Source organism: Delphinapterus leucas, chromosome 8, assembly GCF_059928025.1.
Source record: "Delphinapterus leucas isolate spDelLeu-1000000601 "Yukka" chromosome 8, BTC_Dleu_Yukka2, whole genome shotgun sequence".
In the NCBI taxonomy this organism is placed as follows: Eukaryota; Metazoa; Chordata; class Mammalia; order Artiodactyla; family Monodontidae; genus Delphinapterus; species Delphinapterus leucas.
Genome location: NC_143136.1, coordinates 1,349,061 through 1,418,068, shown reverse-complemented (window position 1 = coordinate 1,418,068; position 69,008 = coordinate 1,349,061). Strand labels below are relative to the sequence as shown.

The 69,008-nt window shown below is 62.5% G+C and overlaps 1 protein-coding gene across 1 annotated transcript; it reads left to right on the top strand.

The window, feature by feature from the left end:
- The first annotated feature begins 36,617 nt into the window (after window positions 1-36,617).
- GPC1 (glypican 1) lies at window positions 36,618-66,929 on the top strand. The gene is made up of 9 exons (XM_022568138.3): window positions 36,618-37,521; window positions 58,827-58,985; window positions 61,054-61,445; window positions 62,043-62,208; window positions 62,923-63,053; window positions 63,143-63,262; window positions 63,362-63,495; window positions 63,856-64,031; window positions 64,395-66,929. The coding sequence occupies exons 1-9, from the start codon at window positions 36,624-36,626 to the stop codon at window positions 64,628-64,630; spliced, it is 2,412 nt and encodes an 803-aa protein (XP_022423846.2). The 5' UTR covers window positions 36,618-36,623; the 3' UTR covers window positions 64,631-66,929.
- Window positions 66,930-69,008: the final 2,079 nt, after the last annotated feature.

Below are 69,008 nucleotides of genomic sequence, written 5' to 3'. Positions count from 1 at the left end.
AACAGCAGCGTGGAAACGGCCAGGAGAGCCCAGCTGGACACGCGGCACCTGGGTCTGGCAGCCGCTCCCCACCCCCGCCGTGCCCCCTGCAGGCTGCCCTGCCCGGTGGTCACGGGCGGGTCTCAGAGTCTCCCGGGCCCGTGGCAGCCCCTGCTCTGTGTGCTGCGGCCCCGGCATGGGGCCCAGCCCTCCACAGGTGTGGACTGGGTCTGACAGGGGAGGCCCCATCCTCAGGGCCCAGGGCCCAGGTCCCGGCTTGCAGCGCCACTCAAGGGCGCTCCCAGTGCCCACCTCCTGTAGGGTGCGTCCTTCCCCTCCCCCTCCAGCACACCCTGCTCCCTGTGAGGACTCGGGGCAGGCGCTGCTCTGGGGGGAGCCCTGACTGCACCCTGATTTTCAGTAACTCAGTTAACTTGGCAGCGTGCGGCTTAATGCTGAGCAGTGGGCTCTCACGGGGGACAGGCTGCTTTGCCCCGATTGCCAGTCTCCGTGCTGCAAACACGCCCATCGTGGCTGGCGCAGAAGTGGAAGGAGACGTGCAGTGGGCACCGCAGAGGGCAGGTGCTGACCTGAGGGCTGTACCAACAGAAGCCTATGATGTGCTGCACATCCCAACACCGGCCTCGACCCAGCACCGGGCCCTGCCTCCCGTACCAGTTCTGAGGCTCCTCTGGGTCAGGCCCTCAGCTGCACAGCCTGGTGAGGCCTCTTAGCTCTGCCCCCGGCCCCACGTGCGCTTCCCTGACGGCCCAGCTCCAGCCCACAAAGCACGTCCTCCCGTAGGAGAAGAACAGGACTTGGGCTGGGCTGAGCTGGGCTGGGCTGAGCTGAGCTGGGCTGGGCTGGGCTGGGCTGGGCTGGGCTGGGCTGAGCTGGGCTGGGGCTGCCAGTTTACACCGCCTGAGCTTATGGGCTGGAAAAGTTCAAAGGACCAGGCTGGCATGCTCCAAAGGCCACTGTGGGCCTGAAGAAGCTGGTGGCCATGGGGGATGAAGAGGACTCGGGTCTATAGGGCCTCAGTGGCACTCGCAAGTGTCACCCACAAGCAGGACGCTGCCTGCTGGGGTCTGCTGGCCCTGGAGCCCAGCAGAGGCCACAGGAATGCGATGACACTGAGTGGCTTCCACCAAGTGCTGTGGGGGACAAGGCCGGCCCAGAGGCAAAGGGAGCAGGAAGGAGACCCCAGCCCTGAAGGGAGAAGCAACAAAGGAGCTCTTGGAAGAGCTGGGCGGTGGAGGGCGCTCTTTGAAGACAACCCCCTGCATATTCCATGTGCTCAGGGAAAGCAGGCAGACTTGAAGCCCACATCGACACGACATGTCCGGAGCGGGCAAGTGTGCAGAGAGGGACAGCAGACGTGTGGTGGCCCGGGGCTGGGGGAGGGGCGGAGAGTAGCAGCCACCAGCCGTGGGGGTTTCCTTCTGGGGTGATGAGGTGCTCTGGAATTGGACAGTGGTGACGGTTGTGCAACTGGGTGGACATACTTAAAAACCAGTGAACTGCACACTGTACTCGAGTGAGTTACATGGCACGTGAGTCATTTCTCAACAAAGCTGTTATTAAAACAACATAGCAAACGCTTTCCCTGCCCCAGACCTGGACTTGGCCATTTCAGCAAAGATCCCTGAGGGTTCCCACCGGTGGGGCTCTGTCCAGACGCACATGTGCGCGCGTGTGCTCCCGCCGTCAGCTGTCACAGCTTCCCGCCTTTTCTGGGCAGTGAGCTGGGAAACACGTCTGTTTGAAAAGAGAAAAGGATGAGTTCATCCTGATACAACTCAAGCCTGATAGTACGGATTTTTAATCAACTTCTTTTCTACTTGCGTCTCTCGTCTTTTACACTAAAAATCTTTGCTCCCAATCACTGAACTACTCTCGCATTCTTCTACAGCAGAAGGTGCAGCTCTGTTATCCTTAGAACAGTCAAATAACCTGACGTCACAGATAAATGTAATCTTGGCGTTTCAATCAATATTCAAATTTCAGTCGTATCTGGGTATTATGAATAAAGGAGGTTTAATATCCATTCAAGCATTTCGAGATTGATGAATCATAGGACTTTAAAATAGTTGAGTCACGCAATCGAAAATGGCTAAATTATAAATCTCACAGCTGCGGACTCGTCTTCAATTGCTGAGTCACGATGTTCCCAATTCCAGAACCCCAGAGCTGGAAGGGACCCCGGGGGCCTTCTCCACTGGAGAAAGCTTGTCCAGAGGCTTCTGACCGAGACAGCTCCCACGCTCCTGTTGGCTGTGGTCCGACTGGGGAGGCGGGGGCTGGGGGGGCGCCCAGAGTGGGAGCCCTAAGGAGCACCTCCTGACGCACTGCCATCCAGGCTCCTCTGCATCCGCTGGGGCCCTGGACACTATGCCCATTTTGAACACACAATAGGAGCCTTCCTCGGGCTCAGGGAAAGATGGGGCAGGGCACGAGTCCCAGAAGGTCAGGAGCACCTGTTTCTCCTATGGGACGTGGGCCCCTCCCAGCAGGGGCTGCTGGCCGACCTCCCCTTCACACCCTTTCACCCAGCCCACAGGCAGGTCCTCCTGGGATCGAAGACGTGACCAAAGGCAGCCAGAGCTGCACACCTTCCACAGACCACACCCCAGCACGGCCAGCTCCATCCACCCCGGAAAACAGCTAGCAAAACAGGGTTCTGGTCCCCTCAGCGGACACACAGGAAACCGGAGGCAGGCAGAGGGACAGACTCGTCCAGACCTCCCGCGGGGATGTCAGAGCCATGACCTGGAAGCTCAGCGCCGAGCAAGGCGTCCATGGCCCAGCCACCAAACCGCCAACAAGGAGTGTAGTGTTCACCTGGCCAGGGCGGCCCCAAGTGGTCCACAGAGCCTCAGACGAGGGTGGGGGGTCAGGAGGTCAGGCTGCGCTGGCCCGGGTTATGAAGGGTCAACACTGGGCTCCATCTTGAGGGTGACCCAGGCCCAGGACTCAGCATATTTGGGGAGGACCTGTGTGGCCACAGCGTAGAGAGGGCCGGGGGCAGGGCCAGCCCGGGGGCTAAGCAGTGAACAGACAGAGATGACCCGGCTTACATGAGGCAGGAGCTGAGGCCAGACGGGAGGAGGGCTCCTCTGGGGTCCCGGGGGTGCTGGCTCCCCTGAGGGCATCTGGGGAGAAATCCTGGCAGCCACCAGGGAGATGTGTGGACAGCCAGGGAGTCCCCAGCATCAGGCTGTCCTGGAGGCCGTTGGGGAGGGAGGGCTTGCCCAGGAGAGGGGCCCCCGAGGGACCAAGTGTAGCCCAGAGACCAGGCCTGGCTGCCTGCTGACCACAGGCAGCAGGGCCACAGAGGCCTCGATGTGGCCAGACAGAACGCACAGGGATAAGCATCCTCCATCCTCATAGATCGCAGGGCCCTCCGCTTCCTTGGGGTGCCGGTCAGAGCTCCCCAGTCCCCCAGTTGCAACCAGGGAAGGGAGTTTGGAGAGACAGCAGACTTGTTTTGTAAGATCGAGGCCCACAGGTTTGGGGGAGGAGACCTGTTAAACGCTGCCCGACTCCATGGCTCTGAGCCCCTGTCCGGGCCTGGGAGACCCCCACACTATGTGGTCTGACGTCGGTGAGCTGCTGTGAGGGCTCTGGGTGGGGGCTTGTCTCTGGGGAAGGACCTCGGCTGCGGGAATGCTGAGCAGGGCGGGCCGGGGGGAGCCAGCCCCCTGCCATCTCCGGGTGGATCCTGCAGAGTCCATCCCCGCCAGCCCACCAGGCGTCCAGACACCGGAGGAAGGAACCCTCGAGCACAGGAACAGCATCCTCAGGGAGACGAGCCTCTCAGTGTCCAGGACAAGCCTGCGCAGCTGTGGGGGGGGGGGGCTTTCCGGAAGGTTCTGTCTGCTGTGGTCACCCCAGGGAGGGTCAAGGGGGAAGGGGGCGTCCAGTTCCTTGCCGGTGGCTCTCACCCGACCAGAGGCCACAGCGCTGCGGCATCATAAGTACCCCCAGGGCAGCGTCGCCACCGTTAGAAATTGCCTCGTAAAAAGTCTAAAGTGTACAGCATCTGGTCCCACAGCCATGTGTTCCTGAATCCCAGAAGCTGACGTCCTGTAGACGGAATGTATTTTATCCAGATCTTTTGTCTTGAACAGCTTAACGGATCTGAAAGTTATGTTGCGGAGCCGGAGACTGCAAAGCGGGAAAGTACCGTTTCCCCTTCAGTTTAGGGAACAGACCGAGGCCACAGGCGACTCCAGGCCTGAGGTGTGTTAGGAAGGGGGCTTCCTGGGGTGAGGCTGGTGCTGCGAGGGGCGAGGCCCTCCCACCCCCTCCGAGGGCCGGTGGGGTCTACACTGGACATGTGATTGGCGCTGGGACTCTAGAGTTTGCTTTAATTCTAGAAGCCACGCTGAGCAACCAGGGGGCTGCTAAGGCCGGGGGTCTCGCCCCTCCCCACCGACACCAACTTCTGCAGCCTCAGTGACTGGGGATGACATGCTGAAGGGGCCCTAACACGGGTCCTGGGTCTTCTGACCCTCAGCGCCACCACAGGGACACGCCGGAGTGACCTGGGCAGCTCATCGATGGGATCGCATCCTCCACCCACAAAAGGGACACACAGAGACCCGACGCCCCAGCCCCCGGGGACATGCAGCCAGCCGTGTCCAGGAGCACCTGGCCCTGCAGCAGGCTACGATGTGGCCCCGCTGGAGTGGACTCTGCGCATGCTGCCCGGACGCCACTTCAGGGCCCGAGGGTGGGGAGGGACCCCAACCCTGGCCCCGGGGCTCCTGGCTGAGGGCACTGGGCTCTCTGCGGGAGGTGCCTCCCAGCAGGTGGTCTCCTTGGGAGAGGCCCTTCCCTGGCCTGGGGCCCGACCCACACACTCATCCATCCCCACCCGAGGGGGCCATGGAACCACAGAGGAAGCAGCTGTACCCTGCACACCGCTGCCCCTTTCCCTCCCCTCTGCTCCCCGCCCTTCACTCCTGAGCCATACCAGCTGAGTCAGGTCTTCTACAAGGCTACCCTGGCCCCAGGAGCTGCGACACATCTTTGGGTGGGGCAGGAAGGTGCCAGAGAGTACCTGCCTCTCACCCTCAAGTATGTAGGCAGGGGCGGGGATGGTGAGCTGTCTGCCGGAAAGGACACAGAAAACGCAGTAACACAGGGCCTGGAGCAGGGGGTGGGGCGGGGTGCAGTGGCTGCTTGGGGACTCTAGAGCTGGGACCCCAGGGACCAGCAGGAGTGGCTCTGCAGAATCCCAAAGGGGGCAGGGACGTACACAAGGGTGGGTGACCATGAGCTGGGGACGAGGCTGGCCCAGCGCAGCCCCAGCGAGGGGGCAGCGGCACCTCCTTGGGTCCAGGGCGCTGAGTGGCCTCCTGTTGGGTGGCCCTTTCATCCACCTCCGCCCATCGCGCATCTCCGCAGTGAACCCTCCCAGCTGCACAGCCAGCCCTGCCTGTTCCCTGCAGGGCCTCGAGCGGCTCCCCTGCATGCCCGGACCCCCGGTGGCCGCCTCCCCTGGCTCCAGACCTCACACCTCGTGGCCCACAACCCAGATACTGACCTCTGACCTCGGCTGCAGCAGGAGGCCCTTGAGCCCTCTTGCTTGGGTGGGAATCCTTGAACTCGGCTTCCAGGATTCCAGGTGAAGGCAAGGTCTCTGGGCTTTCCTCTGGCTCCAGGTGAGTTAGGGATCTTCTCGCTGCCTTGATTCTGCCCCAAACCGCCCCGAGGTCACATAGCCACCAGGGCTTGGAGAGGTGACTTACCTCTCACGCGGCAGGCAGCTTGGTCTCACATGTGACACTCATTTCTCCATTGCTGAGCTCCTCTGAGCTGGATTTCTGTCTTCAGGCAAAGATCCTTGGTCCTGCCCATGGTGGAGGCCACAGCCCCCACAGACAGGGGGACCTGCAGACACAGGGGTGCAGGACAGAGGCCCAGCCCAGGCCCGGCCCTGCGGCAGACTGGGGGCTCCACAGAACCATCCTAGGGAGACATGAGGCCAGGGACGCTGCCCCTCCGCAGAGGGGGCTTGGAGCCAGTTTACGAAGGTGGAGTCAGGGGAGCTTTCATCCGAAGCAATGCAGGGCGTGCAGGTTCCGGAATGTGGTTCGACAATCAAGTTTGGGGGCAGAAACGTGGTCAGAGACGGTTCACAGTCTCTCCCTCCCCTGGACATCAGCTCTGAGGAGGCCAGCCAGGGCCCGGGCCCTCAGACCTGCCGTCTCTGTCTCCGGGATCGAGGACCCTCACCCCAGAGGGACGGGCTGAGCAAACCCCGGGCAGCTGATGGGGTACCCCCGCGCCATACGAGCGAGAGCAGGGCTGGGCCTACTGGACCTTGGGCACCCCCTGCTCAGCCTCGCAGCCCAAGGTCTCACAGGGCCTCAGGGGAAGGAGGGGTGTGGGTCCCAGCACCCCAGGCCACGGGGGCTCAGTCCAGGCAGGCAGCACCCGGGCTCTGCGGCTCCGCCCTCACTCCTTCTAGAAGCAGGGCTGCCCGGGAGTGAGCGCGTTCAGGGCCCAGCAGCAGGAGGGCCGTGGGCCAGGGCCGCAGTGACAAGGTCCAGGCTGGACCTTCCCTGCCCTGGGGCCACACCCTCTTCCAGAACAGGCCCCCTCACCCCCCGGACACCCGCACCTTGAGGCACCCCTCCAGCGGCAGCCCCCCTAGAATTCCCCCAGGCAGGAGCTGGGGCACAAGCATGGAGTGGTGGACGGATTTCATTAGGAAACTGGTTTTTCTTCTTATTTCTGCCCACCTGTTCTCTCTCTTGCCTCCAGTGAGCGACAAAGGAGAGAAGGAGCTGGGGGCACTCACCCTGAAGCCCTCACCCTCCGAAGGATCTGCAATGCTGCCCTTACCATCTTCAAGGGGGGGGGGTGGTATTGAGAGCCGGCGGCAGGGCGGGGGCTGGCAGGGCCATTAGGGCACAGGGCTGTCCTCACGGGCAGTGAGAATGGGCAATCCCCCGGGGGGCTCTGTGCCTGCGCCCACCCGCCTGCCCACAGCGCTATCTCTACTTCCCGTGGCGCCGTCCTGCCCAGTCCGCTCGTAGGCCCGGGTCCCACCTGGGAGGGGACCCCACCTTTGTGACCGCATCAGCTCAGTGAAAGGAGGGACCACGTGTGTGTAGCTGTTGACAGCACCCAACACAAGGCGGGTTTGCTGAACTGCGGCAGAGTGGGGGCAGCTGCTGGAAGGACCTCTGGGGGCAGCTCTCCTGGCAGCCCCTTCCCCACCTGGGCAGCTGGGAAGGTGACCGATCAGGAGCAAGTGCCCCAGGGCTAGCACCCTCCCGGACTGGGTCAGGGGTGACCGTGGGAGAGGGGGCAGCTGAGGTAACTGACAGACTCTTGGGGAGACCCAGGTGCAGGTAGGGGTCTGGGAAATCATCACCAGCAGGCCCCAGGAGGGCGCCCAGAGGGTGGCCGTCGCCGCAGCGGGGGCTCCCAGCTGGCCAGGAGGGAGCGCTCTCCTGTCCGGGGCTCCCCGCCCGAAGGCCCCGCAGGGCAACGTCCCCCCTGCTGGTCCCTACCAGGCCCTTCCTGGGTGCGCAGCTCCTCCCCTGCCCTGCCCATTCCGGCTCAGAGGCCAGACAGGCTCAGGGCCCTCCGCCCACGCCCACAGTCCATCCTTTGTTTGCACATCTTCAAAGCAAGCACAGGAAATGCCAGCCCCGCATCCCTCCCTAACCCCCTGACATCTTGAACCACTTGGGGGATTCCAGCCCATCGCTCACATTCACTCCCTGAAGCCCCAGCTCCCCGCGAGCTGCTAAAAATAGGGTGTGACCAGCCAGACCTGGATGGGTCCTGGGCTCTGTCCACCGACGCTGAGGAAGGAGCCCTCGGAGCTGTGCTGGGCCCGTCACCCACAGGAGCAGAATAAAGGAGCCTTGTCAGGGCGAAGGACCAGCGGCAAATACCCCCAAATGCCAGCCCTGCTGGTGCCAGGCTGCTTGATTTTCTCTTCTGTCTTTTCCAGATGTTCTGTAGCCGTGTTTGTGTCACTTTTACAACAGACAGGGGTACAGAAACACACACAGCGCTGAAGGGACACCACGGGTGGAGGCCTGGCATCGCCTGGGGCGCAGGAGGAAGCTGGTTGGGGAGGCTCAGAGCGCGCGGGGCCAGCTCTGCTGAGGGACATCGGGGAGCCAGGGCCAAAAGACAGGTTCCCTGAGGGTCAGGGCCGGGCCAGCCAGGCCAGGGCATGGCCCACATCACATAGCCCCGGGCCCGCTCCGTGCGCGCCCTGTGAGACCTCGGGCAGGCAGGCCAGGCGGGCACCCCCACTCCACTTGTGTCCAGATGTCCTCCTGACAGGTCCTCCAGCCCCGGCCGCTCAGTCCTCCACAGACCCCTAGGAGACCCAGGCACTGTCCTCCAGCCACCTCTGCTCAGCCCCTGGGAGCCGGGACCTCCAGCCGGGGCCTGCTCCCCAGACGCCCACCCCGCAGGGGCAGGACAGCTGGTGGCCTCAGGCCCCACCCTTGCCTGGAGCCCAGAAGGGGAGGCAGACTCGCCCAATGTCCCCTCCGAGTCTGCCGAGGGGCGGGGGCAGCCAGGCTGGGACTCTGCTGAGAGCCCCTCTTCAGAGCCGTGGTCATGGTCAACTGTGGGCAGAGGGGGCAGGGAGGCTGTGGCGAGAGCTGCATGTGGTGTCAGGCCAGCTGGGGAGATGCCAGCTCATCACTTTCCAGGTGGATCGCTCAGGCCAGAAGCTGGACCTCTCCAAATCCCGGCTGTGTCACGCAGTGGACAGCACTGCTGGCTCTCAGGATCTAGTGAGGACTAAAGGAGTCGCTGTGTGCAAAGCCCCGCTCCCTCCCCAGCACCCGTGGCCCTGGGAAGCCACCACCATCCTGGTAGACTGCACCCACCGCGTCCCTCAGAGTCCTGACAGCCCGCCATGCCCAGCGCTGCGTGGGGCGCTTCGCAGGTGATAATAGCAGCTGTACAGACGCTGCTCGCTGCCCCCCACACCCACCCTCCCTCCACCCTCAGTATAGCACTCTGATTTTATGGGGCAGCAATGTAAAGGCAGCTCCCAGCCTCCTTGCAGCTTGAGGGACCCAACAAGATGGAAGCAAAAGTCATGCCGAAGGGCTTCCAGGAGAGCTCCAGAGAGAAGGCCAGCTCAACCCAGAAGGCCCCCATCGCCCTGGGCCCGTCCCTTCCTCTTACCTGGAATGCAGGTGTGAAGGACGGAGCCCCAGCAGCCATTTTCAACCATGGGGCAGCCACGAGCCTGGAAGCTCTGTGCTCAGGATGGCAGAGCAGCCCCACAGAGGAGCCCCGGCCGCTGATGAGACCTTGGAACTGCCACACGATCCCCAACTTCTGCTTGAGAAAATCATCTCCGAATGTTTTTGTCACCGTAGTCAGAGGTCCGTTACTAGCAGCCACGTGCAATTCCTAATGGATTCACTGTCTGAGAAGCCCTGACCCCAGGCCAGGCACGGCACCCCCTTTTCTCACTTGTACACATCATCCAATTGCCACTACCTCCCGAGACAGAGGAGGAAAGGGAAGTTCAGGTCCTGCAACTTGCCAGCGAGCTACCGCCGGGAGAGGGGCCAGCCCAGCCTGAGACTGTGGACCCCAGCTCTTGGCCGAGTGCACGCCAGGGGGAAGACGCAGCTAGAGCCGGGGTCTCAGTACCTCGGGGTCCCCCTGGCCAGGCCACGCCCGGCCTTAGACACACAGGCTCTGCAGGACGAGGCTGATCCTAAGTCTGAGGGACACGCAGGAGTGTGAGAATCTGTGGGTAACAGTGGAGGAAGGGGCTCGGGCTTCGGAGCCCCGGGTGGGATTCTAGGCCTGAGCCCACGTGCAGTCACACCTGGCCCACAGGAGGTGCTCCCCACACGTTCCCAGGCCCTTTGGTCCACAGACTCGCAGCTCAGACGGTGCCAGGGGACAGGCGGACACACCTCGCCCCACGTGTGCCCTACCTCCTTTCTCTGGTTTTAAAGCAAATACAGGAAATATAGAAATTGCAAAAATGCATAATAGCAGAGAAAAAGATTAAAAGCCTCCAGAAATCGCCGTTAATACAATTTGGAATATCTGTGATGATTCTAGTTAAAAATGAGACTGCACCATTTCTCACGCTGACGGCCGCTGGCACTCCTCCTGCGTGGACTCTGCCTGCGTCCGTCCCTGTTGCTGAAACACGGTGTGACTCTCCCTGTAGGACCCACTGCCTACAGTTCCTACAGGCCGCAAGTGTCCTTTCCCACTGGCAGTGACCTCATTCTGCTGACTTGTTTTCTGAAATACACATGCTTATTAGAACATGTGGGTTTTCTAATCTAACTTCTTTGTCTCCCAGTTTCTTTAATTTTATGAAGTACTTTAGAAGTCCTTCCAGAAGTTTAAATGTTGCATTTCACGTCACCGCTAACACACATGTGGAAGCACAGAGACACAGAAATGGCAGGAGACTCAGACCCACCTCCCAAACCCTGAGCCATAGGAAGTGTCCCCCGACCTTCCAACACAGGGCAGCCAGGGCGTGATGAAGCGGGACCTGGCCGGGCCAGCCCTGTGTCCTGGGCTTGAGGACGGAGCCCTCGTTCACACCCTCCGAACACCCTGCTGCGACAAAGTGGTCACGGCACATGCCGGCCTCCTGCCCCCCCGAGGCTCTGGCCACCGCGCAGCCGCGGGGCACGGCCAGCTGCACGGGCCGTGGGGCTGAGACCGCTGTCCCTGCATCCTTTCACAGGGACGTGGCTCCGAGGATGGCCCAGGTCCAAGGAGCCCGGTCTGGAAGATGAGGGGTGACCAGGCCGGTTTGGACAGCAGACACTGATGCCCGCCAACCCCCTGGGGAGGGTGGCCCCACTCAGGGGACAGTCTCACTTCCAGCACTACTCAGAGTTGGAAGCTCGACGAGACGCCAGCGCCCAGCAGCTCCTCCCTCCAGAGCCCGGCACCTGGCTTCAGTGGACACCACACTCCGTGAGATGCTCCCCTTCCTGGTACAAGCCGTGCTTGGGCACCGCCCGGACAGCTGGCCTCGCGGACAGGAGAGGAGAGGGAGTGGCAGGAAGGACCAGGCGTGCTGTCCCCCAGCTGAGGCCACAGGAGTCGGAGACCCCTGCCCCAGGCCCCTTGCCCACTCTCCACACATGAGTTCCCTTCTTTGGCCTCCGTTTCTCCATCTGAGGACCGAGGGCAGTGGGTGGAGGGACCCGAGATCAGAGGAGACGAGGGTCTGAATTGGTGGGGGCGGAGGCTAAGGCCAGACAACGGGCAGGAGGCCCAGCCCTGGTCCCTGCAGGGCTGCACCCACACCCCTGCCCTCCGGACCCACAGCCCGAAGGTAGGGCTGTCATGCCTGCCCAGACAGGGCCCCGCCCAGCCAGACCTAGGACTCAGGCATCAAAGGGGCCGGGCTGTGGGTGAGGGAGAAAGGCTGCAGCGCGGGGGCTGAGCTGCCCCGCAAGTGCTTGGCTGCTGTCAGGCAACGAGCCTGCCCCCGAGAGGGAGGGCGCCCCAGCCCCCGAGCACCACCCCTGCTCAGGCCCACAGGCTGGAGGAGGTGCAGAGACCCTCCCTGGGGCGGGGGCGCATGCTTCCTCAGGGCGCTGAGCCACTGCTGGGGCGGGGCAGGGGGTGGGTTGCCAGCCCGTCTGAGTGGACACTCCCAGGAGCACACGCGGGGCCTCAAGTACACGTTTCAGGGAGTGGCCAGGGGACCCTGTGCCTGCCCCGGAGGGGCCCCGTGTGTGTGGATGTGGACGCCCCCCAGCCCTGACCACACACACACACACACACACGGCCGCGTGGGGACAGTCACAGGCGCACAATATGTGCTCGTCTGACTGCAGCACCCAAGGGTCTCTGAGACCCCCTGCCCACAGCCCCTCATCTGTAGACAAGGACCTGAGGTGGCTGGGGTCCCTGGCTGGGTGAGTCCTGGGCCTCTGTCTGACTGCCCAGGGCAGGGCAATCACCTGCCATCTGGACACCCTGCCTTGTGCGCAGCAGGGAGGCCAGAGGCTAACCCTGGGGGTGTGGAAGGGCTGGGAGGGAGGGGGCACCGGGAGGCGCAGAGGCCTGGGCAGCAGGATGTCTGAGCGCCAGAGTCCCAGCCTCCAGCCTTAGAGAGGCTCAGGCCTGGAAGCTGAACATACACAGGCCTTTGATCCAGCCGTTCTACCCACAGGGTGTCGCCAGCAGACAGCAGCACACGTGTCCCCAGTGCAGGGGCAAGAAGACACTGGTAGCAGCCCTCAAGGGATGACAGGATACTGCCCCTGAGACACGCGTGTCCTAAGCCCCAGAACCTGTGACTGTGTCCCCTTACTGGAGAAAGGACATTGCCAATGGGATTAAGTGGAGGTCCTTGAGTTCCCACTGTAACCACGTGGGTCCTTGTAAGAGGGAGGTCGCTGGGTCAGAGAAGGAATCAGATGTGGGGTGAGGAAGCGACGAGCCAAGGGATGCAGGTGCCTCTAGAAACTGGAAACGGCCAGGAACGGATTCTCCCCTGGAGCTTCCAGAAGGAACCAGTCCTGCAGACCTCTGACCTCCAGAACTGGGAAAGAGCAAAAGTGTGTTGTTTTAGCCACTGACCTGGCGGGATTTGTCAGAGTAGGTGAGATGGAGGAGAAGCCAAAAGCCGGTGCTGTTTGTTTTTAATTTATTTATTTAATTTATTTATTTTTGGCTGCACTGGGCCTTTGTTGCTGCATGCGGGCTTTCTCTAGTTGTAGCGAGTGGGGCCTCCTCTTCGTTGTGGTGCGTGGGCTTCCCATTGCAGTGGCTTCTCTTGTTGCAGAGCACGGGCTCTAGGCGTGCAGGCTCAGTAGTTGTGGCGCACGGGCTTAGTTGCTCCACGGCATGTGGCATCTTCCCGGACCAGGGCTCGAACCCGTGTCTCCTGCATTGGCAGGTGGATTCTTAACCACTGCCCCACCAAGGAAGCCCGAGAGCTGGTGTTATTTGCTTCCCCTAAGTAAGTGCAGCCCAGAGAGTGGCGCACACCCCTGGGGGCCGGGGCGACATCACCCGCGGGGGGCGGGGCATGCCTGGGAAGGGCTCAGCTGTGTTTAGCATCTCAATCTGGGTGCTGGTCTCACGGGTGTTTCCTGCTTGTGAAAACTCACCCAGCGGACACGTCAATTTCACACCTCAGGAAAAGTGAGCATAAGTTCAAGGCCAGAGAGGGCTGGGGGGGCCGGGGGTGGGCGCAGGGGGCAGCTCAGCATGGTTTCTGACGGCCGGGAGGCTGACTAGGCACCTGGAGTCCGGGCACACCCCAGCTCCGCAAGGGCGCCCACTGCAGATGGACACAGGCTCCCACTTTGCACCTGCACGGCCTCCTGGACCACGAGGGACACATCCCCACCCTCAGTCAGGGACCCTGAGGCGCCGGCCCGCGGTACAGCCCGGAGCCCGTGGGCAGGGGGCCTGGCTGCCTCCCAGGGCTAATCAGAGCTTGGGTGTCAGACGAGCCAAGTGGCTCAGGCAGAGTCTCCCCAGCAAAAGCGTACTCTACCCCTCACACCCCAGGGGCCCTCTGTGGGCAAGGCAGGGGCCCCAGGCCGAGGAGAAGGAGCTCCCCAAAGATGCGGCCCCCTCACCCCGCGCACCTGGGTCTCCCCTCTTCCAGAACCCCTCACCCTCAGCCTCACCTTTCAGCCTCACACCCGCGCGAGCCCACCTTCACCCGTCCTTCCTGGTCTCCCTGCCCTCCTGCCTCTTCGCAGCCTCCGCAGAGGGCATCCCTTGTCCTGGGCTGGCTCAGCATCCCAGCCTCCGCCCCCCCTCTCGCCCCAGCTCTCAGGAAAGGGGGAGCCGGTGGGCAGCGCCTGGAGGGAACGGGCAGCGTGGACGCAGCGCTGTGCGTGTGAGCCCCCTGCGTGCACCACCACGGCTGGGACACGACACAGCGAGCACCTGAGATACAACTGGGGAGGGAGAAGAATCATACCATGATTTCCTTTGCTCTGTTATAAACTTCCTCCCAAAATGTGGAGCCCTCACAAGGCGGTGCACCTTGGGCACTCAGGAGCCGCGCGTCGAACTGATAAGATTTCTCTGTGCGCCGTTTTCAAGGAAGATTAAAATGACAGCTATTTCCAAAACACACAAAGTCGAAGTAACCCTGAGTAATTAAAGCGTCTGAGAGGTGGGAAACAATTCCCCATATCAAAGACGGAAAAAATTCAAGAAGAGATTTACAAAATGGCGTTTTAACACCCAATGTGATCTCTTGCTATGAAACTGCTCTTTTCCGTCAGATGCTGTGTTTTCTCTCTTGAATAAGGTAACCAAAATTCAGACTGGCTACGCACAGTTACTAATGCTTGCCCAGAGTACCTCCACACGCTGGGAGCTGTGACAGGCTCTTCCTGGAGGACTTCTGGAAACGTGCGTCCAAAGTTCAAATATGCAGACCTCTGACCCTGCATTTCTGAGAATTTTTTTCTAAGGAAATACTTGTGCAAGGATGCATATGGCAGGAACCTTTGTCATAATGGTGAAAACCTAGCAGAAAAGCCACCGGAACCTGGCTGGTGGAGTGAATAAACGGTCCCCCCATAGGGTGGGGTAGGTTCGGCCTGTGCACGTCTCCAGAGGAAGCTGCCCCTTGGTTCCAGAAGTTACAGCAAGATCTCAGTTGTGTTAGGACGTAGCAGCAGCTCTCAGCCAGGGACGGGTTCCCACCCGACTCACACAACCACGTGTGAGACAGCGTGTCCCACGTGTGGGACACAGCCACGTGTCCAGACAGCTGTGGATGTCACAATGTGACACGTGTGACTGTCACGACTCGGGTGCTCCTGGCGTCTGCTGGGCGGAGGGCAGGGGATCTGCTCACCACCCCGTGAAGCACGGGTCGTCCCTACACAGAGAATGTCGACAGTGCCAAGGTTGAGAAACCCCAGAATGCAGCCTTCTGAGTATCTGAAGGTCTGCCCGTCACACCGTTCACGAAGTTGAAACCTGAGGTGCAGGGCTGGGGGTGGAGGATTACGATGGGCCTGACTCTCTATATATTCGTTTGAATTTTCAATACATTATTTTACGAGATTTGTCTCCAAAACTCCACTTGGAGTCCATTTCCCTCAAGGTTCCTAGTCGGGCACAACGCACTTTGTTTCCAATGACCCCTTACGCCCTCCTGCCCCCGGCTTGTCTCCGCCTGTTAGGATGAGAAGGACGTGTGCTGAGGCTGTTTACTCTCCACCCCCCGATTTTAATGGCTTTATTGAGCTATAATTTACATACCGTAACATATCCACAGAGTTGCACAACCAATACCACCGTGTAACTGTAGGACACCGTCACCCTCCCCCAAAGAAACCTCATGCCCATTCGCAGCCGTTCCACACACTCCCCACCCCCCAGCCCTCGGCAGCCACAAATCCGCTCCCCGTCTCCTTAGATTTGTCTGTTGTGGATACTTCACGTAAATGGAATCACATAACATGTGGTCTCGTGCAACTGGCTTCTTTCACTTAGCGTAATGCTTTCCAGGTTCACTCATGTTGGAACGCGGATCAGAACTCCAGTCCTTTTTGTGGCCGAATAATATTCCATTGTATGGCTAGACCGCGCTGTGTTCACCCATCCATCCGTCCTTGGACTCTCGCGTTGTTTCCACCTTCCGGCTGCGGTGAGTAAGGCTGCTGTAATGATCCACGTACAAGTTTCCGTAGGAACATGTGATTTCACGGCTCTTGAGTATATACTCAAGTGGAGTGGAATTGCCGGGTCATGTGGTAGCTCTATGTTTAACCTTTGAATGAACTACCGGACTTTTCCAAAGCGGCTGCAGCCGTTTCACTCCCCCACCGGCAGTGCATGAGACCCCCGTTTCCCCACCTCAGACGAGTCTTTCTGCTTTTAAACAGGAACCTTCCAGGAGTGCGGCCACTTGAGAGCAGCGGCCCTGCAGTCCCAGCAAGGAGAAATCACTTGCTACCTCCTCAAACCCTGTGCAAATAAATGTGGAAAATGGATAACATGAGCCCTATCCTAGGAAACATAATTTGCTAAAACTAACAAGGGTGAGGGAGAGACCTAAATAGAACAATTGCCAAAAGAAAAGGAGAAATGTGTCAAGCAGCTATGTTCCAAAAAAGTACGAGACCCAGGCAGTGTAACCAAGAAATTCTGCCCAACCCCCCTCCAAGAAAAACAGATCATTCCAACATCATTCACACAGCTTTAGAGCACAGACACAGACAGGTCCTGATTGTATCCAAGGTAAACGTGATACTGATGTCAAAATCCAACATATATTGTACATAAAGATGGATCTCTTCTATGAAGACCCATGCAAAAATCCTAAGTGAAATGCAAGCAAACAGGTTCTAGCCTGTTTGCACTTTTGGAGCATCAGACTCCATGAGAAGCAGGGCCTATTTCAGGGGGCAGTTACGGACACAATTCGTGGGTTTGATGAAGATGTCTAATGAAATGCAACATCCATTCTCATTTAAAGTTTAAAAAGGTAACGAAATAGAAATATGTGGAAACCTCCCTCACATGATAAAGACACCTCCGCCCCACACAAGCCTCATGCTTGATGGGGAAATATAGATATCTTTGTCCCTAAGACCGAAGCAAGACAAATCCACCATCCGCCCTACTGTTTGGCATTGCTGCACAGGTGAGAAAAGGAAAGAAACCAGGGGCATTCAAACTGAAAAAAGAAAGGTAAAATTAACACTATTTTCAGAGTATATGATTGCATACTTGGAAAAACAAATAAAATCAACTAAACATTGTTATAAGCCAAAGGAGAATTCTGCATGATGACTAAGTACAAAAATAATATATAGAAATCTGTAGCTTTCATCAATACCCCTAATAATAAATTGTAGAAGATAGAAGAGAAGATCCCACTTGAAATAGCAACAAGACTGCTAAAATCCTAAGGAATAAATTCTACATGAAGAAAATTTTTACAGATACGTTTTGAATTAATAAAACGTCAGACTATGCCCTTGCGTAGACAGATTCAACATCATAAAGATGTCAGTTCTCCAGAGCTTCATCTAAAACTTTAATGTGATTCCAATAAAAACACCAAGAAGACATTTTAAATAGAAAAGGAAAAGTTTAAAGTAAAGCATCATAATTACAATCAGGTGGTACCGTCACGCGTGTAAGCAGATAAATGCTGGACGAGGCGTTCCTGGTATCAACCCAAACACGCGGACCACGTCCTGTGTGGGGAGACCTGGGTTGTTCGGTGTATGATAGGCGATGTTGGGACACCTAGAGCTGGCTGGGGGAAAGCTTAGATCTAGATCTCACGTTTGACACCGGAAAAGTCAAAGATATAAATACAATGAAAGCATGAATGTTCAAAGGATCCGTGGGAGACCATTACAGTTCCTTATCTCAGGGTAAGGAGGGCCTCTCTACACAAGACAAAATCTGAAGCCGTAAAAACATGGTACAAAGTAGCTGCTTAGGGGGACTTTTCTTCTGCTTAGGATGGAAGAAGCGACAAGAGAATGTCACTCCCAGCGTGACATGAATAAGGCTTCAGAATCATCATTTTGGGGCCACTGGAGGAGCTGAGGTGGAAGGACAGCCCCGGGAACTGAAATCCAGCCGACAAGACATACAGCTGCCCCCAAGCTGGGAAGCAGAAATCAGCAGCACTTTGACAAGTTCTCAGGACCCCATGGGGCTGACGTGGTGGTTTGGAAGCCCCGGGAGTCCTGACACAGGGGTCATGATTGCTTAGGCCCCGCCGAGTCCTGGGAGCCGCCCAGGGGGCTTGGAGAGCCGCTCTGTGGCGCAGGGTACGGGGCGCCCTTCTGGTGGCGATGGAGGGGCAGGTGGGCCAGGAGAAACCACCTGTGCCCCTGATTCTGTCAGATGCCATGCAGGTGCCCTCTGCGTCAGGGGACAGTGACCAGCCTGCCTTTGGGACACCAAAAATGAGGCTGGGAGTGCTGCCTTTGGGAGTGGGGTGGGACTGCATGTAAACCCTGCACTGGGTACCATGGGGCGAAGGAGGGAAGGCAGCAGAGGGAACCCTGGAGGCCCACCATGTTCCGTCCCGGGGAGCATGTCCTGTGTGTGTCGTTTAGTCAGTAGGATCCACCAGGGTAAGTGTCAGTGTGGACAAAGGTGCTGTAGCTTGCAGCATGTCAGCCCCGGGGGCAGCGGGGTGAAGGGCCTCCTGGAACTCTTCAGTAAGTCTGTAATCACTTCAAGATAAAAAGTTGAAGAAAAACGACAGCAACTGAGAAGCAGTTTGCATGCTCTTTCCTTTCTACATCCTCTATCCAGGGGGTGTCACGGTGAAACTTCGGCCCAAAGTTCCACCCTGCCCGTCAGGAGGGAATCCTTCTGCCAGCCCTGTGTGCCTGTGAAATGACCTGGGGCTGAGGGCTCTGGGCCCAAAAAACGGGAACACCCGCACGTCCACACGTCTCCGTGCGCACGGGACATACCGCACACTGGGGCGAAAGTGTGCAGGGAACCGCAATTGGGGCAGCCGTGTGCACAGCTCCACGTGTGTGTGTCCTGGCTGCAAGTCCAGGTCTAGGTGTGCCCCACTACAGACGCACAAACCCTCAAGAGGACTCCAGGAGGGGGGACACCAGCGGAAAGAGCCGTGGCCCTGCACAAGCCCCAGCACCTCTGAACTCTGACCAAGGGATTTCCTGTTTACTCAGAAACGCTACCTGTATACGTTTTAAATAATGCTTAGTGGTTCCTGGGGAGAGCAGGGTCCGGCTGGGGGACTCTCCTGGGGTTCACAGCACCTGGCACAGAGCAGGAATCAGATAATGCTGGATGAATGAATGAAAGAAAGAATGAACCGGTAAAGAAACAATGGAAGGTCCCCAGTTCCCCCTCGAGCTCCCCAACCTGCCCCCTGCCCCGCCTTCTGCCACCCATCCTAGTGACGCTCCTGGGCTCACCTCACTGGCCCCCCAGGGCAGGAACCAGCTCTCCTCATCTCCAGAGACAGAGCAGTACTCTCCCACCCACTCTTTGCTCTCCCACCCACTTTCTTCCCTCCTTGCAGCCACCTTGGGCCCGGCTGGCCCTGGGGCCACATGCACACGTTTTGCCCTTGGGCCCAGGAACCCCAGCCCGTCTCTGTTGTGGGAAGCAGAGACCTGGGAACCAGGGACCCCAATTCTGTCCAGGCCATCCTCGTGGTCCCCCTGTAACCTCCTGCCCCTCCCAGGGTGCCCCTGAAGGGTCTGTTAGCTGGCATCTCCCCACCACCATCCTACCCCAGGAGAAGGCAGGGCAAGTGGGGTGCATAAGCCACGGCTTGGGGCCCAGACACTCTGGCAGGACTGGGAATGCTGAGATGCTGCCCCGTGGAGGGGAGGGGTCTGTTCACCTTCTCTGGAAATGCAGCAAAGACAGGCTGTGCAGCACGAGGGGACGGCCCTGCTCAACAGTGGGCACCTGTGCACAGCTTAGTGATGGGACGCTGTCCCCGCTTGTTGACCTTCAGGCGCTCAGGGGCACTAGCCTGCATGACCCCCAACCCCCGGCCCTACCCCGCTGCCTCCAAGCTGCATTTCTAGTCCCCCGGCTCTGGTCCGCACCGCCCCCCCAGGTCCACCCAGAGACCTTCTCCACAGACCCCCCGCACAGCTCTACACGGTGCTCCTGGCTGGAGAAAGAGGGGTGGCCCTTCCGGGAGGGGAAGGGCAGGTCAGACCCGGGAGGGACAAAGGGCCCACGGGCCCTGCCCTGGGAGACTGTGGCCTGTTCAGACCTTCTTGTCCAGCTGCAGGTCCCAGGCCAGCCGGGAGGGGTTGGGGCAGCAGGGCACTGAGCCCCACTGGAGTCCGCCATGCTCCGAGGCCACACGAGGGCCATGGCATCCCAGACCCTCCACGGTGGCCACGTGTGCCTACCTCCCCCGTCAGCACACCACGGGGGCGCCCCTGTCCTCCCACATTTCTCCCCTTCCTCGTCCCCCGCTGGGTACGGTTCTCTGCAACCTGACGGAGGGAAGGCAGCCTGCCTCACCAGAGGTCTTCCTGGGCTGCCCACCGGAGCGCCCCTCGCCCCAGCCTCACAACCGTCACGTATGAGACACGGGGTTGCCGCTCCTTCTCTCCAGCCCGCAGGCTGTGGAGGGGAGGGCGGGCAGGCGGGAAGGTGGGTCCCAGCGGGGAGGGCGTCTCCCACAGCTGCAGCCACCCCTGAGCAGGGCTGTGGCTCATTCCCACCGAGCGCATGCCCTGGCTTTGGGGCCCAGCCTCAGACAGTCTCCTGAGGGCCCTGGCCTGCCGCCCAGCCCTTCTCCTCACGGCATGGCCACCCCCCACCTCCCACGCAGGATGTGGCCTGTATCTGCGTCTCCTGCGTGTGTGTGTGGGGGGGGCTATCTCAGGACCCCGCTGGAGTTCAGAGCCTTGCTGCAGCCCTTCTCCACCATCAAGTTCCCAAGGGCCCAGGAGCCACGAGGTCATAGCAGTCGTCCCCACGAGACCTCGGAGTCGCAGGCACTGTCCTCGCCCTGCAGACTCTCCCCTTCCCACCGGGGGACAGAGAGGGCTGAGGCCTAGCTGCATCTGCTCGCCAGCCCCCAAGGCAGGAGAAGCTCAGGGAGAGGCCGAGACCAGCTCACCAGGGATGGATGCAGGGGTCCAAGAGGGGAGAGGCAGGGGCCCACGAGAGCAGAGCTTGGCTCCCTCGTGGTCGGCAGGGTGGGCAGCGGCTGGAAGGACTCGGGCTGAGTCTGAACCCTGCACCCCAGCCTTGCCCTCGCCTGACCAGCCATGTGACCAGGTGGTGGCCTCACGTGGAAGGTGACGACACACAGGCCTCTGCCCTGGGATGTCTGCCATGGGCAGGTTTCAAGGTTCAGAGCCCTCTGGGGGCCATGGGTCTTTGGGTCCAGTGTGGCGTGAGCCCCAGGTCACTCCACCGTGCCAGGGAGAGGCTCTCAAGACACGTCCTGGGCCAGCAGGGGCTTGCATGGACCTCCACCCATCCCTTCTCTCTCTGTTATCACCAGGCACTGCTCCCCCGTGTGAGAGCTGAGGCTCCTGGAGGAGGGCCCGGTGGGGCGAGGGTCCTGGGCAGAGCCCCGAACAAGCATGGGGCCAGGGTGTGCCAAGTCCTCCCCCGGTCCTGAGGTCTCAGTAAGCGGGGACGCCATGGCTGTGGAGAGCAGAGGCACATCTGCAGGTGGGTCCTGCTGCTCCAGAGCCTGGGCATCCCGAGGGCAGTAGTCAGTTTACGGGACCCTCGGCTGAGCTTTGGTGCCAGTGACTCAATCACACAGGAATCTAGGTGCTGCTGGGAAGCCGGTTGTAGACGGGCCAGCATCCGAGTCAGCTGGCTTCAGTAACGGAGGTGACCCCCATGACCCGGACAGACCCCCAGACGTCTCCTGACTGACGATAAAGGTGCTGTCGGTTCCATCTCTCTGGCACGGCGGGGCTGCAAGGGCGGGGTGAGGGCCGCCTTCCTGCAACAGCCCGAAGGGCTTCGGGCTTGTCCATTTTACAGACTGAGCTGGGGTCCAGGTGAGCTCTCCTTTCAATTAAGCATCTTCTACTAAAAGTAAAGTTTGTCAACCACTGACGGAGCCAAACCTCATCCACGTCCCGAAGGAGGCAGTGCAGCCAGGGGAGGAAGAGGCCGGGCCGGTCAAGGGCAAAGCCAGTTGGGCGCAGCCCCACACACCCTGCGGCCTCAGCCTCTCCCTGTCTGGGTCTGGCGCTTTGGGCCAGGGTGGGAGAGGGACCTGGCAGGGAGCCCCCTGCAGCCGGGCCAGGCAGCCCGGCCCCTCTCCCAGCATCGATCACTGGCAGGCAGCCCCAGGTCTGTCATCAATCACCCAGGGTTGATGGAACCTCACTTCTGGAAGATTCCGGAACAGTCTGCTTCACCGCTCCCATTCTTTCTCCAGAAGCGGGGTGGCGTCAGGGAGCTGTTTGTGGCCTCCTCTTCCCCCGCCCTGCGCCGACCTGGGGTGGGGCTCCAGGCCATTCTGCTGAGGCTGAGCCCCACCTCCGTCGGCTGTGCATTTGGGACCCTGGGTGGGAGCGCTGGCTGTGGTGGTCCCGGGCGTAGGGGTGCTGCCTGCCTGCCGCCCCACTGATGCAGAGCTGGGCGCCACGGCCAGTCCTAGAGATAGGCCAACCCCAAACCAGGCCAAGGCCCCTGGGGCTTTGGAGCCCCCCGCACGCAGGCCCCCAGGGGTCTGTTCCCCACTCCCCATCCAGGGAACCCCTTGGAGGGTGGCCCCAGAGAAGGACTCGGGTGACAAGATGGAAAGACACAGGAGGCGGAGATGCCTCTGGAAAAAGCATGCTGGTCCGGACAGGAATCCCTCAGATGTGCCCCAGTGCAGGCCCGGGTAGCAGAGAATCTAACCTCGCCCAAAACGAGGTCTGGCCACGGCCCCGGCTTCCAGGAGGTGAGCCCTGAGCCCTTGGAAGGTACCACCTAGTGGGGGTGTCTTTGTTCACCTGGCGACCTCGGTGACAAATGTGATGTGAGGTGCAGTCTTGGGGTCATGTGGTATCAGTTGACCTCAGGAGGGGCTGGACGCTGAGGTCAGCCACTTGGCCAATCATGAATCAATCAATGAATCGTGCTCCCGTAGCGGGGCTCCCGGAGAAGCTCCAGACTCGGGCTGCAGTGAGCCCACGACTGGCTGTGCTCCGGGCCCAAATCTCACGTGGATGTGGGGAGGCCGGCCATCCTACTTCCAAGAGAGGACAGTGGAAGCTTCCTGTCTGGCGTTTCTCCCAGGTTCTGCGCTCAGCTTCTCCCCATGGCTGCCTTTAACCTGTCTCCTTTCCCGGGAAACACCATAACCCTGAGTGTTGCAGCTCGGGTGTGTTCTGAGAGTCTTTCTAGTGAATTACAGAACGTGAGGCTGGTCTCAGGGACCGCAGACTCGTCACTGATGTCAGGAACAGTCTTGTGTGGATTTTCCCCCCCGCCTGTGCCGGGTAAACTCTGGACCCCACCTCCCACAGCTGCTGCGGGGAGACTGGTCCTACTGTCCCAGGGGGCCCCCGACATGTGGCGGAGGTGCTGGAGGTCACCCACTTGCTCCTCTGAACACAAATGGCTGTGCTGGCAGGGCGGTGAAGATGGAGAAGGGTCTGTAAACATCTAAACAAGCTCTGGCCACTAGCCCTCTGGGACTCAGGTTCCTTAGCTGGAGAACGGCACAGCAGGGTCCGCCTACTGAGGGCCACACTGCAGCCACACGGGGGGCCGGGCCAAGGCTCCACCTCCGCCCAGCGGGCCATCTGCACAGACCTCAATTTCAAACAGAATCAAAGTCTTTTTAGAGTTTGGACAAAAATCTTGTGATTTTTCTTCTTTTCAAATAGTTTGGGCTTGGCAAGTCCCAAACTATACTTTGCCAAGCTCTCCTTCCTCCTGTAATTTAAAGAATAAAAAAAAAAACAAGACGCCAAACCACTGTGCATTTCAAGGGAAACTCGGTCTGTGTGCCACTTCTGCCGCGTCATCAAAATCACGGTTTGGAGAATCGACGTCGGGTCCAACAGCCTCACAGAGCCTTTCCCCGAGTTTGGTCATTTTCTATTTTATCGTTTTATTTTTAATCTGTCCACAGGGTGCTGTCTCTGCAGGGATTTGGGAGCTGGCCAGGCCACAGGTGGCCAGGTGATCCCTGCCAAGAACCCCTCCCCAGGGCTGCCAGGCCTGAGGGCGGGTACCTGGGAGCCGGCGGGCCAGACCCCAGTTGTGGGCGGAAGCGGGACAGCCGGTGAGGGGTCCTGGGTTGTGAGCTGCTGCCCTCCGCCCTGCCCGTCCACTTCAGAGGCTAGGGACCCAATACCATCTCCTGACTCCGTGTGCCAGGACAGACAGACTTGCTGACACCACCCACAGGGCCCAGAGGGCCTCGGGGGCCTCTGCTCTGTGCTCCGGGGGCTAACAGGGAGGGGTTGCTCTACCACGGTGGGGTCTGGGGAAGGATGAGGGTCTCGGGATCAGGGCTGGTGCTTGCCCTGCACCTTGCCCTCTGGGGGTTCCCTGGGAAAACAAAGGATAGAAGGGTGGCCTCCTGGGTGAGCAGACCCCAGGCAGGGGAGACGCCAGAGGGATAGGACCCCTGGCTGAGCTCTTGGGACAGGCAGGCAGGATCTGCTGTCTGGTCCATTTGACTTGTGCTGCCAGGGCTCCCCCTGACCAAGCCCCGTATGTCCTCCATCCGTGGGTTTTCCGTGGCCCTCAGCGGAGGAGGGATCCTGCAGGGCCTACGCCATCTGCAGATGGGCGGGTGCCATGCCCCAGGGAGCCGCTGAGCCACACGCCTCTGTGTAATGACAAGGCACCAGCCCACTTACGGGGCCGGGAGCCAAGTGTCCACAGCTTTGAGCAGTGGTTTCTGCTCGGATTAAGGGATGCGCATCTCCACTTCCACCATGTGACCCATTCCGCAGATCTGCCTGGGGGCACCAGCCTGCTGGGGACACCAGGCCCACAAAGTCAGGCGCAGGCCAGTGTCCAGACCTCATGAGGGGCGGCTTCCGCCCTCCAGCCCTGGCACGGCGCTCAGCCGTGCACCCCCAAGCTCAAAATTCCAAAGGACCTACTGTACAAAGATGTGCTGACCCCTGGGTCAGGGAGAGGCTGCAGACCCCTGGGTCTCAGCTGCTGGGCCTGGGGGGTTCCGGGGTGGGTGACTCCACCCATTTCCAGGCAGCCCCGGAAAGGCCACACCTGCCTCTCCAAGGCAGGACGGCGCCGCCGTGAGCACGGGCGATGATGACTGGGGACACTAAGCACGGACAGCCCGGGGCAGGACAGGAGGGGGCCAGGGTTCTACAGGGAACTTTCCAGACTGGGAGACACACAGCACCAGAAGCTGCGTAAGGCAGGCCAGGCCCGGCAGGTGCTGTCCGTCACACCCTGGCTGAACAGCAGCCAGAGGTACACGGGGGACAGAGCCACTGATGCCCCTCTGACCCCACAGTCACAGCGATGTGGCCACCTGCCCTGAGCCCGGCAGGGAGCCCCGGGGCAGGAGAAGTCACCCAGACCAACAGAACCGGAGGGCTTGGGGGCTGACCTCAGCAAATCACAGCCAGGATGGGGTTGAAAACATCTGCATTTCATGTAGGGTTTAATCCTGGGACAGAAGGATGGCTCGGCATCAGTAAATCTATAAATATAACCCAGTATGTTAAGAAGTGAGGAAAAAAAATATGATCATCTTAAAGGTGTTGAAAGCATTTCATATCCTTTCCTACTAAAAACTTTGAAATTTCTTAACAAGTAAAGAATGGAGCAAACCTCCCTAACGTGATAAAGATTTCTTCTAGAAACCTTCAGCCAAAGTCATGATTAACGGTAAAACTTTAAAAGCATCCCCCTTACAGTCAGGAGAACAGACAAGGGTCTCCATCGTTACCAATATATTTTTTTAATAAAGTTATTTATTTATTTTTATTTTTGGCTGTGCTGGGTCTTCGTTGTTGTGCACAGGCTTTCTCTAGTTGCGGCGAGCGGGGGCTACTCTTCGTCACGGTGCACGGACTTCTCCTTACGGTGGCTTCTCCTCTTGCAGGGCATGGGCTCTAGGCACACGGGCTTCAGCAGTTGTGGCTCGTGGGCTCTGGAGCGCAGGCTCAGTAGTTGTGGCACACGTGCTTAGTTGTTCTGCGGCATGTGGGATCTTCCCGGCCCAGGGATCGAACTCGTGTCCCCTGCATTGGCAGGCAGATTCTTAACCACTGCACCACCAGGGAAGTCCCACCAATATTTTTACAACATTTCATCTTTTACCAGTATTACACTAGAGATCATAGGCAAGGCAGTAATATATATACTTTAAAAAAAGAACTGAAAGCCATAAATATTTGAAAATAAAAAGATCAAGCCATGATTAACTGTAGGTGCTATAGAGAAGTCAGAAGGGGGCCAACTGAAAAGCTGAATTCCCTGGGGGTCCAGTGGTTAAGACTTGGCACTTTCACTGCCGAGGGCCCAGGTTCGATCCCTGGTCAGGGAACTAAGATCCCACAAGCCACGCAGTGCAGCCAAAAAAAATAATAATAATTTTATATATATATATATATATATATAAATGTTAGAACTAGTTATATAATTCAGTCAAGCTGTGAGGTCACAAAGCAACATTCAACAGTCACTAACTTTCCTGTACAAGTAATGACTGAGGAAAATACATTGCCAAAAATGTCACAAGAGCCAAAGAAATCTAAAAATAAACCCAATAAAATGTAAAAGGCCTAGATCAGGGGTCCCCAACCCCCGGGCCACGGACCACTACCAGTCCATCGCCTGTTAGGAACCGGGCCGCACAGCAGGAGGTGAACAGGGGGCGAGCGAGCGAAGCTTCAAGTGCATTTACAGCCGCTCCTCATGGCTCGCATTACCGCCTGAGCTCCGCCTCCTGTCAGCATTATGGGCAGTTGTATAATTATTTCATTATGTATTACAATGTAATAATAATAGAAATAAAGTGCCCAACAAATGTAATGCACTTGAGTCATCCCGAAACCATCCCTCCACCCCCAGCCCGTGGAAAAATTGTTTTCCACATAACTGGTCCCTGGTGCCAAAAAGGTTGAGGACTGCTGGCCTACATGATAAAAATTATAAAACTTCATTGAAGAGAAATTTTTTTAAAAAACTGAATAAAGGGAGAAATTTGAAATACGTAAGATTCTCAATTTTGAGAAAAAAAATCAATTCTCCCAAAACTAGCCTACATATTCAGGGCAATTCATGAGACTTAAGGTCGAGCCCAAAGTTCTTACCGAGGAGAACATTTGAAAGAATAGCCAAGAAATTTTGAAAATTAAGAAATATGTGTCCTATTAAACTATGGTATTTGAAACAGTGAGGTTTTGGTCCAGACGGAAACCTGCGCAGAGACGGGAGGATGGGAGTCCGGAGACACACCTGCGTGGGTTGGAATTCATGTGGACTGGCTCACATGGTTGCGGGAGAGGTGGAATCTGCAGCGGAGACTCCAGGTGAGAGACCTGTCTTTGATCCATAGAGAACTCCTCAGATATCATTACAGAAAGGCCAACAACAAAGGTGGAAGATGGCAAAGGGCTCGGATAGATGGGCCCCAGGAAACACGCAAGGTGCCATGAACTTATGAGAACATCTCAACCTCCCAGTCCTAGGGAAGCACAGATGGAAACACTCGTGAGATTCACCTGTCGTCCAGGTGGGCACATGACAAGGGGCTTCACCTGGCCCGGTGTTTCGGAAGGACAATTTGGCCATGTTTATTTAAAATATTGAAGTGCACACCCCATAACTCAGCAGACGTGTTTCTGATCATCTGTTCTATAGAAGAACTCATGTGTGCTCACATAGACTCACTGGTGGGGTTTAATGTCAATTTGTCTGAAATAACAGTACTCCTGAGCAGAGGCGTGGTTAAATAGAAGGAGAATGCAGCCGCTTTTCAGAATAAAGAGGAAACAAACAGAAAGGACAGGGCGATCTGGACACACGAATGTGAAATGACCACCAGGACTTAGGGTTCAGTTAAATATGCCTGATAGACCTGAACAATTAGGGTCTCTCAGATGCCCAGATAAGACCCAGAGAAAGTTCTAGAAGGGCGTGCCTGTAGTGTTAACCTCCATACTCTGGATGGAGGGTGTGATCTAGGGTGTGAACAGGAACTTTATTTTTCATCACACACTTCTGAATTTGGAGTTATAGCAACCACGTATACATACGCTACTAGAGAATTTTTTAAAGTTTTTAGGAAGCTTTAAATTCTGGCTGTTGGTCATGCTCACTGCATCTTGGCTGAGAGCAGCGGGCTTCGGCCTGCTCGGCCACCTCTCACCCCAGCACCTCTGCCCACTCCAGCAGGGGCTGCAGCAAACAGTCCCCCTACCCGAGGCCCTGCGGGAGACCCTCCTTGGTTCGGACAGGTGGACCCACCTGTCCAAACCAAGCGTGTCACCTGTAAGTCCCAAGATCCCGGGCCCTCCTTCTACCCCGTACATAACTGCACTCCTGGCGCCGGGGGCACCCAACCCAGCTCCTGCCTGGTGTCCCCGGGTGTTTCTGACCACTGCGGGGGGTGGGCAGGGGGCTGGCGAGGTCTCTGGTTTTGAAGTGCATTTTCCGCAATTGTAGTTAAGTCAGAATACCCAATCTGGACAGCTTGAAGGTGCAGACGTAGAAATGGTCATTTGGTGAGACTAGCTCCTTCCAGAGAATCTGCAGGGTGGGAAGGAGCCTGAGGCTGGGGGTCTCTCTGAGGCAACGGGAGGGTCAGCAAGCAGGCTGGCCGGCGACCACCGCTCTGAGCCTCATTCTGAACGCGGTCCTGAGGGGCGTGTCCCATCCCCACAGGACAGGCCCCTGGGGATGAAGAAGCAGGACATCGGGGGTCTTCGTGGCCTGGACCAGGGCATGAGGGACATGTGCAGGGTGTGAACACTCCGCCCTGGGAGTCCCTGAGCCAGGGAGCCAGAGGTGGAGGGTCAGGGGAGGGGGGTGTCGGGGAGCAGCCTCACTCACCTGTGGATGAAGGATGGATGCGCCAGTTCCCGTTGTGAGCTCCGTGGCCTGCTGTGGTTCATGACCTGGCGGTGACGAGTCAGTGGCACACGGAGAAGCCTCTATGGGAACCTGACATTGCGACGACATTGCTCTTGTCTGCTATAAAAGGGTAGATCCGTTCCCAGTGGGTGGGAAACTAAAAACTCAGAGCTTGAGAAGCTCTGCTCTTGCCAGGCACTTCCCCTCGCCACCCCTTCCCTCCCTCCCAGGGGACCTGCCTTCGAGGTGACAAATGCAGGTCCCCACCAGAGCTGGAGTCAAAGGAGGACACACTGCCAGCTTGCCTCCTCCCCTGTAACTCTGGTGTTCCTCGCTGTCCCCACTCTGGAAGGAACTGTCACAACAGCTTATCACAAGAACGTCCCAGGAGGATCGCTCACGCCAGGTGTGCTCCTAGGCTTCACTCAAATTAATCAGACTTACAAAGAATGACAGCCCTGGTTTGGTTTTGGTGGGGAGCGGGTTACGTAAAATTCACATAGCATAAAATTAACCATTTTACACGATTCGGTGGCATTTGGTACTTCACTATGTTGTACAACCACCACCTCTCTCTGGCTCCAAAACGTTCTCATCACCGCAAAAGGAAGCCCCACCTATTGGCAGTCACGCCTGCCCCAGCCCCTGGCTACTACCAACCTGTTTTCTGCCCCTATGGATTTCCCTCCTCCAGACATTTCGTATAAGAGGAATCAGACAATGCGTGGCTTTTGCGACTGGCTTCTTTCACTGAGCGTAATGATTTCGAGGTTCATCCAGGTTGTCGGCTGTGTCAGCACTTCATCCCTTTTTATGGATGAAAACTACTCCATTGTGTGGATAGACCACACTTGCTTCATCCACTCATTAGTTGGTGGACATTGGGGTTGTTTCCACATTTTATCTGCTGTGAACAATGCTGCTATGAACATTCGTGTACAAGTTCTTGTTTGACTGCCCGTTTTCAGTTCTTTGGGGTATATATACTTAGGAGTAAAATAGCTAGGTCAAATGGTAATTCTCTTTTTCTTTTTAAGGACCCACCAAACTGTTTTGCCCAGTGGCTGCACCATTTTACATTCCCATCAGCAAAGTACGGCAGCTCCAAATTCTCCACATCCTGGCCAACATTTGTTATTTTCCACCTTTTTTATTATATCCATCCTAGTGGGTATGAAATGGTACTTCCTTGTGGTTTTTTTTTCTTTTTGCGGTACGCGGGCCTCTCACTGTTGTGACCTCACTGTTGTGGAGAAGTCCAATGTATCAATTTTTTTCTTTTGTTGCCTGTGCTTTTGGTGTCCTAGCTAAAAGCTCATCGCCAAATCCAAGGTCATGAAGATCGACCCCTGTTTTCTTCTAAGAGTTTTATAGTTTTAGCTCTTCCCATTTAGGTCTTTGATCCATTTTGAGTTAATTTTTGTGTATGGTGTGAGCTAGGGGTCTAACTTCATTATCCCAGCACCATTTGTTGAAGGGACTATTCTCTCTCAGTGAATGGTCTCCACACCCTTGTTGAAAACCAATTGGCCATAGACATGCACAGGCTTATTTCTATTCCATTGGTCTATGTCTTTACGCCAGTATCACGCTATCTGATTACTATAGCTTTGTAGTGGGTTTTGAAATTGAGAAATGTAACTCCTTCAACTTTGTTGTCCCTTTTTAAGGTTATCTGGCTATTCAGGGAACAACCTTGTATCGCGCCCATTTTTCCTATGCGATAAGGGTGAAAGCAAAAGATACAGTGCCCTCCTGGGGTGGCTCAGCTGTGTTGGAGGGGATGAGGGGAGAGGTCTCGGGGCGAGGCAAGGGCACTGGGGCTGCGGGCCGGGGGCTGAGGGCACAGTGGGCAGGCACCTCAGGCCACCCTCCCCGGCTCCAGCCCCAGCCTCAGGCCTGGGGAGCCCTTTGATCTGGGGCCCTCGGGAAGGACTAGGCCAGCCCGTCTGTCCCCTTCTCGGAGACACCTTTGCCAGATTCTCACTGAAGGGCAGGCACCAAGGTGACAGGCAAACTGGTCAATGTCACCATCCAGTCTAAGCCACCAACTGCCTACGCGGAGGGGACACTTGACCTCCAGTGCCCCCTGCCTCCCAGCAAAGGTGGGCCATGGCCACGTCCTGCTCACCCAGAACTGGCCCAGGTCTGGGACACTCGGGCTGAGCTTGGCTGTAGGAACGACCCAACGGGCCAGGTCATGGCTGCAGGCTGTGGTCACCAGCCTCCCCTTTCTCACCCAACTCCTCAGCCGTGTTGCTCCAGCCGGTGCCTCCTTTATCCATGGGGATGTCCCTGCTGTGCTGGGGGATGGGGGCCTGTAGCCTCCTGTGCGCAGGGCCAGGGCCAGAACCCTCCCTCACCTTGGGTTGCACCCAGGACAGCAGGGCAGGACGAGGCCGAACCGCTCCCCACGCCGTCCTTCCCAGCAGCACACCCCTGACTCTGGAAGCAGCCTGCCCCTTGACTACCCCTTCCTCCCACCTTCCGCCCGTTTCCAGGGGTAGGGGTCCCTGGTTCAGCGTCAGATGTCCCCTCCCCACCAGGAGGCTTTTACTCTTGCACAGAGAGTCAGAACCCGGCAGTGTCACTGGCAGACCACGGCAGCTCGAGTCTTCTCTCAGCCCCACCTGCCAGTGCCTCCCCTCGGGGTCCGGAAGACGCGAGTTCCCACCCTGGGACTCGGTGCACCTGCCAAGCTTGCAAGACCTGCTCCTTGGACCCTGCAGGGCCCCCCAGGAGAAAGCGCTTCCCTGTGGGCCCACACTCCGTCCCCTCCCTGGCTCTGTCCCGGCCCCAGCTTCACACAGCGCATGGTGGGTTGAGCGTTGGGTGGCTGGGCCGGGTCCTGACCACATAGGCTGGGGGCCTCCTCCGCCCGGCGTACAGGCCCCGCCCCCAGCTCACGGGCTGCCCGCCAAGGCCGCTGAGGCCAGAGCCACCTGCCCACTGTCCTCTGCTCCCCCCGGGCTGGCCGACAGGGGCCCCCAGCCTGGCCGCCTCTCCCGTCCTCCCTGCCGACTCAGCCCCTCTCAGGCAGACGCCCTGGGGAAGACCCTCGGACCGACGGCCCTGCAGCCCGGGGCACCTTCGTCAGGAGCAGCAAAGATTGGGACAGCCAGTCAGAGAGAGGTCCGTTCCTGGAGCACCACTCAACGGCCATGTGGTGCAGAGGAATCATCATGTCCTGGGCATGCTGGGATCTTGGCCCACGAGGCGAGCACGGGGTCCGCGCCTACAGGAGTTCAGGGAGCATCTAGGTGAGTGAGCAAGGTGATGCCTTGTTGTAGATGCCGATCTGCCTCTTCCTGAAAATGACAACTGGAATCTGGGTCCTCCTTCGGCCACGTGGCGGACCTTGGTGCTTCTGGGCCAGCTCCTCCCAGGGGCGAGTCCTCCACGGGGTTCTCAGAGGATGCCTCGAGCCTGACCGAGCCCTGGAAACTGCTCTTTGCTTTGGGGACCCAGCCCGAGGGCTCTCCGGGTGATGAAGGAATGCTGGAAGGCCTCAAGTGCGGAAGACCGACTTCCCTTGAGGTTCCGCGAGGTCTCAGGTGCTGCATCTGCGTGGACACATATGTCCTCGGCCCCAAACCTCTGGGGCTGGAAGCAACCTCAGACCTGCCCCAAGACGAGTGGAAGATTCCGGGAGTGAAGAGCCAGGCTTGTCTGGGGCAGAGGGAGCGGCCTGGCTTGGTTTAATGTGACGGTCAGCGGTCAGCCGCAAAGTGCGTGGCCGGGGGCTCTCTGGCATCACCCTGCAGGCAGAGTCTTTGCGGGCTTTGGGTAGAAGCTGGTTCTAGAACCAGCAGCCCGGCCATATGGACTGGAGAGAGAAAAGATGAGAAGCCAGCGACGGTCCAGGAGGGAAGAGGTGCGGAGGGGCCCACGGAACCAGGCAGGGAGGGCCGGCCAGCCCAGCCGGAATGCAGCGAGCTCCCGGTGGCCTGGGCCTGCCAGGAGAGCTTCGCCCCAACACGTCAGATGGTGCCTGGACACCCCAGGTCCCGGCTTAGCCCTTCCCTGGGGACGGGCCAAGGAGCCGGGGCGAGGAAGGGGGCACAGGGAAGCGTGCGCCAGGCGGGCCCAGGGCTGAGGGTGGGGCCTTCTCCTCCAGTGGGTTCGCAGACCCCAGACTCAGCCGCCCTGCCCGCGCAGCTCCTCCCCAGCGAGCCCCGCGTGCACGAGAGGCCTGCTCAGGCTGCTGGCGGATCAAAGGGCCCCGCAGAGCTGAGCAGGCTGCCAACAGGTCTGCCTTAAAGTCTGAGCCGGGCAGGGGGACAGGTAGGACCACCCTTGCGGAACAAGAGAACCCATGTTTTGTCTGACCTGCTGACCCCACGGTGCTCAGCAAGGGCCTCCTCCCGAGAGGCAGCCCCTGCCCTGGCTTGGGGAGCAGCTCGGTCTCAGAGCAGAGTCAATCTTCTGGGGGTTGGGGACGAGGCCCACGTCTGGGGGGCCTCCAGAGTCCCACTGAGTGTCTGGGCAGAGTTGGGGCCAACTTTGGGGTCTCCACACTGGGGCGATCCGGGGTGGCCTTGGGCCGAGACTCTTTATAAGGACAAGAGATGCATTCCCGAGCTGACGAGTGAGGGACTCTAAGTGTTCTCCCACCTCCCCACAGAGGCAAGGAGCTGCAGTAAACCAGTGGCATCCACGAGGCCCACAGGGTGGCTCCCCCTCCCACCCCCAGGCTCTGGGGAACGCTGTCAGGGACCCTGATTCCGTCTGCAGACGCCCCGCCTGGCGAAGCCTCTGCTCGGCCAGTGTCACATTCCCCTCTATCAGCCACACCCCGTGGCATCTACTTCCTCTCTCAGGCTGCTGCCTGGGGCCCCTGTGCCCTACAGAGGCGGGGGGACCCTGTGTCCTCCACTGACTCCCAGGGCATCACAACACCTCCGGGGCCCCAGTGGGTCAGGGTGTGGCAGCCTAGCTGTCCTGCCCAGTGCCCTCTGACCCCGTGCCTTACTGCCAACAAGATGGGGCCCTCGTTAGGGACACGGCTGGCAGTGGTGGTCGTCAGCAGACACGTGGATGGAATTGCTCAGTCTATCTGAAAACTTGCTTTGGGGGCTCCCCTGTTGCTCCGCAGTAGCTGGGGAAGGGGAGCACAGGCCCGTGGGGATCCAGAGGTGGAAGCCAGCGGGCCGGCAGCCCTCATGTGGGGATCCGGCGACCCGCTCACTCCCCGTCTTCTGAGCAGCCGGGGCCCACCGTGCCCTGACCCCTCCCTGGCCGGAGAAAGGAAGTGGGGGGCAGGGTGCTGCCCTTCAGGACTCGGGGTCACTCCTTGAGAAGACAGAAACGTGGGCGAGCACAGGCCCCCTTCCGAGATGACTCTGAATGGTCCCTTTCTTCTCAGCCCTCCCTTGGTATAAGCAGAGAGCAAATCCATCACACACCCACTCGCTCAGGGGCAATGCCGCTTCCTTTTCATGAGCAAACCTCTCGCTCCTTCCTCCCTTCCTTCCATTGCACCTCTGTGTCTGCACGTCTGTGCCCACACCTCTGGCAGACCAAGGCCCCAAAGCAGGAGGTGGTGGTCTTGGTTGGAGCCACAGCAGCCATGTGTGGGCTCACGAGGCCCTCCCCCGTGTAACCCGGCCCTGGCTCCCGAAGCCCTGGCTGTGTGGGGATCCCTCACCCTGGGCTGCCCCAGACGGGCACTAGATCTGAACGGCAGGGCCGGGGCAGCAAGTGGGGGCCTGGCAGAGGCAGCTGTGCCTCAGGAACAGCGGAGTCCCAGCAGCTGGCACTGGGGCAGCTCCTCTGGGCTTCATGACCTGGGATGGGGCCCCTTCCCTCGCCCAGTAACAGTGTCCACGTCTGTACAACATAAGCAGCAAGGAAGGGGGCTCTGCGGGTCGGGCAACTGGATGGAAGAGGTGAAGGAACACTGCAGGTGCACAGGCATCTCCTCTCCAGGTCCCCAAAGCCCCGTGACCTGGCAGAGCCGCCTCGAGCCGTGACCACCTAGCAGTCAGCTGCCTCCACACCTGGCCTTTCAGCTCCTTGTCAGCAAGGCCCTCTGGCAGGCGCCGACCCCATCCAGAGCCAGAAGGATGGTCCCGCCTGGCATCCCGCTGGGCCACAGGCCAACACCGTGGCAGGGCCTTCATTACTGCCTCCTCCCAGGCCCTGAGAATGGGCCCCCAGGAGCTGGGTCCACGCTGGGTCACAGCAGCAGCATCCCTCCCGCACAGGCACAGACCTCCCTCCTAGATCCTCACAGAGGAAATAAGGAAGCTAAGCCGAGTGCCACATCCAGAATCACACTGCTGACAAGTGGGAGGGCCGGGATTTGAACTCAGGTCTGTTCCGTTCGCTCCAGGACAGGACCAGGGAGCCGGCCAGTGCCGGCTACCAAGACGATGCATCTCCTTTCCTCATGTTGGCTTTCTGTCACTTTCAGTCATCAAGTGTCCTGATGATGGAAAACTGGCAAGAAACTGCACCTGGTGGGGAGGCACACCTGTGCCCTGGGAAGGACCTCCGCCCCTGCCTGGCCCCTGGCCTCCCCTCGGCCCCCTCAAGTGCATAGAGGCTGAGCACCCACGAAGCCACCCAACGTGGAGGAGACCAAGAGGAACACAGCCAGAGCCCCGCACCCCCGGGGAGGGGAGGGTGCCCGGCTGCCATTCCCAGTTCTCCTTACAGCCATTCTCCAAAGGGACACTGCACCCCTCACTTAACCGCCTCCCCTCGACGTCAGGGAAATGAGAGCTCGGATCCAGCTGGGGGCGTGTCTCCTCACTAGGGGACACTAGGGGAAGGGCCCTGTCTGCGAGGCTCGCGACCTCTGAAGGGGAACAACACAGGGACCTTGCAGGCGGTGGTGAGGATTTCTCTAGGGGATGGAGTCATCGTACACCTGGGAGGGGCGTGTGCAGGGGCCGTGCCCGTGACCACCATGTCCTGAAAACCGGCCACGCGAGCACGGCACGTGGACATTCTGGCCACACCACTGTCTGGAGGCCCAGAAACGCACTGGACGCCGACGCCACCCTGAGAAATCTCCCCGTCTGGCCAGATTAAGAGGAGGCGACAGATCCCCATAACAACGACAGTAAGTGTGTGTGACTCCATCGAGTCTCCGGCCGTCTGGCTCCCGCCCGACCCGGAAGCACGTGGCTGGAGGTGAGCTCCTAAAGAGAAGGCGGGGGCAGGGGCCCGGCGGGCACGGGGGAGGCATCCAGGCAGCTGCACCAGGCACGGGCAAGCAGGCACGGGCTGGCCTGAGCGCTGCACGGGATCTGGGAGTCGCCAGCGGGACCGGGCGGCAGGTGCGTGAGCAGGGCCGGGGCCAGCACACTGGGATAGGGGCCTCGCAGCCCCTCTCACACGATGGCTCAGTGTCTCTGGGCGAGGGGGTAGAAGGCTGCGAGCCCCCTCTGAGCCTGCTGAGCCCAGCACTCTGGGAACCCCAGGGGAGGCGTGGGGCCCTCCTTCCTGCCCTGCTGTGAGGTGAAACCATTAGCCCCCAAGTTCAAGGTCTGGGCGCCCTTATTGGTACAGGGTGGTTACCCTGGGGTCCTCTTCCAAGGGTGCCTATTTACTGCATTTCCCCCCATTTCAACCAATCAGGCAGCCGGGGTCATGGCCTGGTGGTCTCTGGGGCCTTTGCACACATATCAAGAGAGCAGGAACGGGGTGGGGGAGTGCAGCAGATGGGAAGAAAGAAACGGAGGCGCCCTCAGCTCCCGTGCCCCCGCCCCGGTCGCTCACCTCACTTCCCGCGGCCCGCACCCCCATCCTCTGCGGCTACCAGCACTGTCCACCCGCCCTGCACGGTCCCCCGCCGCCTCACTCACTGTCACGCTCTCCTCAGCCCCCAGCAATCTGACCTGTTGTCGGCCCGACGCCATCCCTTCCCCAAGAGGTCACCTGCCACCGCCCAGCGGCCCAAGCCAACGGACAAGCTTCTGCCCCCCTCGCTCGCTTCTCGAGCATCCAAAGCATCACGTGGAGGGGACACAAAACCCGCTGACGATCTCCAACAACTAATTCGTTGGTTTTGCCTCTACGCAGGAACGGGCGCGCGTGAGGTCTTGACTCTTGGCTAGTTTCCCACGTACAGCACCCCCACTCTCCTCCACAGAAAAAATCAAGTGTGAGCTGGAGCCGCGGGAAAGGTGGCTGAAATGGGCGCGGGGGCGAGGGGCCGTAAAGGGGTGCAGGCCAGGTGCGGGCGGGGGACAAAGGGGACCAAGGCTGTGGAAGCGGACGCGCGAGGCACGTGGCCAGGGTGCAGGAAGGCACGGCCTGATCCGAGGAGAGAGAAATCGGGAGGGATGCCGACTTCGGCTGGGGGCGGGGAAGCCCCTGATAGGCGCGCGGAAGGCGTGATGTCACGTCCGGCGGGGGAAGCCCTGCCTCAGCACCCCCGCCCCCGCCCCCACAGGTGGTGCCGCCGCCCCGGGCGCTGGGAGTGGAGGGCCCGCCCTCGGGGACCCCGGACACGGCCCGCGCGCTCCGGGCCACCCCGCTTCCCTCCAGCAGTCAACAGATCCGCGCGAGCCGGGCGGCCCCGGGAGCAGGAGGGGCGCCCCGTGCGCCTCGGATCGCAACCCCCGCGCCGCGCCCCGCCCCGCCCCTGCGCGCCCCGCCCCGCGCGCCCCTCCCCGCCCCTCTCCCGGGCCGCCGAGGGGCCGGGCCGGGACTGCGCGCTCGCCTGCCGCGCTCTGGGCCGCCGGAGAGAGCGGCCGGACCTCGCGCCCCGCGCGCCCCGCGCCCAACCGCCGCCGGCTTTTGTTGTCTCCGCCTCCCCTGCCGCCGGCGCCTCCGGACCGCGAGCCGAGTGCGCCGGGACCTTGGCTCTGCCCTTCGCGGGCGGGGGCTGCACGGGCCCGGCCGGGGGCGCCGCCGGCCCCGCCATGGAGCTCCGGGCCCGAGGCTGGTGGCTGCTGTGCGTGGCCGTCGCACTGGCCGCCTGCGCCCACGGGGACCCTGCCAGCAAGAGTCGGAGCTGCGGCGAAGTCCGCCACATCTACGGGACCAAGGGCTTCAGCCTGAGCGACGTGCCCCAGGCGGAGATCTCGGGTGAGTGACCCGGCGCTCCCGGGTCTCCCCTGCGCCCCCTTCTCTCTCCCGTTCTGCCCTCGTCCGCCCTGCGCCTCCGCGCCCCGAGCCGCCCTCCCTCCGCCCGGGTCTCCTCTGCTCCGCTCGGCCGCCCCCCGGCCCCCAACACGCACACCGGCCCCTTCCCGGCGGAGCTCTCCTCGCCGGGCGGCGGACCGGGCGGTTCCCGGCTCGGTGCGTCCTCCGGGACAGGCAGGGCTGAGCTGCGGGGCCGGCTGTCGGGGCGCAGCCGACAGCGGCCATGGGCTGGGGACTCCCACCGGCTGTGCGGCCCTCTCCGGGAGGCGCCTCGGGTCGGCCCGGGGATTCCCGGGGGTCCCCGGCAGAGGCAGCCTAGGGGCCCCGGGGCGGTCGGGAGCGAACTGTGCGCTCGGGGAGGGGCGGGGGCGAGGGTGGAGAGGCTCGACCGCTGCCACCGGGAAGGGAACATCACCTCGCAGGGATTCCTGCCCGGGGAACTTGTGCTCGCCTGGCACTCAGGGCCGCCTCGGGCGGGGAGTCCAGCTGCAGGTGGTCGGCGCCTTGGATCCCGCCCAGGGGCCGTGTCATTTCTTTGTAAGAGCATCGCCGTCTCAGGCGGCCTCAGCCCTGCAGCTGCCCGCAGTCCTGCCCACACCCTCCCTGCAGGCCTCTGAGGAGCTTTGGGGACTGGAGTGAGGGTGGAGGTCTAAGGATTTCACAGACACCCCCCAGGCTATTTCCTCCAACTGCAAACGCGTCCAGAACCACCGTGGGTCTGCGCGTCTGTTCAGGGCGCCTGGGACACGGTGGATGAGAGCCGAGCAGACCAGTTTCCTGCCCTGGGGAACTCCTCCCAAACTGGGGTGGGGTTGGGGAGGGGGCATTCGAGTAGTGACACGGGGGACATGGAATGACCACAGCCACAGGAGTTCTGAGCGAGAGAGGAGTGTGAGGGGCAAGTCCATGGCCGTGTCTTGCTGGGGAATGGGAGGGGGCAGCCAGGCCCTGGACCCCGGCCCCCAGCACGGCAGGACCCACAGAAGCCTCTGCCTTGATACCTTGACAGCCCCCTGCCCCGCGTTCAAGTCCCCCAAGGTAGGCCTTCCTGTGCCTCTGTCTGCTGGCAAAGCCCTGTCATTGTCAGGGCTGCCACCCTCCCTAGGGGACAGGTTTTGGGGGGCACATCTGGGTGCCTGGGGCCAGCACACGTTGGTTCATAAGCCCCGCCACCCGCCATGCAAACAGAGGAGCTAATGCCCGGGAATCCCTGGCCTTTCAGTTGAATCCCTTCCCCTGGACACCAGGGTCTCAGGGCAGCTGAGCAGCTGCCCTCACCCAGCCCCGATCTTAGACGGCACTCCAAGGTCCCCTCGCCCCACAGCTCTCCTTCACACGTCCACTCCCACTCGGCCACTGTGTCCCCGGGACCATCCTAAACTTGATCGCATCCACAGGCCTCTGTCCCAGTTACGCTGAGAGACAGAGTGGCAGAGTCTGGGCAGCCGTCAAGGGCTGGGAGAGAGCAGGGCAGGCTGGAGAAGGGGAGGCGGGGCCGGCAGGGGGCTGGGTCTTGGCCTCCTTGGGCTGGGGCTGCAGTGGGTTGGGGACCCGGGACCAGCAGAGTGCCTTGCTGCGCACGTGACGGAGGGAGGGTGTACGGCCGCCCAGCAGCTGTCTGAGCACCGTGCCAGCCAGGGCTTCAGGTGCTGCCCCGCCGGGGCCTGGACTGCGCCCCCTCCCGACCAGTGCCCGTGGCTCCTCTGTCCCAGATCCAGGGGCTTCTGGGAAGCTGCTCTCCCCAACCCCCTATGGCTTCAGCCTCCCCCGTAAGCACCTGAACTGGAGAGTGCCCTGCAGGGCCCAGGCCCCGAGGAGAGTGCCGGTGCCACGTGGGGTGAAGGAAACAGGGTGACCTCCCAAGGCAGCGGCCAGTCCTGTCCTCTCCTGCTCCGAGCAACTTGGCCGGGCTCCGTGGAACGGGCGCCCTCTGGTGGCCCCGTGGTGACACGCTGCTCTCGGGGATCCGGGCCTTTGGTCTCCTGTCCTGCCAGCCGGCAGGCAGACTTCTCCAGCCTGGGGAGCCTCCGGGGTGGACGCCTGGGCTGGCTGGTGGGGTAGAGACTCAATGCTTGCTAGTCGTTGGAAAGGAGGGAGGGCGGCCCTGGGTCTTTGGGTGGGCTTTCCGGCCTGTGCCTGCCCGGGAGAGCAGAAATGGTGTGGGCTCACGAAGGAGGGACCATCAGTGCGCACGACGGGGCTCCCGCTCGTGACTGTGTGTAGTGTTTTGGATGGACAGCCAAGCGTGGCCGTGATGAGGACGATGGTCACATCCCCTTTTACGGGCTGCACAGCCCAGGTAGCCCTCCCTCCGGCCAGAGCACTGTATGGAAGGTGAGGGGGAGCTACCTCTCCAGCTGGCTCCCTCTGCAACACTGGGGAAAAGCCCAGCCCCGTGCTGCATCTCACGCACGCACATGCACACACACGCGTGCACACACACGCGTGCATACAAACGCGCACACACACACGCACGCACATGCACGCACGCACACGGGCCGGCCATCCCCTGTCTCTGCCTGTGGGGTTGCTTCTGGTCTCCAGATGTCTCCTGAGCATTTGCTCGGCCTCCTGACACTTGACACGGTTTGTCGTGTATCTGTCTGACCCTTCGCTGAGGCCCTGGGGGCGGAGGCCACCTCTGTCTGTACTGTTCTCTAGTAGCCACAGAGCCTGGCGCAGTTCCTGGCACAAAGCAGGTTGTCAGTCACAACTTGCCTGCTGTATGCCAGCCGTGGTGGGTGGGCAGTGGGAGACGGAGGGCCTGGGCACAGGAGAAGGGGCCTGGACTTTGGGGATGGAGGTCAGAGGGGAGCGTGGGCCTGTCAGTGCAACACGGACTGGTGGGCAGCCCCTCTTCTCCTGGACCCCGGCTGCCTGTGGATTCCCCACCGAGGACCACCCCTTAGCCTCCCAGCAGAAACCACTGCTTCTCTGTGCCGTCCTGCCCGAGGCCGAGAGAGCCCTCCGAGTCTGTCCCTCAGCCGTGCGGCTCTCGCAGGCCATCTGCATACAGCCCGGCCTCACACCAGACGGTGGTGCGCACGCTGTCCTGTTCAGAGGGCAGAGGCCCCCGTGTGCCTGGCTTGGGGCCCCAGGGTGGTCCGTGGCCTCCAGCTGCTGCTCTGTCCCTTCACCACTAGAGCAGCTGAGGTTTCATCATCCCCAGCATGAGGGCAGGATACGCCCCCCCCGCGCTGTGGGGAGAACCACAGGTAGGGGGGCCACCTGCACGATGCGGCGGCCTGGCCCTTGCTGGAGCTTCAGTGCCGGACACGCCGCGTGCTCCTCCGAGGGGCGGGACGTCCTCTGTGGGCCTGGGCTCAGAGGCCAGCCCTGCTGCGTCAGCCTCCCCGCCACCACCACCCCCGACCTGGCTTCTCTGTGCCTCTGTTTCTTCACGTGCGACAACGGGAATAGTCACGACCACCGGAAGGCTGCAGGAGGGGTGCATGCGGACGCTATGCACTCTGCGGCTGCCTCAGGCGTGTCCTCCCCTCTGCCCCCCGCCCTAGAGGCCCCTGGAGGGCCTGCAGGCAGCGGCGTCTGGAACTTGGGAGCCCTCAGCGTGGGTCCCTCTGCGTGACTGTCTAGCTGGTACAGCGGATGAGGAGGGGTCTTTGCAGACCTGCTTCACAGGAAAGTAACTGAGGCCGAGAAGCCCCACAGCTTTCTTCAGGGGCCTCGGCCCACGTGGAGCTCTGAGGTCTAGAGCCCAGTCTGTTGACCCCAAAGCCGGTGGCATTAACTGCTGAACAGCCCTGGGCTCTGGAAGCCTCGTGCCACCCCAGCCTGCAGGCCTGAAATGGGGCCTCGAGGGCGGGCCCTTATGAGCCACCAGCTGCCTTCTCCTGGTCGTAGACTCCACTGCTTAGGCCGGGTTAGAGCTCCTCTTAACCGGATCGCCTCCTGCGCCTTCTCCGGGGCCGCCCTGCCTCCACCCCGACGGCTGCCGGTGACTCGGCCTTCCATGTAGCCGGGCCTCACCCTGAGCTGGTCCCGGGAGCCTGTCCAGTGAAGGCCTGCCACTCCTGCCCTGCTAGAGAGGGCTGTTCCAGGGGCGTGAATCAGGCGACCTGCCCGGGGTGTACGCAGAGGATGGACCAGCTGTGTCCTGCTGGCCGACCCTAAGAGCAGCCCCTGGCGTGTCCCCAGCACCATGCTGGGCCAAGTCCCCCAGGAGTCATGGACAGATGTCCCATCCAGGGGTAGGTGAGTCCAGAAGACAAGACAGGCCAGTCTTGGTAGACTGGTTCCATGCCGGTCCTAATAAGGGACAGCGTGAGCCCGTGGTGGACAGGGCTGCAGGGCCACTGAGGCCTCCCAGGAGAGGGACTGAGGACACTCCTGCCAGGGGGCAGGTGGGCTTTGGAGCCGTGAGGAGAGCAGAGGGTGTGCGGGTGCTCTGGGCCTGTGCTAGGCCACCCACGTGTATGGGCGCAGGTGTCGGCCTGGCTGGTCCTGGACAGGGAGACAGGCCAGGAGAGGGGCTCACCCAAGGCCACGCCGGTATCAAATCGGGCCCAGGCCTGGACATGCCCAGGTGGTGAGAGGTTGGTCAGCTCTCCTATAAGCCAGACCCTCCTCCCTGAGTCCTGGCTTGGTTCAGGAAGATTTCAGACCAAGACTCAGGGCCCAGGCCTTGCCTGTCTGATGTCTCTCTGCCTGGTCCCTGGCACCAGCTGTGACCACATCTAGCCATCAGCACAGCCCTGTGGGGTCAGGTCATCACCCACATTCGGGAGAGGACACAGGCTCAGGAGGGCGAGGGCTCCAGCCAGGGGCCACCTACCACGTGCCAGCTGGCGGCATTCTTGCCACGTGTGTCTAGGAAGAGGCCTGGGCAGGTGCTCTGAGCTGCCTGAAGTCTCTGGGCGGAGATGGTTCAGGCGGAGGTGCTGCAGTCCTCCCCAACCCCAGGCCCTACGCCCTGTCCCCAGCTGTGGGGTGGGGGCTGTCCTGTCCTCCCAGCCATGACCCCTGCACTGGGGGCAGGGCCGGGGCCTCCAGCTTTCTCGACTGTTCTTGGTCTCGCCATGGGTGCAAGGGAAGCTCTGGATGTGAGGGGTGCATACTGGCTTTCCTGGCAGGAATCTTGGAATCCTGGGTAGATTTAGGAGCCCCTGAGGGGGCCAGGCCATACCCACACCAGCCCCTCGTCTGCCCGTGGCCTCAGCGTTGTCTCCCACCAGCTCCTGGCTGGCTCACCTTCCTGGCACACGCGCCCCCTCCTGCCAGGTCGGGCCTCCCCACACCGGCCCTCGGCACACGCCCATCACCATCCTCCCTCCGGGGCTTGGCCCTGCTGCTCAGCTTCCCAGGCATCCCCAACACACCCACTACTCTCCAGGGCTCTCCCTGTTTTCCCGGGGTGCTCCCCAAGTCTGGGCAACCTCAGCAGTAAGTACGCTGAGCACCGCCCATGTGGTGCCGGGCTGGGCTGGGTGCTGGGCTCAGGCGTGTGTCCGCTTCCCCCGGCTGCTGGCACAGATGCAGCAGGCTAGGCGGCCTCACAGCAGGAGTTGATTGTCTAGCAGTTCAGAGGCTAGAAGTCCAAGATCAAGGTGTCACTGGGCTAGTACCTCCTGAGGCCGTGAGAGAGAAGCTGCTCCAGGGCCTCTCCTGGCTCCTGGGGGTTGCAGGCGATCCTTGGGGGTCCTTGGTCTGTAGTCTCTGGGTTTGTCGTTATGAGTAGGTGTCCCTGTGCTGGTCTGCTTCTGAATTTCACTTTATGGAAATGAGGACACCAATCCTATCAAGTTAGGGGCCCAACCGGTTACATTTGCAAAGACCCCACACTCAGATGAGCTCACCTCCTGAAGTCCTGCGGGTTAAGACTCTGACATATGAACGAGGGTCAGGGTTCAGCCCATTGCAGGCGTGGCACCTCACTCTTGGGTGCATCCTGTCCAGTGGCGGGGATCCTGGGCTCTGGGTATTTCGGTGGGTGGCTCCTCAGGACAGGGCCATGCCATAGGCTCAGGGTCTCGGCCCAGACGTGCACCGGGGCCTTGGTGCTGGAGTGAGGGTGTCAGACCATTCTCACCCCCACCAGCCTGCAAGCTTCTCAGGAAAATGGCCAGAGCTCTGCACCCTGTGGGCCTTAACTTCTCCAACTGAGTCCGAGAGGAGGGCCGGGGGCCGCTCATTCTGACATTCAGAGTCTGGTAACTGCCGACCCACTGATGCATCTCACTTGTCCCAGAATCTGGCTGGGCAATGAGGGGCCCAGCTGTAAGACCTTCATGGGGGCCAGGGGCACCCATCTGGGAGAGTTGTGACTCGCTGGCACCAGCTTGCGGTGGACAGGCTGGGGGTCGCCCCCACAACAAGTGCGAGGGCCCCTGAGCAGGGCACACAGCGTGCGGGGCAGGGTGTGGGGAGGGGAGGTGGGCGGGCCACTGGCTCCTGGCTCCGTGGCCCAGCCGAGGACGCTGGCTGCCGATTTGTACTAAGTGCTCCCTGGGTTCTAGAGGCTTGGCTGGATGACAGGGCAGGCCCGGCGGGCTCCATCCACCCTGCTCCCTCACCATCTGCCCTGACCTCGGCCCCCTGGAGGCCCAGCGCCCTGCCTGCCGCCCCTGCTGCATCTTGGAGGAGGAGAGCTGTGCGGGCTCGGACTCCGGCGGGGGGAGGCCAGGCGGTTTGCGACCTGGCCGAGTCCGGGGCTGCGGGGAGGCAGGAGATGGAAGATGGGGTCCAGCATCAGGTGAGGACCAGCCAGCAGCACCGTGAGGCAGGCCTCCCATCAGCTCGCGTGTCTGCAGTGTGGCCGAGCCCAGGGCCCTACAGGTGGACAGGATGGACAGGGTGGCCACAGCCGGGCCTGGGGCCAAGGAGAGCACCTGGGCTGGAGCAGGCCAGCAAGCGGAGGCCCTGCAGGCCCCGCCTTCCTCACCACTCCTTCCCACCCACTGAAGTGTCCAGGAGCCAGCCCCGGCCTCGGTCCAAGGCCCTGCGTCCTTAAGCCGTGCCCTGGCCTCCACTGGCCCATTGCCGCCTCCCAGAGCGGGCAGGACGGGGTGCCTGCAGGGCAGGCCGAGTGCCACCTGGCGCAAACACTTAGCGTGCAGGTGGGGAAGCTGGGTCCCAGAAAGGGGTCCCCAGTGCTCAGAGCCCTGTCCCTGGAGTAGCTTCTTCTCCGTGGCCTTGCTGCCCTGGCCCAGGTTTGTCCCAGGTATCTGGTGTGGGCACCGGGCAATGGTGCCACCCATTGAGGGGGTGCCCCAGAGAGGAGGAGGTCAGGGGCGAGCCCACACAAGCCTGCCTCGTTGGGGCGCTGGGGGGCATCCGTGTGGCCCTGTCCGTAGGTGCTGGGCGTGCGTTCCAGGCTGCAGGGGTGAGGTCGGCCAGAGGACAGAGCTGGCGGGGAGGCCACAGAGCTCCCACAGGTACAAGGAAAGACGGGCCCTGGCAGGCCCCAGAGGACTGAGGGGCTCCAAGGCTGGGACAGGTGGGCGAGCCCCAGGAGGGGCTGGGTGGGGTGTCCGGGAGAGGAGCCGGCCTGAGAGAGGTGCACGTGAGGACTCGGGCTGCAGGAGGGCCCGGCCAGCCGGCCGGCAGGAGAAGACAAGGTCAGGCTCCGCTCAACTCTAGCCCAAACTCTGCCAGCCCACCACCTCAAGGAGGGCCTCCTAAGCTCAGAGCTGGTCCTGCCGACGGGCACCAAACGGCCGCGCCCCGCCGCCCCGCCTGCTTGGAAGGGACGAGGAGAGGCTGGCCAGGCAGGAGGCAAGGCCCTTCACCCTCCTACCCATCCATCCATTCATCCGCTCTGTGCTCACCCTCAAGCTATGGGCCCCACCCCCGGAAGGTCAGGGTCTAGTGAGAAACCCCGCAGTTCGGAGCCAGGCAGCCACTGGCCGTATCCTGAGCCGCGTCTGCGCCCCGGCTGTTGGCCCTGGGGGTGGATTAGGCTGCAGTGCTCCCAGCAGCTTGAGGGATAGGCCAACACGTCTCCCTCTCAGGCGGGCAGCCAGGCCCTGGACAGGTGCACCTGGCAGTGACTGTGGCCCCGTGTCTCCCTGGCGGGGACATTTCTTGGGCCCGCCATCAGCACCAGAACCTGTGGAGGTCTGTGGCCTGTGCACACCTTCGGACAGCATCCCCAGTGCTGAGGACCGCTCTCTGAACCTGAGGGTGGCCGTACGGGCTTGTCTGCGTGTCTAAGCGCATCCTTGGCGCCTGGGGCCACCTGTGGACATCTGGGCCCTGTGGTGAGCCACGTGTGACGTCTGTGTGCGTCCTCAAGTGTCAGGGGCTACGGAAAGTACATCCCACCCACCTGGGACCATCTGCAGGCCCTGGGGAGATAGATGATGTCACCTGCTTCAGGACTGGCTGAGGTATTCACTCCCACCTCCCTTCGTCATGGAGTTCGCGACACACCGGACCCATAGGGGTATTTTAAAGGGACGAGGCTCTTAAAACGTTAAGCCCCACCGTCCCTGACCCCCTCCCCTGGCCTGGCAGTGGCTGCCCACAGGACACTCCAGGCGCTTTGCCGGTCTCCCTTCCAGTGACCTAACACCCAGGGACTGCCACCTCCCCGTCACTGTATGTTTGGGAGCTGCTGCAGGTCAGACACACAGCTAACCGCCCCAGGATAAAGTGGGTGTTCCCAACCGGGAGCCGTTCCCAGGGGGCGTTTTTGGTTGTCACAGCATTTAGGGGAGGGGACAGGGAGGCCAGGGACCCCATGAAGTGCAGGACTCTCCTGAACAGGTGGGAGGTGGCTTCCTGAAACGCCAGTCCCACCCCATGAGAAGCCCTTGAACCGAAGCTCTAGGCAGGATGGAGCCAGCGGCCGAGGGGGCAGAGGGGAGGGGGCACCCCTCTGCTTTGGGGCCAGGATGGCCTTGCAGGGATGGTGGTGGAGTCAGCTCCAGAAGGATGGGCAAACTGGGGTGGACAGACGTGGGTGTGCAGGCAGGTCATTTGAGGCTGGGGTCCTTCACCAGGGTGCACCGGAGAGACCCAGGTTTAGGGGTCAGGGAGTTCATGAACTTGACTGAGAAAGAAATTAACCTCCTTTTTTGCTAACCTTTAGCATCTCTTGTTACTATGAACAAGGCGTCGATAGCATTCTAGAATCTGGGACTTGGTCACCAGTGGAAACTGCTGATTTTTTCATGTCCCTTTACGTTTGTAGCAAATATCTCAAAGTACCGTTTCCACTCACCACAGCTCTGAGTCTCTGATGGGCATCAGGCCTGCAGGATGTCATAGGAAAGCGCATGGGCACCACCTCACACACCTGTTTATAATATTCTGACGGCTGCAGCACTGCAGCTAGCTCCCTTCATGATCCTCTGCGTAATTTTTTACTTCATTACTTCTTTATTCTGAGAACGGGTCTGCAGTCTTCAGCCAGCGGCCAAGGAGGCCCAGGGCCCAGAGAAGAGGAGGCCTCTGGGCGGCGGGCTGGGCCCCCAGCCAAGGCGGGAGGGCCGGTGGAGCACCACGTCTGCCCCAGGAGAGCCAGCGGGCCGTCCGGGAACTGGGGCAGAGCGGGGGCCCGGCCAGCTGCCTGCGGGTGGGGGTGATAGGGACACAGAGATCAGTCTCTCTGAGTCACTCGGTAGTGTTCCTTGAGCTCCTACTGTGTGTCAGGCGCTGTCCTCGGTGCTGAAATGCAGCTGCAATGCCATCCGCGCAGGGACTGGAAGGGTGTCAGAGGCTTCACGTGAGCTGCAGCTTTGCTGGCCACGGTGACCACGTGTTACTTTTGTAAGTTATAAGTAACGAGAAATAACGTGTGGGTTTAGACACACGCATGCGGTTTGGAACCATACATGTCCCCCTTGACCGCACAGCGAAGACCCCTCCCAGCCTGGGGCGGCCCCTGGCCCACGTGCCGCTCGGCCACTCGCTGTGAGCCGTGGCCTTCTCGCCCTGTCCTCCCTGAGGGCTTGAGGCGCTCGCTCGGCCACAGCTCCCCTCCTGGCCCGAGGGTCCCACGCTGCTCTTTCAGGGCTCTTGCCTTGGGCCCCCCACCCCAGGCATTCCTGGCCCAAGGAACCAGCCCCCACCTCCTCTGCTACCTAGAGTTTTCAAGGCCACCCCCCTGGCCCAGGGCCAGTGTCCTTTGGATCCAGTGGCCATTCCCAGTGGCGTATGTCTTAGGAAACAGGTGGAGCCCTAGCAGAAGCCAAAACCTGGTCTCCTGGACCCAGCCATCCAGCCGCTAGGTTTCAAGTCTGGCGCCATGCTCCCTCGCTGTGTGACCTTGGGCCAATTACTGAACCTCTCTGTGCCTCAGAATCCTTTTCTGTAAAATGGGGATGGTAGCAACACCTGCTGTGTGGAGTGGTTGTGAAACTGGGTTCTCGTGTGGAGTGCTCAGCACGGGGCTGTGTCCTGGGGGGGCATCACGGCAGGCGGGGGAGCCTGTTGGAGAGACAGGCCCATCCTTTCTCCAGAGGTGGCTGTGGGGAAGAGTGCCCCCTGGTGGGGAGGGAGGCCAGCCTGCGCCGGCCAGACCCAGGGATCGACCCCACCCCCACACTGGGGGTCTGAGGGATCGGGCTGGAGAGGAGGGGCTCCCTGGTCACTACTGCTGCTTCCTGGGTGGCACTGTCTAGTGGTGTCCCGTGTTCCCCTTTGGCTGGCCCTGGTCCTGAGAAATTGGGAACTGCAAGAAGAGTTGGCTGCAGGCCTCTCCTGGAGGGGCAGCCCGCGATGAAGGAGTGCTGCCCCAGCACAGGGCCGTGCCGCCAGCCAGGAGGGCTCTTGGGGCAACCTTGGAGGGTGGCAGCTGGTATTCAGACATGAATCCCAAGCAGAGGCCCAGAGGCCCTGCAGGCTCTGCAGAGACGTCGGAGGGTGGGGGGAAGACAGTGCCAGCAGGACCCCACTCACTGCCAGCCTAGGGGCCTGGCAGCCTGCATCAGAAGGGGCCTCTCCTTGCCCAGGTCATGTGGGGCCTGTCCCCGCCCCTTTGACCCCTCTCTGGGGATGGCGCTGTCTGCCCCAGGAATCTGACTGCCCTGGGCGGGACCGTCCCACCTCGCCTGCTGGATGTGGCTGAACAGAGCGGAGACCAAGACACTGGGTGCCTGAGGGAGCAGAATTCCCGGGCTGCTTAGAGACCTGGCCCTTCCCTGATGGATGCGTCAGCTTAAGCACCCTGGAGAAACTGAGCTGGAGAGGTCAGGAAATAGGCTGGCCCACCCATTCCCACAGGCCCCCAGGACCCACAGGAGGTCAGGGTCCATCTTTGGGGAGCCGGGAAGCGGGCAAATGCCGAGGTCACCTGGCTGCCCCAGGTTGGGAGCCCTCCGTGTGCTTGGCTGGTGGGGGCCCTTTCTGGTGGGTTTGTGCTGCTGGCGGGAGTGTCCCGGCAGGTGTCCCTCCCGTGCGGCGGGGGTGGGGGGGGTGGGCGTGGCCGCTGGCCCCATGGGCTCCTGCCCAGCTGCCTGACGGTGTTCAGGTCTCAGCAGCTCCTGGCCACTGACGGGGTAGTGCAGGCTAGCAGGGTGGCCAGGCCACCACTCTGCCCTCATCTTCCAGGAGACTTCATCTCCGTACCTGGGACCTCTGGGCTGCTGGTGGGCCCCCAGGTGCCCAGCACTTTCATTTCCTTCCCTTCAGTGAAGACAGGGAGGCACTCGGGCCAGTGGAAGGAGACCAGCACTAGGCAACACGTTTGAGACATTGAGCAAGTCTCAGAACCCTCCCAGCCTCAGTCTTTCCATCTGTGAGATGGGGATAACTGTATCTTCCTGTTGACTGAGATGGTGAGGCCCACCATTCTCCAAGGAGGCGGGGGGCTGTGGGAAGGCAGACCCTGCCCTCCTGCCGCTGGCATGGGCAGGGTCTGAGGCCCTTTTCCAGGGAGCCTGGAAGGCAGTGCACGTGTGTGCATGCCCACGTGTGGCGGGGAGTTGCCAGTGGGGAGCCTGAGTGACTTCGGTCAGGCTTCTCCCCACGCCCCACAGAGGCCCGGGCCGCCAGTTTTAGCAGATAAAACTACAGGAGACCCAGTTAAATTGCTATTTCAGATGGTTAATAATTTTGTAGCGTATGTCCTGAATGTTTACGTTTCAAATAAACAACGAATACATTTTTACTATAAGTCTACTCCACATATTTAGTATAAGTATGTCCCAGATACTGGGGAGGGGGCCGTGTGCTTTTTCGGTGGTGAGAGGTGCATAGTAGAATTTCCCGTTTTAATGACTTTTACGCGCACATTCAGTGGCGTGAAGCTCGTCCTGCTGCTGTGCAGCCGCCGCCAGCACCCACCCGCAGGAGTTCCATCTTCCCCCACTTCGCACCCATTAAACACTCACTGCCCCCCGCCACCCCGCTCTCTTCAGTGCCTGGGAATCACCATTCTACTGTCTCTATGAATTTGACTCCTCTGGGGACCTCATTTAAGTGGAATCATAACAGTATTTGTCGTTTCGAGACGGGCTTCTCGCGTTCAGCATCATGTTTTCAGGGTACGTCCACGTGGCGGTGTGTGTCGGCACTTCGTGACTCAAGGCTGAATGGTGTCCGTTGTATGGATGTGCCCCGTTTTGTTTATCTGTTCAGCCATCAGTGGACACTTGGGCTGTTTCCACCTTTTGGCTCCTGCAAATAATGCTGCTGTGAACAGGGGTGGAAAAGATTCTGTTCAAGTCCCTGTTTTCAGTTCTTTGGGGCCAGATACTTTTATTCTGAAAAATAATGCATCGTTTCTCTGAGATGCACAGTTGGCTGTGTCCTGGCTGTATCTGCGCCCAGGCCCTCCCAATCGTGCCTTTGGGGCTGGGCTCGGTGCCCCGACACCGGCGAGCTGGGTGTGTGCTGCGCACGGAGGTGCTGCCTGGGCGGACGTGCTGAGTCAGCAGCTGGGGACCATCGCACCCCGAGAACTCCCAGGGCCCTCCGGGTGGCCGTCTGCATGTCGCCTGCAGGCAGAGCGTGTCTGTTCCTGCTTCAGCCGCCACCCTCCTGCTCAGGAATTCCCCTGGGACTGGAATCAAGGGAGGTCTTGCGATGGGAGAGGCGGGGGAGGCCAGGATGCTTCTGTGTCCCTTGCAGCACTCCAAGCTGAGTCGCCTGGGCATGTCACTCTAGCTCCGTGTGTGGCGCCGGCAGCAGTAGAATGGGAGAGAGCAGTTGTCGTGAAGAGGAAAGGATTCTCAAACCCGGAAATGGCTGAGACCCTTGCAGGCACCCAGTGAGAGCTCCATCTCATCAGGAGGTGGCCGGGGCCTCTGGAAGAATAAGGGAGTCCTTGTGGACTGTGAAATCACCCCCGCGGGCCCCCCTCGCACCAACATGCAGATGGCTGTCATGCCGTCTCTGGGGAGGGGTCGGGTCGGGGAGGTGCTGGCTTTCCAGGGGAGGGGGAGATCTGAGGCTGCGGCTCTGGGGCAGCGCTGCTGTTAAGCCTCATTTCCCTGAATGCCAACACTGCACAGAGATCCTTTCTTTATACATATTTGTTACTCAGCACCAGGTCCAGCCTGGATGCTGGGCAGAGAGGCGAGAGGAGAGGAGGCTCCCACCAGCAGGCCGAGCAGCTCTCCTGCTGCTGCTGAGAAGGGGGGCCAGTCGGAAAGCCCCCAGGGAGGGCTGCCCATGGTCAGGGAGGTTAGAGGCTAGGCAGGTGCTTATGCCCAGAGGGACCTGGAAGGCTTCCTGGAGGAAGGGAGAGGTGAGTGGGCCTTGAAAGAGAGTAGGGCAAGGGAGAAGGGTGCGTGAGATCAAGGGGTTAGTGGAAGCAGCAAGTCAGAGCTGGATGCCAGCAGGGATGGCCATGACCTTGGAGATGGCTGCCAGGCTTTGTGGGGAGTGGCTCAGTTGGGGGTGAGCGGCTGAGCCCCTCTGTTCCTTCCCCTCTGCATTTATAGAGCCGGTGCTGGGCATGGGCCTGGGACTCAGCCTGCCCCCGAGGGCTCCCTCAGTGGCACTCAGGGGTCTGCTCTATATTCCGGCCCAGCTGAGAGTCTGTGCCCTCTGCCCGTTCAGCCTTCCCGGCGTGGATGGATGGGCCTGCGTTGGGTCTTTGGGGGAAACTGGCTGAGAGGACCCCTGGGCCGCAGTGTCCCCTTCTGCTATTCCAGGATCTCCCCGGTGGACACGGCAGAGGCAGGCGGCATCAGTCCATCTCCTGGGCTGCCCCCTGGCCCAGAGGTTGGGTGGACGGGCAAGCTAAATGGGAGAGCTGTGCGGAGCCCAGGAGCTCCCACCCGGCCCCTGTCAGGAATGGCTATGTAGAGTCCTGGGTGAGTGTCCGCTGCAGCTTGGCTTGGGCCAAGGATGAGAAATCAGCGCTGAGCTTGGCCTGGTGGGTGAGGCTTCCAGGGAGCATCTCACTCCCAGGCCCCATGAGAGAGCCTCCTGCCCTGCAACCAAGACCTGGGGTCACGGGCACAGAAGACGCCCCTTCATCCCCAGTTTGTTCTGAGGCCACGGTGTGAGCCCTGATCCCTGAAGCACTGTGGGGAGGCCAGTGGGAAGAGGCCTGGCCTCTGAGCCAGAGCTGCTTCCAGGCCCACCTCCGGGGGGCCCACCGCCTCGCCAAGGCACCCCCAAGCCCGGTGCCTGCCGGCAGGGTGGCCTGCCCGAGGAGGGGTCCCTGAGCAGGAACCAGACAGCAGAGAGCGGCCTTGTGAGTTACCGGGTGGAACCCCCTTCTTCGGGGGCCCTCAGTGTTCTGGGCCGCCTTGGAGAGGGCACTTCGCTCCAGAGCTACCTGTGCAGCACGTGTCTCCGTGTCCCTGTGCGGGCTGGCCGGGGTGGGGGCGGGGGAGGGGGGACCCGGCGCGGCGGCACTGCGGGAAGGGGGACTCAGTGGGTGGTTTCTCCAGCGGGTCTGGCAGGCACGGCGGAGGCAAGGAGCAGGGCTGGGGCTGCAGCGAGGGGAGGGGATTGGTCCTGGGTGTGGGAGGGTGAGCCAGGAGGAGGAGGTGGCTGAGCCAGAGGAGGGCGTGGCCAGGCGCGGTCTGATATTTCCTAGAGAAGCAGATCAGGACGTTAGGATGGAGGCCCAGGTCCTTGAGGCCAGAGGCTGGGGGCTGGAGAGGGCGGGGAGAGGATACGGGAGTGACCGATGGTGGCCCTTGAGTGCCCAGACAGCAGTAGGGATCTGGTCGTTGTCATGCGGAGAGGGGACTCCCAGGCAGTGGGCTGTCACTCTCCTTCGGAGGAGAGAGCTGACGCCCCTCCCATCACCATTCTGGGATGGGCCCTGGCTCCCCTGCGCACCAGACTCCAAATGGGGAGCAGCCCCCCGTAGGACAGGGCGGCAGGAGCCTGGCGGGCACCGGGTGGGCCTCTGGCCGTGGGAAGCTCGGGGGCCGAGCGCGGCTGCCGAGCCGGCGGCAGGAGGGGTGCGGGGCGGCCGCGGCGGTTTCCTGGGAGACGGGGGCGGTGCCGAGCGCAGCGGGGCGGGGGCAGCGGGAGGAGGCGCGTCGCCGCGCGGGGAGCCGCCGCCCTCCACGGTGCGCGCCAGTGCGGCTGTAGTGCCGCCCTGGGAGGCGGCCGCGGAGTCCTCCAGCCGGTCCCTCTCGGCTCCGCTTCCGCGCACCTCCTCCAAGCCCTCCAGCCCGATCCTGCTCATCCGCCTTTCCACGGGCGGACCCCGAGACCCCCACGCACCCGCACCCGGCGTCGCGCGCCGCCCGCCCGGACCGCCGCCGCCGCCGCCGCCACCACCGCAGCTGGGGACGCCGCCGCCGGAGCTGCCGCCGAGAAGGGGTTTCGGGCTAAGCCCGGGCGGTGTCCGCGGAGCTGGGATCCAAGCCGGTGACCCCGCCCGGGGCCAGCCGGCCGCCCGCCCTATACCCATTTCCATCTCCGCCGGCCCACCGCATCTCCATTCGCAGGCCCACTACCCTCACCTCCACTCCTTCCTCCTAGCCATCTTCATCTCCAGCGCTGTCGTCCCCCATCACCACCGCCAGAACCCCACCTTCAGTCCATGCTACCCCGCCCTCACCCTCACCCTCACCCCAAGCCCTCGTCTGCGCCCTCATCCATTTCTCCATCCCCTTCCCGTCATGAGCCCCCTCGCCAGTCTCCGTGTCCACCCCATCGATCCCTCATCCTCAGTGCGCCCATCACCAACCCACCTCTCCTCCCCTCAGCTCCCCACCTTCACCCCATCTTCGCGTGCCTCCCGCTGTATCCCCGCAGCGCCCCTGCCACCCCTCCCCGTCCCCATCTCTTCCTGCAGCAAGTCCCCCTTCCTCTTCCGTCAAACCCATTCCCTCCCCTTCGCTTGCGGCAGCCCCTGCGAGCCCCCTCTCCTGCCACCCCCGCCAGGGCCTGCCGCGCCCACTGCGGCAAGCCCCTTCCCCGCCAATCGCGTCGCCCTCCTGCCCGCCCCCCTTCGCCTGCCGCAGGCCCCGGCGGCGCGGCCCCCCTGCTCTCTGCGCGGCCGCGCCCACTGCGCCAGCGCCCCCTGCTCGCTGCGCCAGGAGCCAGGAGCTCGGCCGCCGCTCCAGACCCCCGCGCGCCGGCTCCTGCGCCGCGGCGTGGGGCCCTCGGTCCTTGGCTGGCAGCGACTGGCGCCCGGGCGCTCGGTCTTTGTCCCGCCGCCAGCGACGCAGCCCCTGGGCAGCGGGACCCCTGGCGAGCCTGAGGGGCGGACCCCTCCCGCCGAGCGCAGAGGTGTCGCAGCCGACACCCCTCAGTTTCGGTCCCCGTGCGTGACGGAGGCTCCGCAGCGGCGGCAGAGGGCCGCCTTGGTGATGCTGTCACGTGGCCGGAATGGTGGAGGGGCTTAGGGCCGGCGGAGAGGTGGCCGGTGAGGGGTAGAGAAGCGCGCTGGGAGCGGGGCAGGAGGGGTTACGGGTTTTGTTGCCGCGTTAGGAGCGGGGAGGATGGTGGTTGAAATGTCCCGTCTGAGGTGGGTCTGAGGCTGCCCCCCTGCATGGACTCTAGGTGCTCGGGGTAACCCTGCGACAGAGACTGGCCAGGGACAAACGCTTCTTGGTCGGAGCCGTGGGGGGGGGGGGGCGGGGTGAGGAGATGAGGAAAGAAGGTCCGGAGCTCGGGTTGTGGGCGGTGCCCAGGGGACCTCGGGTTATTTGTCCAGTGCCCCCCCCAGCAGGGTCCTGCAGCGCCCACTGGAGCTGGGAGGGGTCCAGGAGCAGGAGTGGGCATGGGCAGTTGTCCCAAGAAGGGTCACGTGCTTGGGGAGAGCCTTCTGCACGCCCCACCCCCTCAGCAGGCCAGCTGGGGTCCAGAGCTGAGAAGAAGGGAGGGGTAGGGACGCAGCCCCCTAACTGCTTTTCCAGACCTGGGCCTCTCTCTCGTGTTTTGGAGGCCAGGGTGCCTAGAACTGGCCACAGAGCTGCATTCCAGCACCGTCCTGGGAGGCCAGGGCGGCTAATTGCCTACACCGAATTGCCGAGAGTATTCTAGGGGCGGCAGGATTTGTTGGTGCAGAGCATCTGGGATGTGGCTTTAAAGGCAAGTTGAGCAGGCGGTCTGCGTACTCCTGTGTGAGCTGCAGAAGCTCTGGAGAGACGGGCTTGGTGTGGCGCCATCTTCCCTCTGCAGCCTCCTTGGGAGGGCTCTAGGGCCACCAGTCAGGAGCGGCTGCCAGGCTGGGCCCGGACAGATGAGGTCTGCATCCAGCATTGGTGATGGGGATCCCTGTTGGGGTGGGGTCTTGGGCTAAAGCACTGGGTCTGCAGAGCCGGTGGGGGGCCTGCTGGGTGGGAACGCCATCAGGAGGCTGCTTGTGCCCTTAGGAGGGCTGGGAACTGCGGCTGTGTCAGCAGCTGGCAGGAGGTGTTTAAGCCATAGGCTGATGGGACTTACTGAGGAGAAGCCGGAATCTGGGGTGCCCCCCGGAGGTCTGAGTATGGGGGGAAGAAGGCGGATACGTGGTCTGCCATCCAGCAAGAGAAGGAACTGCGGGGGGGGGGGCGGGGTAGGAAGCGAGTGCAGGTGTTTTAACCTGGGGAGGGCCGCTGGGGGTTTGGAGACTTGGGACCGAGGGGCCGGGCCTAGAGGAGAGGCTCTAAAGAGACTGGGGATGGGGGAGCAAACCTGCCATGAAAGAGCTTCCCCTCTTCCTCCCAAAAAACCTGGGATCATGAGAGGAGGAGGTGTCCCAAAGGCTGAGGGAAGGGAGAGTTCTAGAAGGATGTAGTCTGCTGTTGAAAAAGCAGCAACAGACTGAGGAAGGAAGGAGGGGCCGTCACTGGCCAGCTAGGGGAGAAGCCTCAGTGCAGATGGGAGGGGTCAGTGGGAAGAGGGGCCAGGCTGATGCCTCCCAGTGGGGAGGGGAAAGACTGGAGGGTGGGACTGGGCAGCTCTAAGATGGACAGGATGCCAGCCATGCCCTCCTGCCTGGCCCGAGTGCCCCCCTTTCTCCAGGCGTTTAGCCGAGAAGAGGTGAGGGTTTGGGGGTGGAGGTGTGAAATGACGAGAGGGGGATTTTATCAGTCTGCCTTGCACACTTCCAGGGTCAGGGAGCTCACCTCCCCTCTGGCAGGCCCCACCCCCCTCCAACCGTTCGGCTTAGATCAGGGAGCAGACTTGCTTTTTGGGAAGGTGCCCTGCAGAGCCCACCTCTGCCCGGCTGATGTCCAGGACCGACAGATGACCCGCGGGCCCAGGCCGAGCTGGGCCAGGGCCTTGCCCACGGACTAGCAGCGGCCACCGCGTCTGCCCTGCCGCGGGCTCGGGGAGCCTCAGCCCAGCCTGCCCGGGGCCTCAGGCCGGCGCCCGGGCTCTGGCTCCGTGTCTTCACTCCCGTGTGTGTCCGAGGAGGGAGGGAGGGACGGGGGCTGTGCTGGGGCGGCCGGAACAGCGCAGGTCACCGGGCTGGCTGGACGAGGTGGCCAGGCGGGGCTGAGGGGGCGCCACAGGGAGGCGGCGGGGTGGGGGAGGGGCGGGGAGGCCAAGGCGGGGGTTGGGGGGGGCGGCTCACGGCTGTGAGCGGTGGGTGGGCCCGACACTGTCAAGGAGCCCACCGGAGAAAAGGGGGTCCTGGGTGTTTTGTCCTCGCCTCTCTCCTGCCTGCAGGAATGGAAGGTTCGGGAAGGAGGGCGGCCAGCTGGGGAGGCCACCTCGACAGCCTGCACCCTCCTGCCTCTCCTGCCTGCCCGCTGCTGCCCCGTGACCCATCCAGCCTGGCCTGGGTGCCTGTCACAGCTGAGCCTAGGCTGGCACCTGCAGCCGCTCCCAGCCCCAGGGCACGTCCCCAGTTCAGCCCCCGACCCCCAGCCTGGCACCACCACGGCCCGCTGGTCCCAAGCATTAGGGGAGGGTCCTCGCCAAGGGTGCCCTCCCGGCCCCTGCCAGGGGGAAGGCGGTCAGGGCCCAGGCCCCTCCTGGCTGGGTGCACACGGCCCTGTTGCACAGCCTCCACCATCAGGGAGACGGGTCCACTGTCTGCCCGGCTCTGCCAGCTGGGACGCCAGGTGGGGGACCCTCGTCCTGCTCTGTGAGCTGCCCCCTGCTGGCGATGGTGCAGGGCCACGGGTCAGCGTCAGCAAGGGCAGCCGAGAGGAAGAACTGTCTCTGGGGACGTCCTCCGGTCCCAGCCCTTCCCTCCTGGAGGTGCCCGCCCACCCCACCCCCCGAAGGAAGGAGGGCAGGGATGGGGGCGCTTACTCTGCCAGGCCCTGGGGAGCCAGGCTCTGTCCCTCCAGCCCAGCTGCTTCCCGTGAGGCCCGCACGTGGCCAGAAAGGCCTGACTCAACCCGGGGCAGGGGGCAGGTCCCAGACCCCTGACTCCCCACCCTGCGGGCCTGGGGCTCTGCAGGGCATAGGCACACGAGCTCCGACATCTACCCCACAGCCAGCCCTGTTCCAGGGTGGAGGCCACAGCGCCCCTTAGACAGCAGGCCCTGGGGGCAGGTTTGTGAGGCAAAAGGGGGAAGGGGCTGCGCTTCCTGCCTCTGCCCCCCGCCCTCCTTCCTCCCCACCGAGCCTCTTTCACCTCCCTCGAGTGCCACTGGAGTGTGCAGCGCCCTTCTGCCCCCTCCCACCGCGCCTGGGGCACCACTGCCCTCTCCTGGCTGTTACACTGATGGGCACAGAGCTGCAGACAGGCCATAGGGTGACTGTCCTCTGCACCTGTCCCTGCTTCCCCAGGCCGCTGCCCACCCTGCAGCCCCCCACCCCTCAGGGCAGCCTCGGGACCCAGAGAGCTCTGCCCAGGCTGCTCCACGACCCCCTGCAACCGTGCCGGCCGCACCGGGCGGGCCCTCGACTCCAGCGCCACACAGCCCCTGTCCGGGCCAGACCCCTGCGTCCACTTCCCTCCGCGCCCTGCCCCGCTTAGAGTCAGGAATTGCGGCCTGGGGGGCTGTGAGGCAGCCCAGTGGCCGTGGGGGCCTGAAATCGAGCGGCCTGAGCCACTCGGCCCCTGACTGTGTGACTTCAGACAGGAACCCTCATCTCTGCCAGCCTCGGTTTCCTGGTCTGTAAAGTGGGTTCACAGCACCCACCTCAGAACTGGGACCAGCACAGTTTCAAAGCGCCCTGCACCACGAGAGTGGTGGAGGCAACCTCAGTCACGTCCTAGCGCTGCCGTAAGCAGCAGGAGCCCGCGCCCGGGCGGCGGCACGGGGGTGATGGGGGCTTTGAGGGCACAGGGGATGGCGCACACACCTGAGGGGGCTCGGTGTGTCCTGCCAGGTGGGTGCGGGTCTCACAGCAGGGCCCCAGCAGACTTGTGCCCGGGCTGTCCTGACGGGGTGGGCCTCGGCCTGGGGGGCCACTGCCTCTGGCCGGCCCGGAGCTGTGGGTGGGTGGCCTGCAGGGCCTGCTGTCCTCAGTGGGAGCTGGCACCCCGCACTGGGGTCGGGGAGGGGCGCCGGGCAGGCCTGGGCACTTCCGCTGTGAGCCTCGAGTCTGGCAGCCCCCCGTGCCCTTCACGCAGGACCTGAGGCCTCTCTGTGCTGAGGTCCAGGCGTGAGCTGAGCTGCTCAGGGCCCCTGGGGCGGCCCTCCTCACACGCAGGGGGCGTGGAGGAGGGCTCAGCCTTCCGCACTCCTGCTCTACACCCATCCCCACCGGGGCTTGCCCCAGGGGGCCTGGAGGTGGGATTCTGCAGAGGAAGCCCTGCTCCTGTGCCCTGTGCTGAGGGCTGCACGGCCCACCCTAGGCGCTGCCCCGAGCCGGGCCTGCCTTCCCCCCACCCTGGCAGGCAGCCCCACCTGTGTGCCGATCACGTCCCCTCTCTGCAGGAGAGCCCACCGGCCGCGAGGCCCGTTCTCCTGGTGCCCTGCCCCCCAGCCTCCCATAGCCCTCCTCTCCCTCCTCACGCCAGCCCCTCCCCACAGGTGAGCACCTGCGGATCTGCCCCCAGGGCTACACCTGCTGCACCAGCGAGATGGAGGAGAACCTGGCCAACCGCAGCCGGGCCGAGCTGGAGACGGCGCTCCTGGACAGCGGCCGGGCCCTGCAGGCCACGCTGGCCGCCCAGCTGCGGGGCTTTGACGGTGAGGGGCTCCGGGGCCGCAGGACACTCACGGCGGGGGGCTGGGCACTTGGGGACCTCTCGCAGTGAGGCAGGGTCAGAGGGGATGTAGTAGCAGAGCACTGGCCGCGTGCAGGGGTCTGAGCAGGGATCCGTGAACTCTGGGTCACCTGCAGGTCTCCGTGCACCCCGAGGCATGCACGTTTGGGGAGAGCCAGCCTGTCCCTTCCATCAGGCCCTCAGAGGGGACCCTCTGCCCTCCAGAGCTCTCCTAGGCACCTGCCACTGGCACTGGCCACCAGGCGGTCTGGAGCTGGGGAGCTCAGCGTGAGGACTGATATCGGGGGCCAGGCCGGGGCTGCAGGGTGCTGGGTGGAGGCACAAGGAGTTCGGGGCCCCTGCCGTGGCCCTCGAGCCTCCAGGTCAGCTGTGTGTGTCAGTCATCTATTCTCAGCCCCTCACCAGCTCTCTCGTCGTGTCTGGGCCCCTAAACAAGGGATGGCGGGATGACGTTGTGACGCTGACAGCGGGCACCTCGGAGGGGATGGCGGGCGCCGGTGGGAGGGGCCCCAGAAGTGACAGCTGATGTCAGAGCCTGCACAGCATCCATTCGGGACACTAATCTGTGTTAAAAGCGATTCCTCTTCCGCTTCCAGGCCCACTTGTGCCCCCCCAACCCGAGAGTCCTTTCCACCTGCCCCTCTGCGTGCCGCTTCCCGCCCCGCGCCTCAGCCCCACTGTCGTGCCTGCTCCGGCTGCCCCCGTGCCTTGTGCCCCGGGAGCAGTCCTTACCTGGCCACCAGCGGCAGGGGTCTCAGAGCCTTCGTCTGAAGTGCGCCTGGGACCTGTGTGTAGCAGGGCCTCGGGTGGCTGTGTTCCAGGACGCAGGGCCCACGCTCACGCGCCACACCTTCTGGGCCGGCTGCCAGGGTCCTGGCTCAGAGCAGGACCCTGCTCAAAAGATGGGGCTGGGGGCTGGCCGTGGGGTTGGAGGCCCCACGACCACCCCGTGTGCTGCTGGGCTAGCGATGAGCTACAGACTGCCCGTTTGGGCCGGAGGCTGGCATGGGGACCAGGACCCGGAGTCCCGCGGCGGGAGCTGGATGGGAGCTTGGACCATCCGCTCCTTCCCACAGTTCCCTCCTGGGGAGCTGCAGGGGCACAGCCGGAGCTGCGGGAGGGTCTTGGTGGGGTGGGTGTAGACACGGGTCCGAGAGCCAGAGGCCTAATGTCCACCACGCCTCAGAGCAAAGCCAACCTGGCCGTGTGTCCCTGGACACCCGAGTTTGGGCCTGTGTGGGGAGGGCTGGCCACAGCTCTCGAGGAAGCGTCTGAGTGGACGGTCTGTGTGCTTATGGACCCTGCTGTCTCCCTGCTGAAAGGGGCGGACGGCGTTAGGAGCCTCGTTCTCAGCTCACGGGGCCCAGAGGTATTTCCCTGAAACCACAGGGGTCTGCGGCCCACGCTCATGCCCCGCCTCGGCACCCCGCTCTGAGACTCTGGGTGCATCCCGAGGGCTGCAGAGACCCTCTCCAGACCCTCAGGCTGTCCAGCTTCCAAAACCAGAGAGAGGGCATCCAAGAGAGATAAGGACGGAGGGGGAGGGCAGGAAGCCCAGGAGAGCCTCAGAGGTGGGCAGGGTGGAGAATGCAGAGGCACAACCCCAGGGCAGGGGGCCTGGCTGGGTGACAGAGAGGCCGGGAGAGGGGGAGGGACGCAAGGAGAGCTGCTGGGAGGGAAAGCAGGCGAGGGACGCCCTCGGCCTTCTTCCCCCAGTGGGTCCCACCCCGACTCAGAGCACCCTCCTGCCCCTCCACACAGACCCTTGCCAGGTGGGGGGCACTGAGGCACCATGTGTCCCCTGCTCAAGGCCCAGCTCAGAAATGGATTCTGGATGCCCAGGCCCCGGGCCAGGAGGGGGAGGTCTCAGAGCCCCGTGGGGGCGGGCACCCAGGGCCCTTGCAGGCTCTGATGACTCTCAGAGCACCGGGGGTCCCCGGCAGAGCCCCCTTAATGCTGGTCGCGCTGCAACAGCACGCGGGGTGGGCAGGGGGCTCCGGGAAGGCCTGACGCCCGCCTCCCGTGCGCAGATCACTTCCAGCGCCTGCTGAACGACTCGGAGCGGGCGCTGCAGGAGGCCTTCCCCGGCGCCTTCGGGGAGCTGTACGTGCAGAATGCCAAGGCCTTCCGCGACCTGTACGCCGAGCTGCGCCTCTACTACCGCGGCGCCAACCTGCACCTGGAGGAGACGCTGGCCGAGTTCTGGGCCCGCCTGCTCGAGCGCCTCTTCCGGCAGCTGCACGCGCAGCCGCTGCTGCCCGACGACTACCTGGACTGCCTGGGCAAGCGGGCCGAGCCGCTGCGGCCCTTCGGGGAGGCGCCCCGCGAGCTGCGCCTGCGCGCCACCCGCGCCTTCGTGGCGGCGCGCGCCTTCGTGCAGGGCCTGGGCGTGGCCAGCGACGTGGTCCGGAAGGTGGCCCAGGTGCGCGCGGAGGCCCCGCCCCTGCCGCACGTCCCCGCGCCCCACCCCGGGGCCCTGGGCCTCCCGGTGTCCCCTTCCACCCCCAACCCGGGCGGGTGGGAGGATCTGGCACGCGAGCTCTGCTCGGGCCAGCGATGGCCAGGCCGGTCCCCGGCAGAAAGGGAAGGGAAGAGGGCTGCGGCTGGATGCTGAGCCAGCTCCAGGGGTCAGGTAGACGGGAGATGAGGGAGATGTGTGCTCCGAGGCCGGGGCGGGGGATGCCTGGCCCCGTCGGGCAGCTCGCTCGCGTCAGACCCACCAGCGTCGGGCGTGGGACGGCATCGTGAGCCACCTCCACCCCCACTGGGGTCCCTAGCGAGTCACCCCCAGCCCCAGCCTCCATCCATTCAGCTGCGTGGTGGGCGGTATTCCCGCTTCCCTGGGAGGGTCCGTGACCGCGGTGCCCCGGGGAGTCGCGGCACTGTGAGTGTATCGCTTATTAGACGGAGCCCCACCACGGCCAGCAGGCCTGCTTGGTCATCTGAGAAGGACCCGGGCGCGCCTTGCGGGGCTGCACACCTGCTGCGGGGTGGCGCTCAGGCTGCCTTGCCTCCCCAGGTACCCCTGAGCCCGGAGTGCTCACGGGCCGTCATGAAGCTAGTGTACTGCACCCACTGCCTAGGGGTGCCCGGCGCCCGGCCCTGCCCCGACTACTGCCGCAACGTGCTCAAGGGCTGCCTGGCCAACCAGGCCGACCTGGACGCCGAGTGGAGGAACCTTCTGGGTGAGCTCCCACTGCTGCCACCGCCTGCGGGAAGGGGGGTTGGGGGCGTGCAAAACCGGGCCTGTCCTCTGGAGCAGGCGGTCCCTGGGGCGAGGAACAAGATGCCCCCTGAACGTCCCGAACAGACTGCAACGTGGGCAGCTGCCCGGGAGGGAGCCCTGCGGGGTCACAGTCCTGCCCTTCTCCACTGAGCGCGTACGTGCCAACACGTGCGTGAGTTAACGTGTGCGTTGCTGCCCTGGGGTGGGCCAGCTCTGAGGTGTGCCGACGTGACGTGGGTCACCAAGCAGCTGTGCCAACACAGATGTACCACAGTGTGTATACCTGCTGCTGTGAGGTGAGCCCGCGTGCATCCACATCGACACACGTGGGCTGATGGGAGGGCTCAGCGTGCCTGTATACCGAGATGTGTAAGTTCTAACGCGTGCTGACACATGGGCCAGCCCACATTCGTGCTGAGACACGTGCTAACGTGGACGTGTGCTGGCATGCCTCGAGCCAACGTGAAAATGTGTGAGATAACATAGGCATGTGGTGGGCCAGGTGTACGTGTGCCGACACACACAGGCGCTAATGTGTACACGGGCTGGCCTGAAGTGAGCCGACATACAGATATATCGTCTCGTACAAGCTGCCGTGTGTGTGGTAGCACGTGGTGAGCCAGTGCGCGTACGTACAAAGCGCCCCCTGTGTGTGTGCTCACGCCCGTGCCAGACTCCATGGTGCTCATCACAGACAAGTTCTGGGGCCCGACGGGCGCAGAGAGCGTCATCGGCGGAGTGCACTTGTGGCTGGCAGAGGCCATCAGCGCCCTACAGGACAACAGCGACACCCTCACGGCCAAGGTGCGGGCAGGGGCGTGCAGTGGGCGGGGGGGGTAGGCGCCCCGGATACAGCCTCGTACCCTTCCAGGACACTTGCGTTCTCCCCCCAGGTCATTCAGGGCTGCGGGAACCCCAAGGTGAACCCCCAGGGCCCCGAGCCCGAGGAGAAGCGGCGCCGGGGCAAGCTGGTGCTGCCGGAGAAGCCACCCGCGGGCACGCTTCAGAAGCTGGTGAGGGGCCCCTCAGCCGGGCAGGCCCCGGGGGGAAGCGGTTGGGGGTCCAGGGCAGGCTGGGCCGGGGCGCCCAGGGGCCTGACTGCTGCCCTGCAGGTCTCCGAGGCCAAGGCCCAGCTCCGAGATGCCCAGGACTTCTGGATCAGCCTCCCGGGGACACTGTGCAGTGAGAAGTTGGCCATGAGCGCGGCCAGCGATGACCGCTGCTGGAACGGGGTGGCCAAGGGTCGGTAGGTGCCCCCTGGCTGACACACTCCGTCCCTCCTCCACGGCCCCTTGCCGGTCTGGGGCACCAGCTGTTGTGTGCATAGGGCCATACCTGACGCGGGACACCCAACGGGACCGAGAGCTGGGATGAGGGCTGAGTCCTCGCCCTGTGCCAGCTCCCCACAGCAGGCGCCGTGCTCAGCGCATCCTCACCCCACTGCAGTGGGGTCTGCACGGGCTCCCGTCGGCCCCTGGAGCCTCTGGGGGGGGTCTCAGGCTTGCCACCGCCCTGACGGGGGGAGGGGAGTGGGCAGGCATGCTGGGGCAGTGCCCCTGTGCGGGGAGCAGGGCAGTGACCCAGGGCCTGCCTTCCCGGCCTCCAGGTACCTGCCCGAGGTGATGGGCGATGGCCTGGCCAACCAGATCAACAACCCCGAGGTGGAGGTGGACATCACCAAGCCCGACATGACCATCCGCCAGCAGATCATGCAGCTGAAGATCACCACCAACCGTCTGCGCGGCGCCTACAACGGCAACGACGTGGACTTCCAGGACGCCAGTGAGAGCGGGGCCCAGGGTGGGCCTGGGGGCTGAGAGCCGAGGGTTGGTGCCGGAACGCCAGGGAGCACCCCCGGCCGGGGAAGGGTGCAGCGGATGGGGCCCTCCCAGCCCCCGGGCCTCCACAGTGGCTCTGAGGACGCTGCCACTGCCCGGTGTGGTCACAAAGTCCTCCTGCCCCTTGTCCCCAGGCACAGTTGTGACCCGGCCCGGACGTCCTCCCAGCCTCGGCAGGCCCAGGGGGTTGGGGTGCTGTGGTCAGGGTGGAGCTGGCGTCACTGGCCCGCGAGGCCCAGGCGGAGGGACGCGGCTCTCGGGGTCCCCAGGGCTGGGCGGGCCCTCTGGAGCCGCCTCTTCTCCCCAGGTGATGACGGCAGCGGCTCAGGCAGCGGCGAGGGCTGTCCCGACGACGAGTGTGGCCGGAGGGTCGGCAGGAAGAGCTCCAGCTCCCGGACGCCCCTGAGCCACGCCCTGCCCGGCCTCTCTGAGCGAGAGGGTCAGAAGGCGTCGGCCACGGGCCACCTGCAGCCCTGCACGCACCTCCTGCTGCTCTCCGGCCTCCCGCTGGTGCTCTCGGCAGCCAGGCCCCGGTGGCGGTAACTGCCCGGCCCCGGGGCCCGAGGCCAAGGACTGACTTTGCCAAAACTCGAACCAGACGGTACAGGAAGGGTCAGCGAGGAGCCGCGGCCGTGACTGTGCTGGGGGCCGGGCGAGGGGCTGTGCCAGCCACCCTGGCTTTTAGTTTTGTATGAGGCCCTCAGGTCAGCAGGGAACGGCGTCCCCAAAAGCCATGCATTTCAGGGACCTCGGGGATGCCGGTGCCGTCTCTCGCCCCCAGCTCCTGCGCCATCGTGGCAGCACCAGGGCCTGCGAGGAGGCGGCCCGAGCAGAGTCCTGCCGGAGCGCGAGCCGCGCCTTCATCTCCCGCCTGCCCCGCCGAGCACCGGGGGCTCCAGGTGTCTGAAAGCCAGGCCCACCCCCAGGGCCCAAGAATCCCTGAGAGGGCGTCGGGGTTCCCGCCGTCTAGGGTCTAACGGGGCCTTTGAGATCACGCATGAACCTTGCCCCCCCCCCCACCAGAGCCACCTCTCAGCTGCGTCTGTGCGGGGCTGGGCCGCGGCTCCTGCCCATCCACATGGGCCCGCGGCCCACACGGGGACTTCGGGCTGTGCGGACGCGCCACCTGCCATTGTCCTGCCCCGTCTCCGCCCAGACCCAGGGCCAGTCCCAGCTCAGGGCGACACAGGCCAGGGCTGCAGGTGACCCCTGGCTGTCACCTGGCCACAGATATGCTGGGTGGCTGGTGAAACTTCAGCTCAGGGCCAGCGAGACCCGGCTCTGCAGGCCGGAGGGACATCCCTTCCCTGACCCCGCCAGCTGCAGGGCCCGGGGAGCTTTGACAGTTAAGGGCTTTTCCAGCTGTGCATACTCTGCGAGCGCTTCCCGTCCTTTCACCTAGAGCTGCTTTCTCAGCTCCTCCCAAAATGCTTTTGAAGGTCCCGGGCGACCTTCCGTGGCCCTGGGAACTGGGCCCACCCCCGCTCACTCAGGCTGTCCAGGCCCGTCCGTAGACCTGTGGGCCCACCCTCCTGGGCCCTACCCTCTGCAGGGCCTGGGGAGGGGCTGGCGAGAGAGGGAGCTGGGCAAAGGAGGGTGGTCCTTGAGGGTCTGGGGGATGTTGAGCCACCATGGCCAGGGAGAGTGGTCCGAACCAGCCCCCGGGCCCTGAGAAGGCTGCTTCGCGCTGCTTTGCTTTTCCTCACGGGGCTGGGGGGGCCCCTGGCCACTGGTTAGGGCTTCTGGGGTACTGCCCTCCGCCGGCAGCTCAGCCTCACAGGCACACCCACCCCATCATAACCCTGTCGTGCCTGGGCAGGGGGCTGGGCCTGGGGCCTCCTTCCCCGCGAGTGAGGGCTAGCTGAACTCTCAGGGGCTCTGGGGCAGTGACCACCCGTGTGCCAGGACAACCGCCCTTGAGCTACACACGGACGGCCCCGGAGCGGCCTGCATTCCGGCCCTGCCCTACATGCGTCTCTGGAAGGGGCGGCCCTGCCACGGGCACTGGCCAGGCGGCGGCCAGGCCTGCCGTCCCCTTGTGCTGCACGGTGTCAGCCGGTGGCGTGTGTTCTTTGAGTCCTCGTGTGAATAAAAGGCTGGAGACCGCGTGTGGCTGCAGTGATCCCACTGTGCTCAGCCCGGCTGCAAGGGTATGCCGTGGGCCGTGCACAGCAGGCCGTGGCTGGTTGGGAGGTCAGGAGGGGCTCGGACACAGATCGCGCCTGGCGGTGTGGCCCACGGCTGCAGAGTGCTGTCCTGCCCCCGACCGGGGTCCCCCCTGCCGTCCACCCTCACCGCCCCTGCTGTGTACACACACATCCAGACACGTGTCCCAGGAAGGTTCCCGTTACCAGTTCCTGCCAAGTAGCCTCAGAGATGCCCAGGAGGTCAGAGCACGGGGACCAGCGTCTCCTGAGGCCGAGCCTGGCGAGACATCCTGATGGTCCAGTCAGCCCCCAGTGCCACAGAGAGAGCCCTGCCACACCTGGCTCCTCTCACCAGCGCGCGGACCCCTGCCCAGCCACGCTGCCCTTCCCCAAGCAGTCCCGTGGGATCCCTGAGTGAAGCTGCCAGACCCACTTTTGCCCCCGGGGGGCCCTGCCGCCCCACCTGGACACCGGCCTCTGCAGCACGGCACTGCCAAGTGCAGGGCCCGGCACCTCAGCCAGAGGCTGCAACACAGAGGCGGCAGCCACCAAGGGTCACTTTATTTGGGTGTCGCAGCCCACAGTGGCTGCCGGTCAAACGTTCCGCAAAGCTTCTCTTGTCTCCTGGGGCCCTGGACCACTGAAGGACCAGCAGCCAGGACCCTGGGCCCCGTGAGTACAGGGAGCTGGGCCCCGAGCATGGGGTCAGGGGGGCCAGGCGGCGCACCCTGGGAGGGGAATGCAGCTCCACGGAGGGAGTCCTGCAGGGGTCACAGCTCCTGCTGGGCCTAGGGCGAAGCTCAGGCCTCCCTGGACACCTGCCGGGCAGCAACTGCGTGCTCACCCGCCCACCCCTCCACGAGTCCTGGGGTGGTCCCCGTTCCTGCTGGCCCAGCTCCTCCTGGAGCCCTGTATAGGCAGGTGGGCGCCCAGACGCTCACTCGTGACTGTAGGTGCAATGTAAGGACCTCGACTTGCGTCCTCGACTTGCGTGGCAGTTTCAGGGTCTCAGACTTCTGTGGCTCGTTGCCACGTTGCTTCAAGGGTTTCCTTGTGAACAGAGCTGGATGTATTTTCTCTGTCGGGGGAAAGGAGTCCACAGAGGAGGTGACAGCCGATGGGTCAGGAGCACGAAGGGAGGGCGCCCACCTCGGGGGTCTCTGTGCCTTGTCCCTGCAGCCCTGGGCCCGGCCCCGGACCACCCGTGAGCTCCCAAGCCCTGCCCACCCCAGGCCAGGTGCTGGGCAGCGAGAGGCTCCCCCCCCCTTGGCTCCTGGGCCCTGTTCATTCCTCATGGGGATCCAGGAAGCCACAGACAGCCTGACCGACCCACAGTGACGGGCAGAGATCAGCCAGCTCCACAGGGAGCTACCTGTGGGTGGCCTGGGCAAGGCCAGCGTGTCCACACGCTTGTGCGGACACCTGTCCCACCTGGGGGAGGGGCTCCTTTTATTGTTGACTTTTTAAAATTTCCAGCATTGCACTAGGTCGGATCCAGGGCCTTGAAACTCTTATAAGGGGGTGGAGGGTGGTCTCTTTAAAAACAAGAACACAAACCACAAAGGAAACTAAGCTGGGAGCCTCCCCAGGACCCGGAGGAGGAGGAGGCAGCAGGCGGGAAGGGGGAGGGGCAGGTGCCCAGCTCCCCAGGCTCCAAGGGCGGGCTGGCGGGGGCTCTGTGGCCTGGAAGGAACCTGAGGTTCCAGGCACTTGTTTTCTGCATCCTTCCTGGGACTCACCTTGCCCCCCACCCCATCTCTCCAGAGCACAGAATGCTGGCTCTGGGCAGAACCCCAGCACCCCAAATTCCAGGCCCTTTATCTCAACCACCAACATTCCCGGCCAAATGCCACTGACCTTTCCCCATCCCAAGGCCTCCTCCCAGGCTGTGCCCCTCTCGGGCTCCCCGACTCCCCATCCCAGCTTCCGGGCTGCTCCCCAGACCTTATCTGGCATCCCTCGGGGTACTACCAACCGGCCTGGTCCCTCCGGCCCAGAGGCTCTGGCCTGCCACCCCCCACTGTCCCCTCCGCTCATGCCCTGAGAACATGGGCTCCCCTCATAGCATCCTCTTGGCCTGTCCCCCGCCCCCCTCCTCCCCCTCTCTAGGAGGGGCCCGTCAGCCCATACGCACTCCCGCCCCTTCTCTCCCCCGCCCGCACCCCGCCCCCCTTCACACACGCTCTCCGCCGTCCTCCCTCACTGCACTCCTGGCCTGCTGCTCTTCCACTGAGTCTGGACCCCGGAGGCCACGGCCGCCACCCTCGCTCTGAGGTCGCCCACGGTCCCCCTGGGCCACCACCCCCCTGTGCCGTCCTGCCCCGCCCCACCTCAAGTGTCCCCCGTGTGGGCCTGGGGCAAGACACGTGGCAGGGCCCCTCTTACCAGCCTGAGGGAGGACCCCAGCGTCCAGGTGGCTGGCCGAGAGGAGCCTGGAGTGGGGGGAGCTGCGAGCGAGGGTCGCAGAGGAGCCAGGGGGCATCCGGGCACACTCTTGAGCCAGAGGAAGGGTGGGTGTGGCTGGGGGGAGTGAGAAGGCTGGGGTGGGAGCACCTCGGAGCAGCCTCAGCAAACTGACCCCTCACAGCTGCCCGGCGACACAGCCCCCGGGCAGCCCGGCCCTCCACCTACTTGGTAGTGACCGCCTCTGCACACGCGGACACACACGGACACACACCCCCTCCGCAGCTGCCCGGGGCAGGAGAAATCCCACCGTGCTGCCTCCCCTTCCTGAGGCCGTGGGCAGTCCGCTCTCCCCCTCAACTTCTAGGGAC

Bases quoted from the DNA above. Each gene is read 5' to 3' on its own strand.
- GPC1 (XM_022568138.3), top strand. From the start codon at position 36,624: ATGGGCGCGGGGGCGAGGGGCCGTAAAGGGGTGCAGGCCAGGTGCGGG. The intron at 58,986-61,053 runs GTGAGGGGCTCC...TCCCGTGCGCAG, and splicing joins CCAGCTGCGGGGCTTTGACG to ATCACTTCCAGCGCCTGCTG. The intron at 63,054-63,142 runs GTGCGGGCAGGG...TTCTCCCCCCAG, and splicing joins GCGACACCCTCACGGCCAAG to GTCATTCAGGGCTGCGGGAA.